This window comes from Durio zibethinus, chromosome 10 (genome assembly GCF_047325235.1).
Source record: "Durio zibethinus cultivar Kanyao isolate XHJ-2024 chromosome 10, ASM4732523v1, whole genome shotgun sequence".
In the NCBI taxonomy this organism is placed as follows: Eukaryota; Viridiplantae; Streptophyta; class Magnoliopsida; order Malvales; family Malvaceae; genus Durio; species Durio zibethinus.
In genome coordinates this window covers 23,591,662-23,653,898 of record NC_143171.1, presented here as the reverse complement: position 1 = coordinate 23,653,898, position 62,237 = coordinate 23,591,662, and the positions used below count along the sequence as shown (strand labels likewise).

Genomic DNA, 62,237 nt, shown 5'->3' with positions numbered 1-62,237 from the left:
TAGTTCTAAACTGCAAATCCACACAGAACAATAACATTTATGAGAATTAGTCTTGTAGACAATCAAAATTTTAAAACAGATGTGGAAAACTCACACCTAGTTCAATCTTCTCCAAAGAAGAGCATTGTCCCAAGAAGGCAAGAAGTGCAATCAGATCGGTCTCTTTCACAAATGGACCAAACCAAGAAAATACCTTAAGATTTTGGACATTTGCCCATCCATTGCTGTTCACCTTGAGTTCTCTAGCTACAAACTTTCCATTCCAAAAGGAAACACTAGAGATTTTAATCACACCAATCAAATTCAATAAAAGGAATAATTAATGAGAATACAAAGAAATAAATACCTGAGGAAACCAAGAATTAACACCAAGTTGCTTTACATGGATAAGATTTCCTACCAATGTGCTAATGTGCTCAAATTCTTCTTTATATTGTCTATTTGCCTGTTGAAAAACTCTGGCTTCAACAATGGAAGGCAAAGTACTCAAAGAAATCTGCATTAAATCTCCAAAGAATTGAACTGATGACAAATTTGACACATCAACTTCTAGATTCAAACCAATCCCATCCATCCAACGAAATACAAGGTGTTTAAGCCGCTTGCTTTGACAGCAATAAGTCTTAAAATTGATTAGCGTATAGAAACTAGCAATGGTCAAGCTCTCAAGAACAGGATAAATAGACATCAACTTCTTTAGAGTTTCATCTTCTATTGCACAATAAAAAATGCAAAGGGTAGTAAGCCAAGCAAAGGTTACAAAACCTGGTTGATTTGGATTAAAACGAAACCCCCTAAAAAAGGTTGCTCCAATGATCGAACATTGTCATGCAAATGAAACATGCTAGGCATAGCATAACATTCTTCAGGCAATAGTACGAGCAGAATAGCAGCAACTGAGAGAATCTGAACCTGCCTTGAAATGGCAAACTCAATGCAGTCTACAACATCAGGGTCCCAAAAGGGTCCTACACAAAACCCAATGCTGAATTTGTGGGGTTTCTAGGCTTGGTGATGGCTTAAAGTTTGCCAATGAAATTACATTCAGATTCATCGATCAATTTATAAGGTACTGTAATAGGAATGTCAATGACACGGCTGAATTTCCAGAGGTGGATCCATCTTTTGGACAAAATGTTGGTTTGAATAGGAAGTTCGGTTGGCAAGAAGGAGAGAATGTGATGGAGAATTGCATCTGGTAATGCACTGATCCAATCTTGTTCTTCAGACATGGTGGTGAAGACAAGAAAGAGCTTTGACTTTTTGAAGTTTCCAGATATTACTATTATATGTTATACTTCAATGGAAGTTTCAATCTTGTCATAAATTTCATGGGGTTTTAAAATCACTTAAAAATATTTCTATATTCAATTCTAATGATTTGATTCGGATTCAATTAGATTATTTTATTTTAAAAAAGGTAAAATAATTGCTTTAAAAAGGAAGAATTGTTTTATGACTATTTTGTGCTATTAAAATAATCTAATAATTTTTTATATTATATTTATTTTTTTATAAATCATATATATTTTGATTACAACACATTATCTAGAATCTAGATAACAAATAATTTTGGGTTTGAGTGAAAATAAACTGTTTTCAAGCCTAGCCTAACCTCAATTTTCCAGGCCAGGGGGTGGGCATAAAGTCTGGGGCCTATCTCAGTATTTCTGGGCTGCCTATTTCTCCAAAAATCCATGAGAAAAGTGGGCCTAAAAGGCCTTCAGTAGGCCTGGCTCTCTCATTTAACTTTTCAGGCCTTGTTTAACTTGCTTTGTGAAGGAATTGTAGGCCAACAGAGGAGTAATCCAAAAACCATTTCAATTTAGAGAAGATGAGGGTAATCCAAAAACCATTGACTTAATTTCTGAAGGAATTGTAGTGCAGATCTACCCTGAAATTGGAAGTGTAATAGAAAATTTTATCATTGGCAAGGTAACAGGGATAGTAAGTTAGTAACAATGTAAAATTCTTTGTTTTGTCTGCAGGATAATATAGCATGAAGGCATGTCTTTTACACTAATTTACCAATTCATTTTGAATGCAATCCCCTTTTACATCAATGATGGAGATGGTTTCAGAAAGAAAAAAAAAAAAAAAAACCTTTCAAGCCAACAAAAAATATAACTTCAATCATAAAGGCTCAGAGATCTGTGCGCCAAGTGATCGATTGGCGAATCTTTACCAAAAAATATGATGGAAAGACAGCTCATTTGAATTCACGAGGAAAAGACACTTGTCATTGACCATAATAAGGCGGCTGACCCGGTATTGGTGCACCACCTGGTCTATCATTAACCCCTAGCTGTGGCATTCTCATGGAAGACACACTGGGATGGGAAAAGGGTGATGAACCAGCAGATGTGGCGGCGTTCATATGTAGGGAGTGAGGGTGCTTGATATGCTTGACCAGGAACAGTCCCAGGAACTGATCCATAAGGTGGCATAGCCTGTAAATTTGGGTCCCAAGCTGGAACTTGTCCTGCAGAGGGTTGAGCCTGCATTGCAGCTGAAGCCGCATAGGCAGTCCCAGGGAACAATGGAGCACCCTGAGGACTCTGCCAAACATTTGGAGCGGCGGGCATACCAGGATCTTGTGTTGCAAGCAAACTTAGGTCTGAGATTGTGTAATCTCTACTTTTATCACTGGAAGCCTGCGCCAAAATGTGAACTAATTGAATCACACTGCGTGTCTGTCAAAACAAATAATAGAACTAATTTAGCAGGTAAGGGTAATCAAGTGTCAAGAAGCATACATGCATACATTTTAAGGCCCAAATGTTTTTTTCCATCAAGAACGGATCCCCTATCTTCTAACAACGTCTTTAATTTATTTTTTATATTTTTTTTTCTTATTAACTCAAAAGCACATATTTTTACCTTTACATTGAGATCAGTATGACGAGAGTATGATAGATGAAGCTTACAATAGCCAACATCATATATGCACTACGGTTGTGACATGTGAATGTAGCAACTTCTACATCAGTAAAGCCTATCAAAATATCTCTCTAACAAAATAGAACATGCATTGCGAAAAATACAATAATAATTTGCATGCCATAAGATAGATGTCCAACAGTCCCCAAGGAACACTTCATAGACCTTGAGACTTTCATCTTGTGGGTCTCAAGTTCAAATCTTTGGAAAGAACAGGTGAGAAGAAAACAAATATCCCACAATTATCAGAAATAGAACAAATTTCAAATGAAAAAGAAACAAAGCAAAGTAAAAGAAAGGTACCATAATAATAATGACGACACGTTTTTACATGAAAAAAAAAAAGAAAAAGGAAAAAACATTTGCATCAAACTTAAAACTGCAATGTAAATTAGATCTGATTTGCTCTGCTTCTAATCTCAGCTACCAGGCTCTTCACTTAGAGCAGCTTATGTGTGTGGAAAACTTACCACTACAACTAAGAGCAACTCCATCTCCAACAACCGATTTTTATTTTTACAGCAACATATATGGTCATCTTTCTTCAAATTAAAGAACAGCTAAGATTTCTTTTTTAATTGCATTGAAACAAAACAAACGAGCAATTCAGTAAGATATGCCTTTTGGATCTCGTGTCTTTCAGAAAAGAGGGCCAAGGTGCCGAAAGTGTGCATCTTAACAAAATCTCTTTACAAATAGGTGGCAAGGCACTTGTAACAATAGGGTATCAGCGGATAAGAAGGCATGCATTACCAAAAACATACATAAAGCAATTAAAAATTCATATGACGAAAGCATACCGGGATATTGAATTAGTGCCTGTGTTCCACCATTCTGCTCAAATATTGCAATCTTTTGGACTGTACCAAAGGCAGAGAATACCTACAAAAAGCAACCAGTAGAATAATATGACAAACTTTTCAAACAATGAACCTGTATTTTCATGTCAATGAAGTGCAACAGAATGACCTACCTTGTGAAGAGCATCAACTGTCACAGCATACTGCATAGTTTCAATTGAAGCAAGTAGGACATTTTTCTGAGTTTCTTGGTTTTTACCATCCGGAACAACTACAGGCTGGAGATTATATTAGTGACACCCAATATTAAAAAAATTGTTCAAATGTTTGTAAATGAACAGCTACCTGCATAAGTCCCTCTATCGCAATTGGATTGACAGGTAGGTATGGATTGGTACAGTCCCGACAGCAATGTGCAAACAAAATCAAATAATATAAATATTACACATGAAGTAAAAATGGATAGCCCAATGTCAAATAGAAATTTGCATCTAGTCAGGAGAGAAAACATATAAGAGTAACAAAGTGATGCTATTGCAAATGGATAAACAAGATGACATAAAAGATTATGGGCTCAAATCCAGAAGCATCCTGTTTCACAGCAATAGCAGATCAAGGAAATATGAGCATCCATTTGGTTCGGATTATATAACAAAGAGCAACTCAAAAGCTTTCAAAGGTATGCCAATCGAAGACTAGCTTAATTACAACCAACTCTATGAATGTTAAGGTCTTGAATTTGGTCAATGTTTCAGTGAAACAATTCCATAAATGTTCGAAGAGAAAAAAGGGCAATCACATTTTTACGAAGCATCACTCAAATGATAACAATGAGTATTAAATAGATAAAAATTAAATTTATGTACCCCCCCCCCCCCCCAATTAACTAGGTTCTTATGCCAATTTTTCAATATGCTGACACTCATAGTGGAGGCAATTGTTATGATTTGAAAATACTATGAAACAACTGAAATTCTAGAATGAATAATTGTTCAGCTAATAGAACAAACAGTTTGCAAATGTAAAACAGTTGATGGAAGTATTTTCTCCAAATACAAAGTTCCCAAAGACAAACACTAAAAAAGCTTAAAAGCAAACTTAAAATTAGATAATATACCGTACTAGCATGTTACAGGATAAGCTTCAATGTTTCCAGTGAATTACTGAAAAAGGGGAGGCTCCCACTCATGGTACCACCAAAGTGGTAATTCCACAATCAACATATAAACAACTGCAACTATACTGAGATTTGCAAATGCATGGAACTATAGTCAAAAGATTAAGAAAATTACTAAGCGACCATGACAATACATCTGTGTGCTGACTACTAGGCTTCACTAACACCCTAGATGTCAAAAAAGCACACAGATTATTTAGCAACATATCAGATGTCAAAATAAATATTTAGCAGGAATATTACTTAAGATTTCAGGAACGAACATGACCAAACATTGGTGAACTTCGAATAGCAAATAACTTCATATTTGTGGGTCCATGCTTATCTGCTCCGATGAGACTGAAACTTGATATTCGGATCAGTGTGTGCAGCATATGAGATTGGAGGTGACAAGAAGTAACATGATCTGTAAGCAAGTACCTAAATTCAAAATATCATGGTAAAAACATTATAACACAACCACATTGTTATGCAATTCCCAAACTACAAATGTATAATCAATATGAAGAAGAGAATTAAGTGATGCTAGAGAGATGAGAAAAATGACTGTGAAAGTGAATTTATGACTAGAGAAGAGCACGTGTGAAATGAGGCAAAAGAGTAGTATATACCTGGGAATACTTCTCCCATCCAAGGCATTCCTGGCTGAACATGCAGTTTCAGCATCAGTGAATTGGATTAATGCCTACCAACATCTGTCAAAAAAATGAGCATGTTATTGAAAGACACGCAATCTCCAAAGATCCAAAAGCATTTTTGACATCTCACCTGGAATTCAAAAGTGACAATTTTGTGCACAAAACCAAATGCAGAAAATACCTGAAACAAAATTAAATCAGATATGATCAGAAATCACAAACATAAATAAAAAAGAACATTAGAAACCATCATAATGATCGGTATAATGGGACAAATCATTGTTAGCAAATCCAAATGGATGAGAAATAAGTGCAGAATGACAACTGTGCATACATGCCTCAAGATAGACTTTAGAAAGTTGTACGAAGTACATGACAATATTTCCAAACTCTCTCCAACAAAGGAATCTATATAAGAGACATAACCATCTGTGATTCATCTGATTTCAATCAAAATGCTGCTATCTCTATATATGTAAAGAACAAGAAAAAATAACAGTTTAATTCATTTCAGATCTATAAGAAATGGCCCTGTAATCTCTAATTGAAAACCATACTCCTTAAATACGATGGTTTAAGAACATCAAGTATCTCTCATCAGTCATGTAAGAAATAAAACAAGGCTACATAAAAGTGATACTTTCACATATGGTACCTTTAACTTCCGAGATCTAAACGTAATAAGATCAATTTCTCATTCAATCTGTTGAATGGATGATATTTATTCATCTCTCTGTAGTAGTTGGCAATTCCGTAAAAAGTATACTGATTTAGAACAAAAGTTCACAAGATTTTGACACAACTAAAGTCGACCACTTTTAGAAGTAGAAACACAAGATATCTTCATTTAGTCATACAAATATGCTCCTTATCTTGGAGCACCCCTAAGCATAAGAGGCTTTAACATTCTTAGACTACCTATTATTTTAGCAGCAATTTAACAGAGAATTGGTAAGAACTGATAGCATTTAACTGAAGAAAATCATACGCCAGTAATAAGCACTTACCAAGTGAATGGTCTCAATGGTCATGTCATTAGCTTCCACACCTTCAATGGTAACCACCAACACATTTCCTGGGGCGTCTCCAGGATTCTTGTTGTTGACAATTTCATGTCTGTTTGAATATTGAATATACACAGTTTTTCCACGAACCTGTGCTGCCTCCTATGATGATGCATGGTATGAAACCATCGAAATAGGCAGATTTAAATCTGCCTGCAAATAAAAGTAACACCTTTTATTAACAGAAAACAATCACTGCTTTTAAAAAATTATCTAAATTTCACTATTCGAAATTAACCATCAAAATTTACACTAACAAAAGAAAAATAGAGGCCAAAAATTCAGATTTTTACCAAAAGACTAGATACCCTTCACCGAACACAATAAAACCGTCATCCAAAAAATCAAATCCATTTGGCAGTTAAGTTAACCAACCAAAATTCACATTTGCAAAATGAGAACAAAAGCAAAAAAAAGAATCAGATTTTTACCATGAGCACATGACTAACTAACCTTAATCTAACACACTGAAACAAAAGCATCAGTTCCCCCCCCCAAAAAAAGATAAATAAAAACTTTGCAATCCTGAATTAACCCTTTAAATTAAATAGAAAAATAACAAAATCAGTAAAATAGAATCAGATTTTTACCATGCCAAACAATAGAAACAAATCATCACAGGAAAAACTCAAATTTTTTCAATTTGCAAGTAACACATTGAAATTTACACTAGCAAAATACCAATAAAGTAAACAATAAGTAACTAATTAACTTTAACCTAACACAAAGCAATTTATTATTCTTTGGCCAAAACAAAGCAATATATAAATGTCACGACTCAGTTGTGACTTGGTTAGAGTTGTAGAGACTAAGAAGATAATAAAAAAGAATTGAGGAGAAAATATCTTTTTCATGCATGAAAGTCAATTACAGCCAATGAATTATTTAAATACAACTATTGTGTAACTATCGTTAAAACCACAAAAGTATTCCTAGTCAATAATTGGTAACTGATATCACCATTAGTATTCCTGATCAATAGATTAATAACTAACATCACCATTTTTCTTCTCGTATTCACCTATTCTGTTGTCAGTTTTCAATTCATATTTCAATGATTCTTGCTTATTTTTTGCCATAATCTTGTTCATGCAGCTTGTATTCTTTTCCATCAAGCTTATCACAATACCTTTTCCTTTACAAGATCCTTGTCCCATCAAAATCTGAAAATTGTGACTTCAATGTATAGTCTTTTCAGGTAGCATTATCAGGCCTTAAATTACGTGAAGTTGGGTGACAGCCTTATTGTGCCTCTTAACCATTTGTTTATCAATCACAGTAACAGGATATACAAGCGGTTACCCATTTTCATTAGTTTCTGGTGGAGCTAGGCTAGGAACTACTTTATTTCCTACATGGGATAAATCTTAGAAGTAGGAGGTAATTGCAATTTATAAACAACTAAACCAATCTTGGCTAATATGGGATATGGACCACAATATTTGGATGAAAATTTTAAACTCTTTTCAAGGGCCAAAGAGGTTTGTTTATAAGGTTGGAGTTTTAAGTACACTCCATCTCCCATCTTGAACTTTCTTTCACTTCTTTTATTGTCAGCATACAATTTCATTCTCTGTTGAGCTTTATTCAACTAATCAACCATCAACCTATTAACTTGTTCTCTATCTTTTAATATCTCTTCCGCATTCGTCACTCTTGTTTGACTACTTGTATAACCATACAAAGCCTAAAATGGAGACATTCCTATAGAAGTGTGATAGCTTGTATTATACCACTATTCGACTAATGGTAGCTTGCTTCAAACACTGATTAACCATTTCAGTTTGTCCATGATAGTAAGCTATACTCAAATAAACTATGGTTCTTAATAATTTCATCAACTCCTACCAAAATAGATTAGTAATGACTAGATCCCTGTTAAAAATAACATTTTATGGAGTTCATGTAGTTTATGAACCTGGCTAAAATATATTTTAGCTACTTCCATAGCTGTAAAAGGATGAGACAAAGGAAGAAAGTGACTATACTTAATGAATTTATCCACTATCACTATAATACAGCTAAATTTTTTAGATAAGGGCAAGCTTTCAACAAAATCCATGCTGATTACATCTCAAGCTTGTTATGGTATAAGAATTGGCTGCAAAAGACCAAGATAAGAAACATACTCATCTTTGTTCCTTTGACAGTTATCACACTGTTGGATATACTCACAGACTTATGTCTTCATCCCAAGCCAATAAAAATTAAGTTTAAGTCTGTGGTAGGTGGCCTGAATTCCTGAATTCTTGAATGCCCCCTTAACATGAATCATGCAAGGCTTGCAAACTTTTCTCCCTTAACTACCTATTATTACCTATATACACTTTCCCTTTAAATCTCAAAACTCTATTGTTGAATGAATAGTGAGAATTATCAAGAGGATGGATGATAGAAGCCTTAATTTGTACCTATGCCACTCTATCACCATTATAGTTCTCGATCTCCTTCACCCATTCTGGTATAAATATAGTTAATTGCAAGCTATAGCTTTGTGTTTCCTTCTCATGCTGCTTGGATAGGGCATCTATTGTTATATTCATCTTGCCCTTTTTATATTGTATTGAGTAATCTAGCCTAAGTAATTTAGTTAGTCTTCTTTTTTAAATGGTGATAGTCAACTTCTGCTCAAGCAAATGTTTTAAGACTTCATGATCTATCTTGATAATAAATGATTTTTCTTCTAAGTAATGTTTCCATTTTGTCATTGCCATGTTAATAAATAAGTATATTTAAAGGTTTCATGTTGACATTTTTTTTTATCCTTAGCATGTTGTACACAGTGCTACCTGTTAGAGCATTGATAGAGATTTCTAAATTACCATCCCCTTGCTTTATTTCATTGTGGATATCTTGACCATTGTCAATTGGTTCCTCAACATCTTTTTTTTTTTTGAAAATTTCTCCCATTTAGTTTGCAACAATGAAGCCAAATCAAAACTACCAACATGCCCTTTCCTCTTGGATCTAGTTGGGTTGGAGATTTTTTTTTTTTTTTGCAGTTAGGATATCAGCATCTTGGTTAAGCTATTGTGATTCTTAGCCATCTTGATTTCAAACTTCTTCTTTTGATATTCTTATATTTTTTACATGAAGGTCTATGTTGCCTTCATGTCCTCTAACTATGTTAAGATGTTCTAAACCTGTTCATGTAAACTATTCAATAGAATCTCTTTAGCTATAGAGAATGGTGTCCTACTCTTTTCCAGTGTTGATATAAGTTTGCAACTAGTTCTGATATCAATTTATCATGACTCAATTTTGACTTGGTTAGGGTTTTAAATGCTAAAAAAAGAATTAAGAAGACTAAGAAGAGAATATAAGAGAATTGATGAGAAAATATCTTTTTTATTTGTGAAAGTTAGTTATAGCCAATCAATTATTTAAATACAACTATTATGGAACTATCACAAAAGTGAAAAATACAAAAGTATTCCTAGCCAATAGATTGGTAACTAACATCACCATTAGTATTTCTAGTTAATAGATTAATATTTGACATCACCATTTTTCTTCTCATTTTCATCCATTCTATTGTCAGTTTTTAACTCTTCTCTTAGTGATTCCTACTCATTCTTTACCATAGTATCTGTCATAGTCTTGTTCATGTTGTTTTTGCTATTTTCCATCAAGCTTATCACAATAAATTATAAAAAATAAATTAAAAAAAAACTTTGATGGATGTGGAAGTTTTTGAATCCAATAAAAGCTTGGTTTCAATTAGTGTCGATGTTGCACTAAGTGTTAACAATCTTCCTAAAGGGTTTACAAAGCCCAACGAGTTCGTCTCCATACGCTCCTATGAGAGATTATTGATATAGATGACCTTAAATAATGTCTGGGTATAACCGAACTGGGGTTGGCTTGACGTTTACATTTAGGGGACATTTGGTTCGCGAAATCTTAGATTTCAAAAAAAAGTGTGATACCCAAGAAAATGTGATACCTGATGTTTTCTTTCATTTTCAGGGTATTTTATATTCAGATTCACTCATTTGGTTGTGAAAAATTCACATATATTAATTCTTGTATAATTACCATAAATTCATTGACAAACTTATAGCAACCTTTCATTTTGTTTTATTAATAATAAATACTCAAACGACAAATGATACCTTTAGTAACAAAAAAAATATTTTAATTGATTGTTATTTTAATTTATAAAACATCATTAATTAAGGCATTTGTAAACATGAATGCCTTAATTGATAGGGTAAATATTATTTAAAAAAGGATAAATTAAGGTATTAGTATACAGAAACTTCTTAATTGATCTAAATTATAAATTATAAAATAGATCAATTAAGGCATTTCTGATTATTTTAAAAGATTTATTCCCTATTCTTAAATCTTGGAAACCCAAATGGCTAATACAGTTGAACGATAAAAGTTGCAATACATGTATTTTGCCTAAACCCATCAACCCATTCATTTGGCATTTTGGTTTCTTCATCTCTTTCATTGTTGCAGATCGTGAATCACTTAACGCCATCGTACATAGTTTCACATAGTATATGCGAATTTAATCCTTTTTATGCAATATTTATTCATCTATCCATGTCATTTTTTTCTTCTTTATTATATATAATTTATATATTTATTAATATAAACATTTACCATCGTCACCAACGTCACACACCCTTCTTGCATTCATGCATAGTATTTTCTTTGTTGTTTGGTTGGAGTATTGTGGTTTGCCAAATGGTTTCACGAAAAATAATTATTATATATTTTTTTATTTATTTTGCATAGAATTCTTATGATATGATGAAATACAGTATGACTTGTACTTTGTATAGGTTTTGTTTTGTTTTATGTATATTGGTATATTTCCTATATTGGATATTGGTTTTTTTTACTGTGTGGGATATATAAAGAGATAGTTTGGTGTATTTCATATAATTTTAATCAAAATCATAGGTATTATGACATTCGAAGAATATGTTTTTTTTTTGCTGAATATGAAAAAGATACACTCGTTGTAAAAAAAAATCAGAAGGATGCAATAAACAAATTAAAGTGAGTGGGATAAAAATTCATGTGCAGTTCATTCAAGATGGGTAGCCTATGTTAAGTGGAGGTGCAAAGTTGGCTAGCCACATTAGAGCTATCATTCGACATAACATATCTATTACCTACTATAATTGACGAATGGTTCATAATGGTAAGAATGACATCATCTGAGATTCGGTTGTGGTATGTTTATTCAACAATATCCAAAATTTTGTTAATTGTTAATTGAATTGAATTTGTGTTGATTTTATTTAATGTATTCATTTTTTTAGGAATTGTTTAACGTCTCAACCAAGTATAAAAAGCTTATGTTACAATCGATTGAGAAGGCATTCAAAAACTTTAAGAGCAAATTAACAACCCAATATATTTTATCGTTAGTTGATAATTTTAAATTGTTGGCTGATCCTTCAACGACATATGCAAATTATCAGTTATGAAAAGTGATCGTAGTTTGTTTAAGATCATTTATCAGATGAATTCTCGATATATATATCTAGTTTGTTAATTGTTTATAATATTTTGTTTAATGTATTCGATATCTTAATACATGATTTATCTTATTTTTTTCTAGAGAATAAAAAAAAAACAACAAAAAAGCATTCAGGCCCAATAATTATATTATTATCGGACATCGAGAAAGGGTTATAAAAATGTTAAGCATGATCTTGTAAATATTCAAACGCTTATTTTACACTCATATATGGATATTTATGAACATGCAAACATATATTGTGAAACTTATAATGATTCTATTTTCAATAATCATCTAGCTTTGCAACCAAAGTTTCTAGATAAGATATGTGGAAAAAAAGATATATGAATAAAAATGGATTGTTTGTAGATGAAGCAATAGAATAAATGGCTAAAATGATTGTAAGTTTATTTCATTATTTTATCATGTATGATGAATGTGCTTTTATGCATGACTATATATTGTATTTGGTTATTTACGCACCATTATTTTGTGTTTCAGGATGAATTTGTTACAAGATATAAATTTAATGACCTACAAACCGGTTATGACGAAGATCCATTGTTTTTAGCTTTAGGATCCAAAGACAGACATAGTCAAGTTTAGGGGGTTGGTAGATTTGTGTCATCATCACAATTCTTCAAGAATCAACCTAAACCCCCCAATGAAAAATGTATAATATAAAGTAATCATTTAGCAGCAACAATAAAAACTTGATGAGTAAGAGCAATATCTAAATGATCAATAGAAATAACTTGAAGCTTTGGAGGCAATATTGGCAAAAATGCAACCTAACATGTCTTACAGGTAGTCTATTACTGATATCTAATAGGGAAATGAATTCACGAATCAAGTCTTGCAACAAATCCAATCTTCGATAATCTACAATATTTTAATTTTGTTTATTAATTGAATATTTATTTGTATTTTTTATTTTTTGAATTAGTTTTAGAATTTATATTTCATACTCTTTTCTAATAGGATGTCCAAACTTAAACAATGACCCTTGCAGAATTTGCCATGAATGCATTATCTACTTATGCGCTTGATCATTTATCAGGAAGAAACATCATTGTCTTTGAAAAAGAGTATGAATTATTTGATCATCCATTGATGTCTTACATTAAAGGGTAGAAATTGAGGCATTTTGTACCATGGATGAGATATCAGCTTTTGATATTATTGCATATATGAGATTAACTTATCAATTAATTTAAATATATTCTATCAGTATCAATTATCCTATATTATGTAGTATTACTAAATGATACTATTAATTATCATCATTCAACCTCTTATACAGAGAGATAAAGGAGACAATTGACCCATAGATTCATATTCGTTGGCCTAAATTTGAATAGTCATGCTAGTGGCACTATTACTAATCGTTCTCGTCATGTGGGTTAATGTATGTGAAAACCATAGATTATTTTTTAGTGCCTTATAATTTCTCATAAGTTCTATTCGTAGTAATAATCATATCATTTATAACATCCAATATTGTGCCTATTATTTTGATATCATGCCTATTATTTTGCAGAGGTCATTGGCAGTATTGTAATTGATACTAATACGTGGACTCATTACTTATTTAACTCTGCACAACCAGCAGTGATGCCTATAACCAATATTGCTAATTTAATAAAAAGAAATTACATTTTATGAATAAGTAATAATTAGATTAAATTGTGTTTTTGCATATTTACTATTATTTTTTCTTTACTATGGTTTTTGTGTTCAATTTAAGGCAATGGCTATAGTTCATAAAAATAGAAAGTTCAATTGGGTGTCATTACTGGTAAGTGTAAAATATATTTTTTTATACTGAGTTTGTTTAGATAAATGTTTAGCATCCCATTCAATTTCATTTTCAGGTTTCTCATAAACCAGGAGTTACCAAATATGGATATTATGTCTTTTGTTTTATGAGGGAGATTGTTTTGTATGATCTTATGAGCATACTATTCAAGGTTAGTATTAATACCATATAATAATAATATCTTTTAATTAAACTTACATAATATTGTGTAAATTGATTAACATTGACTTCTTATTTTTTATTTATAGTGGGAAAAAAAAAGCTTTATGCAAGAATAAATTGATGAAATCCGTAAAGAATGGTGTGATTACGTATTGACATTTATTAAACCTTAATATTTGACAACCAACTTGGCTGTAAATATATACAAACATTCCAAATGTTTTGGTATAGGCACTATGATTGAGTATTTGTTAATTTTTATTAGTTTATTGGTTAATTTTTATTAGTTTATATTTGTCTTGTATCATTCACATTATACAAGTAGAATGTGATCACTTTAGGGAAAATTGTTTATCCTAATGCTAAATTTAAATTCAATTCATTTCACGACACATACACTCCAGCAAATCTTCTTCTATCAATATAAATATGAAATTTATAAATATAAATTGTGTTGTCGTTCACACAGTTACAATTTTTGTTTTCTAAATACAAATATGAAACTAGTCAATACACATAGGTATGATATCCGATCTAAATAAATGAATGTATAACATGTCGCACAATTTGCATATTTACAACTTTTCCGTTATTACCTTAATTAAATAAATATGTTTAAAAAATATTGTATGAATTTGTATACAAACTGTAGTGTGGTCTACGTATGTATAAGAGGAGAAAAGTCAAACAATGGTGATATGCATTGCATATCTACAACTTTCCATTTATGCCTTAATTAAATAAATAACCGTACATTTTGTATGATGAGCTATGATGTGAAAGAATCTAACAACTAGTTCTTCTATTGATATATGTCTAGATGCCTATAATCTCCTTTCTGTTTTAAGCAAATGACATAATTTTACAAAAACTCTCATATCCATTCTAGTATTATCTACACACTGTCTATCATTCTAAAAAATCATTGCATTTAAGTTTAACTTTCTAATATGTAACCTATCATAAGATGTTCTACCATAAGATAGTCTACGTTGTTTTCTAACATTTATATATAATAAAGTTACAGCAACAAAATATAATACATACAATAAAGTCTTCATCTGGTTCAAATGTATCATAAGTAATGTAACTAATTGCATCTTCATTTTTAATGATAAACTAGCCATAACTGTTTATAAGACACAATCTTTTTAAAATTGAAAACATAAATGGAAAGCAAATTTTTGCATATGGTATGTGGAATCTATAAAACATCATAAAAGAAAATATAAATTAGTAACAAAACATTTATGGATAAAAGAGATAAAACAAATAAACCACACGCCTTAAAATGCCTTAATTGCAACATAAATTTAAAAAAATTAAATTGTTTATAAAAAAAACATATAACTAAGTTCCAGTCACTTTCATACTTACTTTTTAACAGGATAATAGCTGTGTGATCAATTTTTTTATTCAAGTCAAATTTAAAAATAAGTCAACTTTCCTCCTTGGAGTCTTAAAATATCATAGAGAGAGGTAGGTTTCTAATTTTAATACTTTAGGTATTGTTAGAAATCTAATATTTTTTCTCGTAATCAGACTATCCTAAACCAAATGTGTGAAACAATTACTTACCATAAAAATTTCGGGGAAAATTTATAGATTTTCCCGAATAAAACACACTTCTAAGATTTGTAAAAGGAGGGGTGTTTGTTTTGATAGAAAATATGAGAATTTTCTCGAGAATATTATTTTTGAGGGGAAAAGAGATTTTGCTTTATCAGTTTTGAGGTTTTGTTAGATTTGATGTGATGTTGATGGTGATGGAATATTGGTGAGACTGTAGAAGTTAGGAGTTTATGGTATTGCATTTAGTGATTTATCCTTATTTATGTTGGGGAGTTTTTGTGATTAGTGATTACTTATCACTTTTTAAGCAAGGGCATTATTGATAATTAATAAATATTATACAAATAATAATGAAAATTATTAAAAAGTTTAATTTTTTATCACAATTTTTTTAAGGTTATTACATAAATATTTTATTCATATATATTGATATATGTTTTTATTACGCAAAGTTATAAGATTGAAGCCTCTTATCCCATTAAAAATATTTGAGATAAATAATTATTTGAATATGAAATCAAATATATAATTTTTTAACTTGTTATTAAAATTTTCTAAATTTAAAGTATATTGAAAGTGAAGTAAAATGCTCTATTAAAAAGTTTTGAAAGATATTGTTGCTTATATTGAAATTATAAAAAATCTAAAGTAAATAAATGTTATCTAGTACTTATTAGAGAAGCTATCCCTAATATATATTGAATGGGCAGATAAACAATATAAAAAAATGATTAATTTAAAAAAAAAAGTTTTTCCAAAAGCTTCTTTTTGTCTATTTTGTTTGCCAAGAAATAATCGCTAAAGTTATAAGTTTCTTTGGTTTCCTTGTCTATCTCTTGGTTTTTTCTCTATCTTATCAATTGGGAAAATCAATAAAATGATGACATCTTAGAATTTAATTCTGCTGGATATCAAATATGAAATATTGGGTTAACTTGCATTTTTTTCATGGTCGATTAAGTTTTATCTTCAAGTCATCTTAAATTTTCAAAGAAAAAGGTATATAATCCTTTAAGATTTCAATTTTTTACATTCAATTTGTTTCCTTTTTTTTTTTTTTTTTTGCAGCTTTCAACTCTTGATTTTGTTTGTTCAAAAAACTCAACGTTGTGGGGTTGAACTTTGATTTCATGGTGCTAAATTTGACAAAGCAAGCCTTTTATATGATTTACAACATTTGTCTCTACTTTAATTCCATTATTCAGAAGCAATACTTTGAAAAATATGGCTTTGGAGAGGTTCTTTTAAGTCTTCCTTTTGATTTTTCCTTTTATGGTTCATTAAAGTAGTAATTTTCAGTTTTTGGGTTTATTATTTTTTATTTGGTTGGAAGTCTAAATTTTTTGTTTTCTCAGTTCCTCTTTCCATCTTTGCTCTTTATGGCTCTCTATGAAAATTTCTTTTGCCTTTAATTTTAATTTTGAATTGCATGTTCTTTTTTTTTTCTATATGAGCTCTTTCTTTTTTTAATTTTAATTGTTTTTCTTTTTTGCTCGAGATATTTTTCTATTAATAAAGAGCTCTCGGAGTCTTAGTACCATAAAATACTTTTATTTTTCAATTTTTGTTTTGTTTTGATTAATTAATGCTTCAATGTAATTAGTATATGTTCGGTGTGATTGGGTTTTGTTCTTTTTTGGTAAGATTTATTTATTTATATTTTGTTGCAAAATCAAATTTATTCTTTCTAAGTTGAATATCTATAAACTTGGTATGCTCATAAACCTAATTGTTGTATTTTTTTATTAAACTTTAAATGAGAAGAAAAATATTTGTCTTGTGGGTTTAAATAAGAAATTTGTACCTCTTAATTATTAACTTGTATTTTTTAATAGTTCTCCATCTCTAATCTTTTAGGTTATTGTGTATGTTGCACCATAATTATTGCAGAGATTGATTATTGAGGTTTTCAATAGCAACTCCTATAATTATTCCTTAATTATAGCTTCTACTTGCAAAATAATCTAAAGCTTAATTATTTTGCAATATATTTTGTAGTTTATTTATCCTTTAATTTTTGTTTCAATAAGCTATAATTATTTTGCAGGTAGAACAATTATTTTACAAGTAGACGCTAAATAACTACTTGAGTTATTTGAGGAATATTCTGTTTTTGATGTGCCTTATATTGTTTTCTTTAAAGTAAACTGGTTGATGGATATCTTTGTTTGTTATCCCTGTTTTATAATTGGTAGGATTAAATTTGTTTGAAATAACTTTTGAAAGGTAATCACATTTAAGAGTTTGTTCTTTTTTAATATAATTTTTTAATAGGTAGGCTATTCCTATTGGAATCAATCCCAACTTTTAATTAAAACACAAAATTAGTTTTTTGGGTTTTAGTTTTTACCTTCAAAGCATTGACATTTTGATTTGGATTTTCGTTTTTTGGCTTAAATTTTGTGTTTTTGATTTTTATATCGGTTTCTATCCGTGTTTAAAATTTGGGTATTTATGGGTTTGGCTTTCTATTTGCATAGTGACAATTTTTTTCTCTTTGATTCTAGAGATTGATTATGAAATTCAGTTAACAATCCAGACACTTGTTGGTAAAGTTACACTATTTTTAAGGTTGTGGTAAAATATTTGGATCTAGTTCTTAGAACTTTAATCTATTTTACAAGTAATAAATGCTTCTCTAATTTCTTTCCAATTTAGTATAGGTCTTTATCATATGTATAATTCCTCTATTACTAAAGCTTTTAACTTCTCATATGGTCTTCCAATAGCTTTTAAACACTTACTATGGCTTTGTGAATTGTGATGGCTTTTAAGGCCTTTTTGCCATTGTGGCAATTCATTTAATGTAGCTGTGGCAATTCATTTGTTTTTATCATTACAAGTAACTACTACTTAGCAAGCTAGTTCAAAATTTGTTGTTATAGTCGGTGTTATTAGTATAGGTCTTTATCATATTTATATTTTTAAAAATATTTTCCTACTTTATGTATTTTTATGCATATAATATCAAAATAACCAAGATAAAATTTTTCGACATTTAGGCTATAAATAAATTTTTAGGGATTCTAAATTATTAAACAGTCACCTGATACTTTAACAATATGAGGGCTATCTTCTTGACTTTAAGCTTCGTTGATACTCTTCAGGAAAAAGGTTTATTTGGAAGTAATAATCTTACATATGATTGTCAATCTCATTTTTTCCTTCTTTCTTTCCAATATGAACATTGTAATATCTATATTAATTTATAGTTTGAATTTACAACCACTATCAACTTTATTTTTCTTTTTCATGTTGTAGGCTCAATCAGTTGCAAAAAGCCTCAAAAGGTCATTCTCTTTAAAGAGAAAGCAATTAAAGAATTCACTTACATATTTTTCAATGAATTAAGTTATTCTAATAGGTTTTTCACATCTCGAAATGAAAACCTTAAGGAGCTTATTGATAGAGTGAAAAGTATGTGATTTATAAGTTCAATGAGCTTATTGATAGGGTGAAAAGTATGTGATTTATAAGTTCAATCTTAGGTATAAACTTCCATTCAAATTTTTAATTTGCCATTGTGTAATTGTAAACGATTACCATTACCTTGACTAAAGTGTCAATGATGCTTGGTTTGGCTTTTTCGTTAAAGTTGGAAAAAGAGGATATCATACCATGTCATGAAAGAATGTTCATAAATGAAATTGTTTGTAGCATGTCATTTCCTTAAAAAGTTTATATAGATAGTTTAATCAAATTTTGTTCATGTTCTTGATTAGGCCCGTGATGCTTATTACTTTAGGGAGCCTTTGTTAGTTAATGACATGTTTAATAGAGTAGAGATAACTAATTTCTTGTAAATCTTTAATCTTTTATGAGTTAATGATTTTTTTAATGTAATTTTGACTTAAATAAACCATTAGATGATTTTTATGTTATAGTTAAAACTACGTTGGTATAGTTCCAAATTCGTTGTTAAGTACCCTTGATGTAGTATTAGGTGACAATTTACTTATGTAGATGTAGAGATAATTCTCTTTAGAATCATATTTGTCTGCAAATCATTTCTGTCTAGTTTTTATGTTACATTATGTTCAATGTTTTATCTATGTCCCCCTTTTGCATGCACATTACAAATTTTAATAATACGTTTCACCTTGATTTATTCAACTTATAACTGAAATGGCTCTAGGGTCTTATATGGTACTTTCTCTATATGCGAGATGTGTTGCCAAAGTTTGATTTTTGGTCCATTGTATGATTATGTTGTTTTGGAAATGGTTGATAGGAGCAAGGTATGTTTTCTTTGGTATTTGTATTTTCCCTGGTTGAATATTGAGCTATCTTAGATGTAGGGAAAGAAGATTTGTCTTAAGTTTTGGCATTAATAAGCATATGGATCCTGATTTTTGCATTTGATTGTATATTGTGTCTTGTACCTATAGTTTACACTATTAGTCTAGCATATCAAGGTCAATTCAGTTGAGATGTTTTCTATGGGAGCCAAGCATCCAACTTTGAGTTTCTTGCCATTGTTAATGGCATTATCTTATAGGCATTAGGTTGGTAATTGGCTTCCTCTTTCATTAGCTACTAATAAGACTTCTAACAAAGTAATATTTATTTTACTTTTTACCACTCACAAAATAAATTGTATTATAAAAATAGATAGTGATTTACAAATACGTTAATATCATTTTTTTAAAACAATTTTATTATACTAACTCGAGAATCATACTAAATCACACTTTTTTCAATTTATGTACTTTGAAGATTGTGAAAAAATAATTTAGTAGTTCTATAAAGGGCATGCATGAATTGTGAGGACAAGGTGAGTCCTAACAATTATTGTCTTACATTTATTGGAAAAAAAAGTGTTATATCTTAAGGAACTCTTAAAAAAATGGTTTTTAGGAACAATGATCTTGATAAGTCTCTATTGGTCAATTTGTTCCCTACCTTATGTCAATTGAAGGTTATATTTTTATAATTAAAACAACTCCGTAACATAGCACGGATCTAGTAGCTAGTTAGAGATGATTTGAGATCTTGTAATTTTCAAAAATATCATGGAAACTATTATAAGTATTAGGGATATTCATTAGATTAATTTGATTAATTTTAAATCAAATTATTTATATTTAAATTAATTGTTATTTTATTTTTATTAATCAAATTAAAGTTATTAATTTTGAATAATATAATGTATTAAATTTAATTTAATTAATTTTAAATTAATAAAATATTTATATTTGAAATAAATTGAATAAAGTTATTTAATAATATATTCAAATAAAAATATTAAATTAAAAATTTTAACCATTTATAAAATAAAAGGGTCTATTTTATATATTTATTATATTTTAATTAATTCGCTTATAAAATCAAATTAAACAAAGTTAAAATTTGAAATTTGATAATCACATCAACTAATCGAATTAATTATTCCATCTCATAATTCGATCAAAAGTGAAATATTATCCCACAAATTATACCACCATAAAACCTTGTAAAAAAAACAAGTAAAAAATAAAGCTATATATAGAAAAAAATAGAATAAAATAGCCGGTCAAACAAAACCCTAGAAACCAAAAATTACGAAGACCTCAGCGAAACGATCACAAAATTTATTTCCCCAAATTCTCGCTTTCGTTTTTTTTTTTTTTTTTTATAATCTATCTAAACTCTCGTCTTTTTTTCCCCAAAAAATCTCTTCTTTTTCTTTCAGAATCAATTTCAATTTGCAGGTAAACCCCCGTTATCCGTGTCCATTATTTCCCCTCTGATTTCTCTTGTCTAATTCCTTCTTTTTTCCTCCAGGATTCTCTTTTGATCAGATCTGCGTTTTTGCTGTTGTTTATTGTCTTTTTAAGTACAATTTTTTGGCTGAAATTATGGCTCCTTTTTGGGTTCAATTTTTTTGGGTTTGGTTAGAGAAATTATAGTTTTTTACTGAATCAAAAATCGTTTTTTGTTAATGTTTAAGAGATTATTTATATATATGCTTTTTAAATTTGTGGGTTTGATTTGAAATGTTAATTTTTTATGTTATTGAATCTTTCTTATATTGGTATCTCTTAATTATCTGTTATATCATGTTTTTGGAGGTTGATATGAAGTGGGATTTTAGTTTGTTATGAAGAAAAATTTGTGGATCAAAGTTGTTGAGATGCAATTAGTAGTTTATCTTTGAATTTGTGTAGTTGAAATGCTGACGACGGAGTGCTAAGGATTTATGTAATTGTGTTGTTTTCGATGTTGTTAGTGATAGTTTTGCTATTTGCTTTTCACTTTCTTGAAATTGCTAAAAAATAAGAACTTATTTGACTAAAAATGAACAAATGGTTAGAATCTAGTGTATATCCAAACATAATGTTTTTCTTGTAAAAGCAATTTCATATATTTTGCTGTTCTCTAAGGTGAAAACTTTTAGTTTTTCCAAAAGCATGTATTTTTTTCTGTGCCCGAACACACCTTTTGCTTTTTGTTTGTTGAAGTAAGGAGTAAATAGTAAAACCAACAATCAAGTAGAGCTTTAATCTAAATTATGTTTTGATGATTGGAAATATGCCACTTTTCTGGTTGATTTAGTATCTTGATGACTGTATGCTGGTGCTTTACACCGTGAGTGGCTTAGTCCCCGAGATTGATTCAGTTGGTAAGTGTTTGTAATGTTTGATTGTCTTGGAAACAGGTATTTATATTGCTGATAATAATGGCGGGTCAGAGGAATAGTTCTGGCAAGCGGGCTCATTCTCAGTCTGACTATTCTGAGAATGGATCAAACAAGAGGAGAAATGCAGGGGATGACAGGGAACAATTTATTATTGCTTCGGAAGATGCTGTATATCGGTATTTGTGCCCTGCAAGAAAGATAGGAAGCATTATTGGAAGGGGAGGGGAGATTGTTAAGCAATTAAGAGCAGACACTAAATCAAAGATTAGAATTGGTGAGACAGTTCCTGGTTCTGAGGAGCGTGTGGTTACTATCTACAGCTCTAGGGATGAGACAAATTCCCTCGAAGATGGTGACAATTTTGTTTCTCCTGCTCAAGATGCTTTATTCAGGGTGCATGACAAAGTTGTTGCAGAAGATTTGCACAGTGATGAAGAATCTGAAGGCCACCAAATTACTGCTCGGCTTCTTGTATCTTCTGATCAGATTGGATGTGTTATAGGAAAGGGTGGACAGATCGTTCAGAACATACGTAGTGAAACTGGTGCTCAGATTCGCATTCTTAAGGATGATTTACCTTCTTGTGCCTTGGCCACAGATGAACTTGTCCAGGTAATTTGACTATTTGATAGTTGTCTGGTATTTTTAGATTATGCTGGTTCATTTCACAATCCCACTCTCTTCTAACACATAGTTTAAGCCTTACATTGATATGGAAAAGATTTGTGCTGAGAAGTGTTTAAATTTATTGAAAGCATTGGCAAGATGTTTGCCTTGTGGTTAGGGTCACCATTTTCAACAAAGATTTTCTTGTTTTTTGTCACTGGAGTTAACAAAATTCAGCCTTTAATTTTTCAGCCTTGAGTGCTTTAATTTTTGAAACAGTATTCAAGTCTTTTGCCTCTATTCCTCGCATGCATCTAATCTGTTCTATTTTTGTTCTTTTTTTGAAACCTTCATTTTCTTTAGTTTGGTACCTGTAACATTTATATTTCTTTTTTTGTTTTATTTTTAATGATGTTCTCTGACAGTTGGCTTGTTTATATTTAATTTATTTTTTGCTTTAGATATCTGGGGAAGCTGCAGTTGTGAAAAGGGCTCTGCATCAAATTGCATCTTGCCTTCATGAGAATCCTTCACGATCTCAGCACTTGCTTGCTTCTGCAATGTCAAATGCGTATCCTGCTGGTGGTGCACTGCTTGGCCCAGCTGCAGGTGCCCAGATCGTAGGAATAGCTTCATTGGTGGGTCCTTATGGAGGATACAAAGGTGACACTGGAGAATGGCCACACTCCTTGTATTCGGCTCCAAGGGATGAGATGTCATCAAAAGAATTTTCTCTTCGGTTGGTTTGTCCAACTGCTAATATTGGAGGTGTGATTGGCAAAGGTGGTGCTATAATCAACCAGATCAGGCAGGAATCAGGTGCAGCCATCAAAGTTGATAGCACAAATACTGATGGAGATGATTGCTTAATAACTATTTCAGCGAAGGAGGTCAGTTTTTAATCCTTGCTATGTATATACTGCTTGTGAAAGTATCTGTGCTCTGCCTTGTGCTAGGTTTGTGATGGTGTTCCAAATCTTGTGCTGTATTAGTTCTTTGAGGACACATATTCGCCTACCATTGAAGCTGCTGCACGGTTGCAACCTAGATGCAGTGAGAAGGTTGAAAGAGACTCTGGAATTATATCATTCACAACCCGCTTACTTGTGCCAACCTCACGTATTGGCTGCCTTATTGGTAAAGGAGGAGCCATTGTAACTGAAATGAGGAGGATTACAAAAGCTAATATTCGTATCTTGTCAAAGGAAAACCTTCCAAAAATTGCATCTGAAGATGACGAGATGGTCCAGGTGAAGAACCATCATTGCTTTAATTTGTTTGTTCAAAGTTGTTTTAATTAATACAAACAGAGTGATTGTCGTTTAATGTCATTGATTTTTATTATCAGATTGCTGGAGACCTTGATGTTGCAAAGGAAGCCCTTGTGCAAATAACAACACGGTTAAGAGCAAATCTTTTTGATAGGGAAGGTGCTGTGTCTGCATTAGTGCCTGTTTTGCCTTATCTTCCTGTGCCAACAGAGGGAACAGACAGTTTGAGTTATGAAAGTAGAGAGAACAAGAGGCATGGACGTGGGCATACTTATTCTGGTGGTTATGGCTCCAGTACTTTAGCTGCTAGTGACAGCTATGGAAGTTATGGTGGTCCCCAGGTATTTCTTTTGCCAATTTTACTGTTTTACAGGTGCCTCTAGACAGATGAAGTGCAAAAAATTAATCTGTTTGACTTTGTTATACAATTTATGGAGTGAAAATGATTTTAGTGCCTTAAAACCTTGTTCTTTTTTATATTTATTTCTTCTTTTAATTAGTTCTTATGTAACCACTCACTCTCTCTCTCCACATTGATAATGAATAATGATAATTCTCAATATTATTGGTAGGTTGGTGGTAGTAGCAGTGTTTATGGAGCTTATGGAGGCTATTCTTCAGGACGTGGTGGTCCTTCTGGGTGAGATTCATTTCTTTCCTTGAACAGAAGATATTTTTTTCTGTATTAATCATCATTGACTACAGGAGAAATGCTTTGAGCTGAGGGAGCGATTTCACTATTAAAAACTTTATATTGAAATATTTGAACTACATGGCATAAAGTTTTCTTTAGGGGTAACAATTCCAGTCTATATTTTATTCTTTCCCAAGCATGTCTGTGAGGCTTTGAGTTTTTATTAGGTTAGTATATGTATCTTAGGATTCTTCAATTTTCATCATTAACTTCTCTTACCAGGTTATCCAGCCACACTCCTGTTTCCCGGCGCAAAAATTATGGTTACTAAGATTTGGTGATTGGTACGTGCAGATAGACTATGGTTTTCCTTTTGGTATTCTTATATCTATTGTTATAACTTGCAATTCTCTTTGGTTTGGTTCGGTACATTACTAGTGTACGACAAGTTTGATAACATAGCCTATCCAATCTCCCTATTTAGGGTTCTGATGCTCTTGTTTTCCCTTTGTTGCCTTTCCATTCCCATTAAAACAGCTGAGATTTATGAAGCCTGAAGCCAGCCTACAGCCTAATTTGATGAAGCCTGCCTAAACCGGAAGACCAGATGAACCAGGGTTTGACATACTCATGGCCCACCCACCCTGATGCTAATACCAAATATATGTGGAGATCTTATTATTCTCTATGAAATTTGCCATGTCCATGACACCAAAAATACCAAGCTTTATTTTATGTGCTTCCAAGAACCTAGCTAGCCGGCATGCCTGTTGCTGCCTTTTTTTTTCCCTTATTTTCTTGTCTTTTCTGCTTTCTAGTTTACATTTGTCTAGGGGTTCGAAACCTTGTACCTTCTTCCATCCACTGGCAGTTGTATTAAGGGTGCTGGGTTTGTTATCGAACATTTGTCTTCTGCATTTTCTTAATTCGCTGGTTGTGTCAATTTATGATTGGATCATATCCTCAACTTACAGTTTACCTTAAAAAGTAGTGCAGAAGACATAATCTGGATTGCTGGCATTTTTATTCTATTTTATTAACATCTAAATGGTCCTTGAGTCTTTTTAATTTCCCTTAATCAACAAGTCCATTGGTATTTACATAAATTTATTGAGGGATAGCTTCTTGAAAACATGTTTACTCAAAAACTTAAAAAGTATTATCAATTGTTTTCCTCAGCTTAAACTGATTACCTGAGAGAAATGGACTGCCTGTAATAGCATTTCCTTTGAGCATGTGATATAGATAATGGTATGGTAAGGAAAATTGTTACCAAACAAACAAACTTTGTTTGGTGACAGGGAAGAGGAGGAAGGAAAATGGATGGATTTGCACTTTTTCCCCCCTAAATCAAATCCTTTCAAATTAGAAGGAAACCAAACTTTCTATTTGAATATTTTATTTACAATTTTACCCTTAATTCTCTGTATTTCCGTCTGTTTTTCATCTTTCATACCAAAGACGAATGGAATTGTGAATTGTTTTCCTATCTTTTTTCTGTCTTTCCTACCAAACTTATTGTCAATGATGCAGAGAATGGATGTAATATGGCATCTAGTTATGGACTGTTAGGGTTCGACTCCTTAACATTGGCTTTCAGTGATATATGTATGTTGCATTATTTTGGGAAAATTGCTAGTATACGCTGTTGCACAGCTAGATGTACTATGCTACCAATGGTTTTCCTAATTAAATGACATTATAAACATGAGAAAGGACTATGTGTTGGTGTCTTTTGCAATGTTGGATTAGGTTTTTCGATTTTGTCCTGCACAAAGACCTCAAATGAAAGGTAAGAGCTTATTGTTTTTTATGGTTGCCTATAACTTGAGAGAATGAAGGAGCTTATTGAGGTGTTTGAAGCACACTGGTAAGTGATTTCTTAATCTCCTAATAGTGTTGTGTGTATTATTTTGTCAATATGGTTGGACTGCTTAGACTGGTTTATGAGCAATTGATTTGATGGCAGGTTCTGAATCTCCTTGGTGTAGGTTTTTTCTGGCCACATGCCTACTTCGCCGGAGAGTTGATGAATTTGAGCATCTTATATATAAAATCTTTTTACATTTATTTTTAATTTTAGAGAAGAGGGATTCGAACCCGCTTCCTAATTCAGGGAATACATAAACTTAAATGCCCAGGTGATTAAAATCTTTGTTGTGGCAGTAGCATGCATTGTGTTTTTATCTGCTTTGTATACAACAATTTGATGGAGCTGTTCAATCTAACTCTTAGTGCTGCTATTACTATATTATTATTCAATGTCCAGCCTAATCTTGATTATTCTCCATATCTTTGCATGAATGTCAAAGTTGACCAGATGGTAAAGGAGGTTGGAAATAGTATTTGGGAGGAACAAAGCTTGCTTGCTTGCGCTTCTTTAGTTAATTCAATTTTTTAAACACACTACTGTTTGTACTGTTGATGTAGTAATATATTTACTCCTTGCTTCATTGATCAAGCTGAATGAAAGTACATTGTTCAGTTAATTTTAGATCCTATGGCTTTTGGGGGATTGTGCATCCTAACTCATCCTGTTAAGCTTTCAAACCATGATGGACAAATCATGGTGGAAAAAATATGATGCAGCAGGACATGGCCTCGTTGGAACTGAAACAAACAGGCTTCTGACTTCCTGAATTGGCCATTCTAAATTATTCACAGTTATGGAATTATTTTATAAATGAAAAACAAGTACATGAGAAAAGCTCAGTTATAGGGGTTTTAGGGCTGGTAACTGTGTTTCCTTGAGAGTACTGATTACTAAAGCTAAACTTGGTGATTTAAAACACAAATAAGACAGAAAAAATATTATTAAAGTATCGTGATTTAAAATTTTAATAAAAGTTATATCTGAATTTATTAAAAATAAAAAAATATCTTATATATTTTTTATTTTAATATGATATATAATTTTTGTGTAAAATATAATATAAACATATAAATTATTAATATTTAATATAGTTAAAATATATGAAATTGTTATCTCTAATTAAAGCAGCAAGTAAGAAACTCATTGAGTAGGGCTTTAGTTTTTATCTCATTTTTAATATGGTATAATTAAATTTATCGTATTAATTGAATTTAAATATTAATTTTAAAAAAATTTATTTAATATAAATTTTTTATAATTTTTTAATATAATTATAATATTTTTTTAATCATAATTATAATAATTTTTATTACTAATTTGAATGTCTCCGAGTCAATTTCATGGTCGCTGTGTTCCACAATAGTTGAGGGATGTACTTTGTTTATGCGCAAAATCAGACCATAATCTTCCATTGCATCACTGCAAAATCTTGTCACTGTTTGCTCTTTCTGTACAAAAGTTTTGGCTGATCAAGGACACAAAGACCAGCAGTCCTACATTTAGAATTTTGATTTCTCTTTACCAATGAAGAGGCAGACCTTACAGAAACAATACGTAAAAACATTGAATAAAAAGGCTGCAAACAATCCAGCAAAGCATGAACTGTCTTTTTCTTAAAAATTACCAATAGGATTCCCAATTGAACGACGTTGATTCAAAGACGGATTCAAAGCATAAAGTAAGATGTCCATGGATACTTTGAACATTTAAAAAATTAAAAAAAAATTGGATATTTTAAAAATTTTTGCTGAACATCTTTTTCATTAATAAAATTGATAAATTTGTTGATAACTTTTTATATATTATAAATGTAAATCCAAAAAATTTTTTATATCCTCTTATAACAGAAAATAAAAAGTTTTTCTTCTTTTTTTTTTTTTGCTATGGTAAATGACTGAATGAGGAATGGAAATCTTTTGAGTCATGCATTACCCTTCGCAGGATTTCTTCCTGTCAAGGCAAGAACATAACTAAATGAGCCATGGGTATTCATAAAATGTAAATTTTTAATTAAACAAGGGACAAGAAACTATAAACATGTGAAAGAGTTGGAAGTGTTTGATTGAAACATCAATGATACTGTCAATTTATCAATGTAAATCAATAAAATACATATAGGAACATGTATGAATTGTACTCACTTGTCAAACTGATGGAACATGTAGAGGACCCTTGAGATGGATAGAAGCTACGATGTCCACAAAGTGTTCAGATTCTGAGGTTTTGTTTTAGTAGATGAAGTAAATTAACTCACCTAACCCAACTTCCTCAGTCAATTTAGTACAAATTTTGGACAGGCAATCCATTACCGCAAAGCAGGTAAGAAATGGTGGTAAAGGGTAATATATCTCTTAAATGACTGTAGATAACAACAATTCAGAAGTCTGTCAGACTTTTGATGATAAGGATAGATCTTTAGGTTTAATATCTCTTGGTTTTATCACCCATGCAAAGTCACATCTAAGCCCATGAGGCCTCACGGTTATTCACTTTTTCTGTTACTCTAATGGACAAGGGATGAAGGGAACACACCTAGTAGTCAGTTCTAGAGCTGCCTTCCTTGTGTAAAAGCTAGTCTTATTATATTACTCTTGATCGCCCATGCCATGCCCCATCACTCTAAACTGAAAGTTTCTTTATATGCAAACCACTCCATGAAACTAGCTCTCATGCACTCAATTTGCTGCAAACCCCCCATTCGTCCATGCCCTGCCTTGAGAGTTTTCTTGTCCAATCCGCTTCTTCTTCTCTGCCTGTTTTTTCAGACCCTCTTTTCTTTGAATAATACTAGTTTCTTTGTTGAAATAAATAGAGAATGTCTTATCTTTTCTCCATTGGGAAAGTTTCTTATCTCTCTGAGTGTATGGCATCGTGGGTTCTAAGTGATTGGTTTAGGCTGTTTGGGGAAGAGTTACAGATCATTCTTTTGTGGAAAGTTGTATTCAATAATTGACATGGCAGTATTTTTCATCTGAAGTCTTGCATGTGGAAATCAGACTATATGGTGCAGCCAAGGATGATTTGCCGGCGAAGTTATATTTAATATTATCATGTAAATCATGATCTATATATATATATATATATATCTATATATCAATAATCAACTAATATTAATAACAATTTTAACTATACATTGACAAAAGTTATAATAAATGTTAATAGAATTTATCGGCAAATCATCTCTGGTTATATCGTAGTCTTATTTTTTCATGCTAGATTTATGATGAAAATAACAAAAAATAGCACTTAATTTTTTGGTGGTGGCGTTGTTTGGATATGCATATGCTGAACTACTCAAGATATGCAACATAAACCTAGCTAGAAAGGTAAAAAAAGGTCTATCATCATGCAAATATAATTGAGATCAGTTTCTTCTATCTAACCCTTTGATGGGCTAGTTTAATTGTTGCATATTTTCCTTTGGCTATGCTGCAATCTCTCTCCTCCCTCTGTTCAGCTTTTGAATGACAAGGAATCTCTTGTTGTTAAGTTGGAACAGTTGGCTTTAACTTATAGCTATATACAGCAGCCAGCTCACTAGTCACACTTTTTTTAATCTTTCTCTCTTACAAATTTTTATTTGCTTGGCGAGGCTCATGTATTCTAGCCATGGTTCTCACTTCTTCTTCTTCTTCTTCTTCTTCCTTGAAAACTTGGCATTTTCTTTTGTAAAATTTGTCTCCTATGCTGAAGTATGTCCTGTCCTTTGTAAGTGTATCAGGAACTGATCATCTGAAAGATATATTAATATCTGAAAAATTAGTTATATGTTTGGTTTGAGAAAATATTTTTATTTTTTGATTTTTGAATTTTGAAAAACGCATTTATTTTATGAAAATGATTAATTGTTTTCAAAAATAAAAATAATAAATATATGTATGGTATTTACATTTTCAACTTACGACAACAATGAATATCAATGAAGGTTAATAGTTACTTGTGCAAAAGGGAACTGAAAATTTGAAAATTAGAACCTAACAAGATTCTTAATGTTACATTCATTTTTTATTTTATTGCTTTCAAAGTTGTCATGCTTCTCAAAAAAAAAGTTTCATGTTTTCATTTTTTGTAGATAGTCATGATATTTTCATATTTTCATTGAAGACAATGAAAATATCTTTTTATTCTCTAATTTTCGGCTATTTTGTTTTTATTTTCTAGAAAACACTTTCCATCTCAGATTCCAATCTTTTGACTCACTTTTTCTTTTCTCATTTTCACATGCATGGATGATGGCTGTTCCTGGAGTGGAATAGATCTTTATATATCAAATTAACAGGTAGGGCCATGGCCATGCCCAGCCTGCAGTCATCGTTCTTGGTACACAGATAAAACATACAGTTTGGCGTAAGAAAAGGACTGGAAGGTTTGAAACCTTGTCCTTGTCTCCAAGTTAAATCATAGTTGTTTCAATGTCTACTGTTTTAAATGTTAGGAATGCTATCTTCATACAGCAGTGGGGCAAACAAGTGCAATTATATTGATTTCAAGTTTTGGCATTTTGTATTTTCACATCAGCGTTTTGTCTGTTTGGTAAGTATACATTCACCGATTAGTACTTCTACTCAGAAGGGTCGAATCATTGTCCTTGGTATCTAAGTTCGATCATGGATGTATCAATGTTATAACGGGTTTTTACTCTGGGCAATTTGCAGTTACGCATCATTGTTTAATTGACTTTGAAATTTACAGTTCTAACTTTCTTTTAAGTTATGAAAAGGAAAAGGAACTTACAGCAAAATGTATATATGTTCAATTGTAAAAACTTCTCTTCACTGTCAATAAATACTATAATTCTTACACTAATGATCCATTTGGCAGCTTGATTGAAGTGTTTTCACAGCACCAAACGGTGCATTTTATAAGAATTCAATCATAAAATGTATATTTCGATATGATGAGGGTCATTTAATTGAAATTCTTAATGGAACAAAAGTACTAACTTGAATTGTTCTATATTTTAGAGCATTTTTTTCCTTCACAGACATATGAGCCCTCATAGCTTACTTAATTTGCATAAAATAAAGAGATTCTTGAATTTTGTTGTTTAGTTTTGTTCACCAGATAGTTGTGGTAGTAGTAAAGGTTGGTTGCCTCTTAACAAAATTTTATGTGATTTCATGCCATTTTCTCCCTGATAAGGAATATTTAACAGTCATATTTTAGAAGATTAGAAGCAAAATTGATTAGCAGATACATGTTTCTAATGAGATAGTACATTTTTTAAGACGTTAATGCTATTGTAGCAAAATGAAAATCAACTGAATTATTGAGGGAAATGGACCATAAAACTGAGAACCGCATCTGCTGCTCATAGGGTAGCTTTGCCCTCCATGTAAGCTTATTGACCATATCATTCCAGAAAAAATGCAATGAAACTACTATGACAGATCATGATCAGCTAACTTTTTTGCTTGCTGTGCCAGATATGGGCTTTGGCACTGTTAAGGGTTGTATTAATGGTGGTGATCATACTTGGCCTGCAACCATCAATGCATTTCAGGGGTCTTGCTTCTGATTCATTTACCATTTCAGCTGGCAGAGGAGTTTAATATCTGTTTAGCTTTGAGTTTTGTGATATAATGTAAATACACATAGAAAGCAACATGTCCCTACCTATAACTAGCACATGGGAACACTCCTCTGCCAGCCGAAAGAATAGGGTAGCCTGGTAGGCTTTGCATCCACCATCCCAACTAAGAAAAAAACTAATTAAAGCTGTGCATTATTTGTGATCTCAAAAGATAAGATGTTTCTTGGCATATATTCCTAATCTTGGCATGGGATTATCTTAGTATGTTAGTTTAATTTAGTGATAATAAAATCATTACAAAAGTTAGATGCAGCAGATTGATTCAATCTTACCAAACATCTAATCCAAGAAAAAAAGATGATTTACTTAAAGCTATTGGTTTGTTAGTTTCTCAAATATATATACATTTGAAAAAGTGGAGGGGAAATGCGAAGATTATGAGGTTAAGCTTTGGTTCATGTATCTGGCCAAAGACAAAAAAAAAATCAAATGTAACTTATGTAGAAGTAGTAGTACCATATTAGGGTGTACTCGAATTTCAGATTTAAGTCTTTTTTGAAGATAATTAATTATTATAATTAATTTTATTATTATCATTATGTTTACATTCGAATATATATTTTTATCGTTGATATAATCATATCGTTATAATAATTAATTTTATCGTTACCTTAACCAAAACTAACCTATTCTGTGTGGGGAAAAATGGTTAAGCCTTTTTTTACAGTCTCAGACATTTTTAATAATCTCTTCTGAAGAAATGCTAGAATCTGATAAATGTTTCAACGATTCATAGTAAAATTTTACCAACAAATTTTATATGCAAAACCAATGAAGGACAATTAAGTTTGTCTTGGGATAGGACATGAATTTAACAAGTTTTGAATGTTCAATTTGTATCAGGCAGAAAGGAAGACGTTAATATAGATTCTACTGAAAGACAAACTCACCTGAAAATTTTGTCGATCAACATCCAGGGCTGAGGCCCCACTAGCAGCCTTCTTTTACCAATAAAGTTTTTAATTAGGCTTTTTTTTTCAGTCAACAATATCATACTCAATTGATCCACACAGAAAAGTAAACTGTAAGTACTGAAATTTCTTTAATTTTAAACAAACTGACCCCAAATTCCAAAATGTGAAATGACCTCAAAAAGATTCTTACAAGACGAAAAACTAGTATGAATTCAAGGATTTTATGTAAGAAAACAGCAGCTGACACAATACAACTTAGCAGAAAACCAGATACCATATATTAAAATCTCAATCTCCGAAATGAAAACATCATGAAATTAAAAAAGAAAAAAAAAAACCCAGAGATGAATTCAACAGACTAGAGAGAAATGAGACCTTCTCGTACAAGCAAGCCAAACATGAGAACAAGGAAGCCAACAGTGACACACTGAGTTGGGGAGATGAAAGTCTGTGAATACGCAGATAAGGTGATTGCTGCTCCAACTAGTCCAATCAACAAAGAGCTCGTGTTCTGATTCATTTGTTCTTCCTTCTTTGCTACCCCTTTCTTTTCTCCCTGGATTATTGACTTTTTCTGTGGCTGAAGACTGGAGAATGTAAGGGAACTGATAAGAGTTTTGGTCCCTTCTGAGTTCATACCAAGTTTATGACTTTGAGCCCATTAAGCCATCACTAATACCAAAAGTCAACCTTTTGGGATCTGGATTTTTTTATTGTATTTATGTTAAATATCAAGACAATTTATTAATAATACATGCTATTCACTGGAAATACAAGTTGATCATCCATGGATTATTTTTTGAATCAATTAAAATATTAATCCATCAAAATACGATTTATCAAAAAAAAATTCAAACCGAAGAAAATCTTAGTATAAAATGGTTTAAATTTTTAAAAAAAATTTGAATTCAAAATGATTTAAATTAAAAATAATTTGAATTCAAATTTTATTTCAAGTTAAAAAGCAACTAAAATATTATATCTTTTATAAAATTTAAAAAATAATTTTGATTATTCCCAACACCAATTTTCACCAAATCTGAAAAATTTTAAATGAAAAAATCCTAACAAAAAATAATGAGATCAAAATCCACCCGATTATTATCTCTACTATACCTTGCTTTGGACATTAGATGTTAACCATTTCCTAGGCCACCAAACAAAATTAGTTAACAAAGATAATAATTCCATCAAAGAGTAAATTACATTGTTCTTCAAACTTAGAGATGCATACCATTTTTTATCTTAAATTCTAAAATGTAATTTATCAATTGTGAATTTTCGAAATCATAATATATTAGTCATTTTCGTTAACTTTGAGGTTAACAATGTATTTGAATTGAGAGAAAGAGAAAAAAAGTAAAAAAAAAAAAAAAGAAAACAAAATATTTCTCTCTTTGTTTAGATAAATTTTTAATTTAAAAAAAGAGAAAAATGTGAAAATTAAATAATTTTTTGTTTTCTTTATAAATTTAATTTTTTTAATACTTCAATTTGGAGAAAAAGTTAAGGAAAAGAAAGATGAAACTTTTTTTTTTTTAATAAAAAGATTATTATATCCATCTTTTTATTAATACTAAAAACCTAATAAAAAAACCTAAGTATATCACAATCATCTTATAATTTTTTTCAAAGTCATATTTTTTTAAAGTAAGTTTCACGTATTCTTTTAATATAAAAATTTTTAATAATTTTTTGATGATTTGATTTTGATGAAAGATTAAATATGAATAGATATATTTTTTGAATTTATGAGATATTGGACTAGCTCAAAATTTTTTTTTATTATAATTAATATATGTGAGTAATTAATAAATATTAGTATTATTATTAGTAGTATGTATGATTTACGATAATAATAATTATTATTAATATTTTGCTATATAGATGAATAAACAAAGAAATAAGACTATTGATATAGCAACAATTACGATGTCAGATAAGATAGTAACATAGGCAATAAAATATTATAATTGAAAAATTTATTATAATGAATCATTTTCTTTCTTTTTTTACTTTTTATCCAAACAATAGTTATTAAAATTCTTTTTCTTTCTTTTCTTTTATTAATTTTAATTCTCCAAACAAGAGTCACATATATTCTTTTTTTTTTCTTTTAAAACTTTTTTTTTCTTTTTTTTTTATTAATATTTATCCAAACATAGCATAAGTGTTAAGCTAGATAACATGTATCTCACACTTGTTTGATGTACGAAATTCTTCCATCGAAAATTTCAATTTAATCTTAATTTTTTAAAAATATATTTATTTTACAAATAAATCAAACTATAATAAAAAATAAATAATAATGGATTTTAATATTATAAATTAAACTAATTGTCTTTTAGAATTTTTAATATAATCTTAATTTTTTAAAATATTTTTATTTAAAAAATATATTTTACTAATAAATCATATTATTATAAAAAAATAAATACTAACGATTTTAATATTAAAAACTAAATTAGTTAATTTTTACATGAAAAATGAAAATATGTAAAAGTAAAAAATTATTTATTTATAAATTTTTTTTCTTTTCTTTAATTATTTCAAAGTTGACAAAAAATTGCATAAAAATTTCACTCCAAATTCTCAACCAGTAAAACGACATGCCGTTTTTAGTGCAAAAGCCCTAGCACAAAAATGACCTCTATTTCCCTATTCAAGGCCCAACTAGTTTGTCAAGCAATGTAGCCATTGACAAATGAGAGCAGGAACAACAAGCTTCACCTTTCTCTTCAACCACATCCTCCAAACTCTCTCCATTTCCAACCTAAAAAATGTGACATTTTTACTCTTTCCTCTCTTTACAAAGCACCATTTTACTTTTGTTTCTGACCAATAAAAAAAACCCAGATTGATTTATCTTCCATTGACTGTTTTGGTATTGCAAAATCTATAATTTGGAGGTGTCCACAGGTTTTTGATAAGAAAGTTAAGACTTTTAGTAATGGTTCTCTTAAAGAACTTCTTTTGGATATATTTGATATAATACTCGAATCTGCAAGGAAATTTAGGAGAGTTTTATTGGGATTTATCTTGAATCTCAAAATCTCACATTGAAAGTTATAAGAGTTTTGAGTTTATCTTGTATCCCACATCAGGAGTTTAGTAAAATATAAAAGCTTTCATTCTTATAAATAAGATGTTTTGGTTTTGGTTTGATAGTCACAGATAGTTAGAAACCAAGAGAATAGCTAAGTGAGTAGGTTATTAAAGGGTATAATTGGGTTTTGGGTTAAGTTTTGAGTAAAGAGTTTTTAGTGACTTTTCTCATTCCAAAAGTCTCACAGTTATAAAGATTTATTTGTTAGTGGATAAGATTTGGAGTAGGTCATTTTGAGTTAGGCTGAAACAAATATATTTGTGTGTTCTTATTCTTGATTTGAGCTTGTTATTTTTTGTATATGTTGCATGTGTGGTGATTTTCCAACGAGTGGTATCAGAGCAAGGTTTGAGATTTAAGGTTCATGGGCCTAAGAGATTGTGAAGTAGTGTTTGAAGATATCTGAAGAAAGTATGTCTAGTATACTTATGCCTAAGTTTGAGATTTCATTATCTGTCTCAAATTCTTTCAAGAGGTGTAAAACCCAATAAATGATCATACAATGCTCTTATCAGTGGGGTGTTTAAAAAGGGCTTGTGGAAACATATTCTTGAAGAAATGGTGGATGGGGGCACAAGTCTGAATGTATGGACTTATAAAGTACTGTTAGCCGGGTATTGTAAAGCAAGAAGATTTGATGAAGCAAAAAAGATAGTTTTCCAAATGGTCGGCAATGGTTTCATTGAACTTTCTTCCTTGGAAGATCCACTTTCTAAAGCATTTGTATTGCTGGGACTTGATCCATTAGTTGTGAGGTTGAGACGGGATAATGATGTGGGATTTCCATGGCAAAGTTCTCTGATGATCTTGGAAATGGACTGTATTTGGATACTAACTTGGATGAGTATGAGAAAAATGTTAGCAAGGTTCTTTAGGATTCTACAAAACCTGATTTTGATTCTCTTATAATCAATGAATACAGTTCTGGCAATTTCAAAAATGCAATGAGGTTTGAAATGATTCTATGGGGACAAGAACTATCTGTTTCTGCCTTCTCATCAATTTTGAAGGAGCTTGGTACCCGTTCTCTTAGCAAGGCAGGTGCCAGTCTTTTCAAAAAAATGACCAAGTTGGTTAATCAGTTAGAGCAAGAGATGCTAAATATGCTCATCCAAGTATTCTGCAAGAGAGGGTTAGGTTACAAAGCGATAAGTTTATTTTATCAAATGCCCCAGAGGGACCCAATGGTCAACAGTGAGACGTAAACTGCTGTAAGAAAGGGATTATGTAAGAGAGCAATCTTAAATGACCTTCGTGGTTGCTAGGATGTTGCTCAAAATAACAAATGTTTACCAGCATTGGAGGATTGTAATGCTCTTTTCAAATGTCTTTGTCATCAGGACTTCCTGAATGAGGCACTGGAACTTTTTGAAGGCATGCTAGTCTCCTACCCGTAATTGAGGTTAGAAGTTTGTCATATATTCCTGGAGAATCTATGCATTGCTGATTGTACAAGTATTTCACTCATGATGCTAAGTCAGGGTTGGGTTTTGGATCGTGTGGCTTATAGCCATCTTGTAAGAAGGCTGTGTGGTGAGAAAAAAAATTTCAGGTGCCATCATAGTTTTGGACACTATGCTGGCTAAAGACTTGGTCCCGTGCTTGTGTCACAAGTCGAGACTTAAGCTCCGAACCCGCGCGGCTCCGAGACCCGGGCATTCACCCTTCCGGCATCCCAGATCAGCCTTCTTGCCACGGTTCACACCCTTGTGAGGTATTGTCTGCTCTGGCCCCCTGGCCTCACAGTTTTATCCTACAAAAGGCGCCTCACAAGGCGGAGATGGTGTAAACTCTTTTATACCCCAGTGACCCTCCTATTATGTTCGATGTGGGATTCAAGACTCCCCCTTAGGTCCGTGACATTCTCCCGCACCCAACCTCGTGACGCCCTCGTCACGGAGGCTGGCCACCCTGCCTACCTCCCTCGAGGTGCTTGGCGTAGATCGAACGGTTTAGGGCTGGCTCTGATACCACTTGTCACGGGTCGAGACTTAAGCTCCAAACCCGCGCGGTTTCGGGACCCGGGCATTCACCCTTCCGGCGTCTCAGATCAGCCTTCTTGCCACGATTCACACCCTTATAAGGTATTGTCCGCTCTGGCCCCATGGCCTCACGGTTTTATCCTACAAAAGGTGCCTCACAAGGCGGAGATGGTGTAAACCCTTTTATATCCCAATGACCCTCCTATTATGTTCGATGTGGGATTCAGGACTCCCCCTTAGGTCCGTGACACTTGGGTGTTCCTTTGACATTAAATTCCTCGGTTGTATAAGGCTGACAAATTTGACGAGGCTGTCAGATTGGGAAAGATTAGTTTGGAGAGCAATCTGTATTTTCCTTTGTCCTGAGTGCTTTACTTAAAGTATTTTGTATGAAAGGAAAGCTTGCAGAAGCAGGACATCTGTTTCAAGGTATGTCATCAAAGGGTCTGCTTCTTGATGCTAATATTTATGATATGCTGGTTCAAGGGTGTTGCCAAGCTAACAATTTGAGATTATCTGAAGGGCTACTTTGTGTCATGATAAGGAAAATATATGCCTTTCAATCTCTAGTTATCGGAGTTTGGTATGCTTGATGTGTTCTTCTGAGAGGTATCTCTGTGCATTAAGCCTGAAGAAGTTTATGCTAAGACAAAGCCAATCTGACAGCCTTATCATTTAAAATACTTTTTTATTCTATCTATTAGAAAAATTAAATAAGAGAAAAGAAATAATATAAAAGAATTTTGACTTTGAAGCGTGAAAAATACTTTTTTTAAAGGTAATTATGTCTTTTATTAAAGAATATCTCATTCAATTATCAATATATCTCATTCTTTTATTAAAGAATATCTCATTCAATTATCAATATATCATATATACTTAATCAAATTATCATTTCATTAATCTTTTCAATATTTGGTGATTTTTTTTTAAATATGAGGCCTCCAAATCCACTCTTAGTGAAAGATGACTAACTGATATCTTAATATTTCAATAAAAGTTTCAAAACTTTTATATTTTAACTCAATACAAAAATTTATATCAATAAGTAGATTTCAAATATAATCATACTTCTAGATTTCAAATATAATCATACTTCTATAGTCTCCTTTTAAGACTTTTATATCAATTCATAAATATTTATATGAATTTATTTCATCATGGACACTATTAATAATTTTTTCTTACCATGAAAAAAAAAACCATTTTCATCACCCAAATAGATCAAATAGTTATTTTTACTATTATAAAAGTTTTCAAATTCACAAGATCTTTGAATCACTCATAGCTTCCAAAGTAAATATACTTTGAAATTTTCACTATATAAAACCATAGATGATAAATCATTTGTACAATCCATGAATTAGACCAGACACATAACCAAAAATTACCAAAACGTGATCAAGATTATGGCATTAATTTTGGCTTATGGCTATTTTAAGCCAACCATAATAATCCACTTCATACCTATAAATCATGTAGATTTGGCTATTAAGGTTATCTTATTTATAATGATAGCTTTTAGTGAAAACCAACTATCTCAGATGTTATCATGAGTTTTCAATACATATAGTAATTGCTTAATGGCCAATTTCAAGTTCATGATTATTGAAACATCTAAACTTGATTTCAAAATTTTATGAGAACTTTATTTCTCCACCATTGTGTAATCTATATATCTATGTTATTTACCACTTTTAATTGGTCAAAATATTTTCGAATATATAATAAATTCAAACTTTACTCATAAGACCAATATGCCTGTCATAACGTCTAGATCCGGGGATCTATCGCTAGACATTGACTTTAGGGAGTTGCCACCAATCTTTTTTATCTAGGTGCGATTGGCCACTTAAGGAATTTGTCCTTTCAGGGAACACCTAAGTTTAAGGGTCCCTAAAAGAATAGGTTCAGGTCTACTAACCAGAACAGGGTTCGAAAGTTCGGTTACGTGTGAGGAAGGTTATAGCACCCTCACAACGCCTATCAAAAGATGGTACCAGCATAATTTTATGTTATCTAATAAGTCTTAAAATCTTACCAAGTAATTAATTATTGAAAATTATTCTCAATTGACTCTAATACTTTTAGCAAAAAATTAAAAAAATTCCCTCACCTCAAGAGTATGCAAGAAAAACTACTGTTTCACTTGCAGAGGCTTCGTCGTCGGATTATTTAACATTTAAAAAAATAAAAGGAAAGAAAAGAATGATTGTTTTTGTGCAGAAAAAATTGATACTTTCAACTTTTTCCTAAAAATATTCTTTTGAAATTTTAATTTCGAGAAAAATTAATACTTTCAACTTTTCCTCAAAAACTTTTTTTAAAATTTATTTTTAAGGAAAATTGATACTTTCAACTTTTCTCAAAAAATATTTTTTGGAAACTTTGATTTTCAAGAAAAATTGATACTTTCAACTTTTCCTTAAAAATTTATTTTTTTGAAAATTTATTTTTAAGAAAAATTGATACTTTCAACTTTTTTCCAAAAATATATTTTTTTATTTTTATTTAAAGAAAATAAAATAATAGAACAAAATAAAAATAAAAATAAAAAAAAATAAAAAAAAGTAAAAAATAAAATAAAGATAAAAAGAATATTAAATAATCCTAATTTAATAAATAAAATAAAAAAAATAAATAAATATTAAAAAAAAGAAAGAAAAAAAAACCTGGAGCGGCTCGGAGTACGGCTCGACTCGGCTCGACTTAAGAAAGAAAAACGGCTCGAAGAAGCGACTCGGGACGTCGGTTCGGCTTGGCTATCGGCTCGGAGGGGGCGAGACACGCGTGGGTCAGGAAGCTGGTCGATGCTCGGGTTGGGTCGGATCTCGACAAAACGCGCGGATCCTCTGGTCAGTTAAAGCAAAAACGACGTCGTTTTAGGAGGGTATATAAGGCTATTTCCTTCATTTTTTGACAGAAAGCTTCCCCCCTCTCTCTCTTTTCTTCTTTTTTCCTCTCGTTTCTCTCTAAACGACCGAAGAACTCTAGTTGAATGTTCATCGGATTCTGAAATTTTTCATCGAAATCTAGGTTTTTCGTCGAAAGTTCATCGAAAAGTTAGTCGATTTTTGGGATCTTTCGTCGAAAACTGGACAGCTCATCGAAAACTTTAAAGTTGGTCGGAATCATCGTCGAAAAATTCAACCTTGCTGAAAAAATCACCGGAATCTGGAAACTTTCCAGAAATTTTCAGAAAAATTTTCGCCAAAAATCTCTAAAAAATTATTTTCGATTCCCACAGTTATTCTAACACTTCTCAACCTTCTTTTAGCCTTCAAAAACTCTTTTATACGCCTCTTTTCTCTCAAATCAATAGCTTTTTGCTCACTGTTTTTCTATGTATTCTGTTCTATTCCAGGAGGTCCCTTTTATAGGGATTGATCAGAAGAGTTTCTGATCAATCCCTATTCTTTTTTGGATTGGGATTCAATAATTGAATCCAATATGGACTCTTCTGATTGAATCCCAATCCAATTTTCAGCCAGATAAATAAAAAAAATAAAAGAAAAAAATCAAACGAAAATAAATCAAATAATCAGAAAAATTAATAGATAAATTAAAATTAAATAACAGATAATACATAAATATTAACAGGAGAAAAAAAAGAAAATAATAATAATAATAATAATAATAATAAAGATATATACATATTAATAAATACATAAATACCTAAGATAAAAAATAATAAAAGAAAAGAAAATATATATATATATACATATATAAAATAATAATAATAAAAATAAAAATAAACTAAAAATGTAAAATACAAAAAAAATAAAAATAAAGATAAAAATAAAATGAAGAGAGAAAAAATATATATATATATATAGAGACTTACCCATTTGGACCAAACCCAATTGATCCAGGCCTGGACCAAATTGGGTGTCTACAATGCCTATATACAATAAGAGTCCATAATATATTTATCTCCAATTTCAAATTCTTTCACAATCCTTTTGTGATCAATATGTTCATATCTAGATCATCATATCAATGCAAGTCATGAAACATGAATCCAAAGAATCATTTTCATAAAATAGCATAAACAATAATCATAATATGAGTTCTACTTATATTTTATGCAAAAATTCATGATGAATTTGCATTGGTTAAATCATTGATTGTCTAACTCTAAGGCTTACGGCTTTCACAAACCAATATTATTATCTAAGCCTATATGTTAATATGGAATACAATCAGCCACATCCTTGCCATTGTTATGAAACCATTGAAAACCTCGAAAACTTATTTACTTTTCATTTTAACAGCCTGCAAAAGGTCATTTTACTGAGTACAAGAAGCAAAAATACCTTCATTATCTTTAACCAATAATGTATTAATTGAATGATAGCATTCTATCTCCATAGTCCATATATTTCTTATATGTATAAAAAAGAAAATTTCATCACATTCAGTTCATTTTCATAATATATGGCAAACTATATCAATATTTTTCATGCCATCATAAAATGGAATTAAATACATGCATGTATTGGTGCCTTTGGAACATTGAATTTGCACGTTATTTTCTAATTTATAAACATGCTTAATTAGACATTAATGAGCATCCTTCAAAATGCTACTAATCGACAAATGCTTCAATATTTTTTAATAATATGCCTTTTCGTTTAATCAATATCCCATATATGAAAAGCAACAATGCTTTTTTTTTTTTAACCATTGATTAACTCTTTGATGGCTTTTTATGATTTCCATTTTGTGAGTGTTCACAATAAAATTTTATTTTGTAAAATCACTTCTAGTGTAATACACTCAACAAGCAAAATACATGTCACATTACCAATGTTTCTTATAATAATCATTATTTGGTTTATTATTTGCCAATTAATCCATAAAATACCATATCTTAATAATAATTATTCACATATATCAATTTAATTTTAATTGGTTTTTATGAAAATTAAACACTAGTCAAAATTTGAACCAATAATAAATTTTAAATATATGTATATATAAATCAATATTTGATTTATAAATAACCAACAAAGATAAAATCATACAAATAGCTTGACTCAACTTATTATCTCAATTTTGGTGCTATGATTTAATAATAAAACTAATCTGGTAGCCAAATTTTATTTTCTATATATATTCTTTATTTGTATCTAATTTCTTGTGGTAAATTCTTTTACCCATTTATGATTGTTTTCATAGAAACCATAGGACAATTTGCCTACTTTATATATAACTACGACATGATAATTAAACAATTGATCATTCCATTAGAACCTAATTTAATTCGTTACTTGATAACAAATGATAATTTTTTTGGTCATAAATCAATTCATATCTTTCTCTTTTATGTTTTCAGGCTATTTCGCATCATAGTCTTTAAAATCATCAATTTTTTAAATAAATATAATACAATTCATTAAACCTAATTATGAAGTCAATTTCTGTATATAAGTAAACTTATGCAATGTAATTAATATTTTACATATTGTGTTTTGACTTTACACAATAATAAAATAAATTGTTAATATGTTTATCTTATTCAATCAATTATTTTACCAATAATTATACAAAAAATAAAATACATACCTCTAATGAAAATCTTTATGAAAATTAACATTTTGATCCATAGAAACATTAATCCTTTGATACCTTGAGCCTTCTCTAATATTGATATCTAAATCATGCCAATTTCTTTTCCTTGTATCTTTCTTATGCAAAATATAAAATTTTCATAATTGTCTTTAAATTGTTAGTAAAAATAAATAAGAGAAGAAAAATAATAGAAAAGAATTTTTACTTTAAGGCATGAAGAATACTTTCTTAAAGGTAATTATGCCTTTAGGATACAATAAAACCTAAAACTCTCCAATCAGAAGCAGTAAAAATGATTATACTCAAAATTTTATTTATAATGAATAAATAGACATAAACTTCTATTCAGATGGTTATGACATTTTGTGTAATCATGACCTTTATAAATAATAATCTATTTATATTCAAATAGTTATAACCATTTATCATATGATAATTGTTTCTATTCAAACATAATTATTAAAAATATGAATAAAATTAATACAAAAATTAATTTTTATTCATCAATAATTAAGTCTTTCTATCTAATGTGAGATGCACCACATTCTAAACTACCAATACTATCTTCTCTTAACTGAAAATATTTTGACTGTGAATAAAGTTTTGAATTGTTAGGGGTCTCCTGTCTCAAGGTAAACCTAAAGAAGCGAAAAGTTTTTTGGAATGGATGGTAGATAAGGACTTATACCGAATACAATCAATTATGATAATCTATGTCATAACATATAGATCCATAAATCTATAGCTAGACTTAATAAATAGAGTCATCACCAATCTTTTTTATTAGGCGTAATTGGTCACCTAAGAAATCTACCCTTTAAAGGAGCTCCTAAGCTTGACTAAGAGTCCCTAAAAAAATAAGTTTTGGGTCTACTAACCAAAATAGGAGTCGATTGTTTGGTTATAGATGGGGAAGGTTATAGCACCCCCACATGCCCATCCAAATGATGGTACCATTTAATTTTAAATTTATCTTAAGATCTTGATTCTAATGGTCTTAAATTTTTATGTTTAAATATTAAAAATAATTCTTAAGATTCTCTATCAATCTGGTAAAACTCTTAAAAATATTTTCTTACCTCAAGAGTATTTAAAAATCTCATTTGTTTTCTTGAAGAGGTCTTGTCATCGAAAAAATTTTTAATTATTTTCATTCTCAATTATTTTTATTATTGTATTTTTAATTTTGGATTTTTTTTGAAAATATATCTAATTATTTCACCATTTAAACCAAATGAGAAATATTTTCTCTTTCAATTTTTCAGATTTTCCATCATTTGGGCCAATTTAGAAATTTTATTTCTTTTTTTTTTTAATCTTTGGAAAGAAAATAATATGATAATTATTTTTATTGAAACTTTATTTAAATTCTTCCACCATTTGGGATAAATTTTAAAAAATTTCTCACCTAGAGATTTTTTTAGGAAATTTACCATTTGAAATTTCTAAAAATCTCATCCTTGGATAATTGTCAAATATTTTCAACCAAAATTTTTATTTTTTTTATTTTTTCTTTTCTTGATTGAAAATAAATATTAATTATTGTTATTGAAATTTTATCTAAATTATTCTACCGTTTGGGATAAATTTAGAAAAAAAAATTTCACCTAGAAATTTTATAAAAATTTACCATTTAAAATTTTTAAAAATTTTATCATTAGACAACTATTATTTATTCTCAAAAAATTTTATTTTTTTCATTATTATTTTTCTTTTATTTTTCTCAAAATTTAATCAGACAAAAAAACTTAAAAAAAAAAAAAAAAAGAAAAAAAACCAAAATAGGAAAACAGCTCAATTCAGCGATTTTGGTGGCTCAGCTTCAGGCACAGAAAGTGTTTCAAGGGACCCAACTTGGTGGCTCGACTCTGCTGAAGGGATCGACTAGTACGTAAGTCGACAAAAACATGTTGCTCTCGGGTCAGGTAGCACGAATAAAAACACATGAATCTTGAGACCGTTTAAAGGAAAAAATGACATCATTTTGGTGAGGGTATAAAAGCCTAAGTCCAATCTTTTTCTTCATATTCTCCTTTCTCCCCTATCTTTCTTCTTTCCTTTTCTTTCCCTCTCTCTACAAATCGAAGAACTCTGATTGAATCTTTATCGAATTCTAAAAAAAAATCATCGAAATATGGGTTAGTTCACCGAATATTCATTGAAAAATTTAACCTTCACTGGAATCTTGAACTGGATTCTAGAAGCTTGCTAAAAAAATTTAACTGACATCGAAAAATTCAACCGACGTCTAAAAATTCATTGAAATTTGAAAATTTTTGTTGAAAGCTGGGAATTTTTCATATTTTTCCAAAAATCTTTAAATTTTTTTTATTTTATTGATCATTATGGATTTTGTTGTATATTTTTCACCTTTTTTGTGTGTGATGTGTCTGATCTCTGTATTCTGTATTCTTTATTTCGATATTCCTCTCTTTGTTACTGTGTTTGATCTCTGTGATTTCTTCTTAATTCCTCTATTTTTTTTTGTTTTTTTTGTCTATTTTGCCTGATTCGAGGCAGTACTTATAGGGCAGGATCATAAGAGTTTTTGATAAACTCTGAGTCCACCGTTGACAAGATTTATGCATTATCACGAAATTTATCTTATGCAAATTGAATCCGTATGCAATTCGGCCACTATATTCACGACCAAATGTTTATTATTTTTATTTTTATTTTTATTTTTTTTACTTTTTCATTATCATTACTATTATCACCTAATAATATCAAAACTTAAAGATAAATAAATAATAAAAAAATCAGAGATAAACAAAACAAATAAATAAATAATCTAAGAAGATAAAACCTAAATAATAATAATAATAATAAATAAATATAAAACATAAAATAATGAACAATTGAGCTTAGTAATCTGAGCCTGTTGAACCAGGCCCAATTAGTTTGGGTTCGAAACAAATAAGGTGTCTACAATCTAATTAAGGGGTTTTATTTTTATGATGGACTGAACAAGGTAGTCGATCTTCTAAACACAGTGTTGAAGAAGGGAATTCTTTCAGATTCCAACAGTTATGATATTGTTTTCCATGGTTTTTGTGCATGTAAAAAATTGAACCACGCTATGGCCTTCCATAATGAGAAGTCGGGTTGGCATCTTAAGCCAAGTATTAATACATGTGACATGCTTGTCTTTAAAATTTGCCAAGATGGCTGTATTGAAAAAGCAAAAAGGCTTTTGGTTTCTATTCTATGGTTCAATTAGGCCTAACTCCAACCAAAGAGAATTATACCTCTATAATTGATAGGTATCACTCCGAAAATAATCTCAAAAAAGCATTGGAGCTAATGCAAATGATGCAACAAAGCAGTTATCAGCCAGGCTTTGACACACACTGGTCTCTTATAGATAATTTAAGCAAGTCTAAGGACAATGACAACAGCAACCAGGGTTTCCTATCAAGGCTTCTCTGTGGGAGTGGATTTACTTGGAAGAATCATTTCAAGATTGGACAACAATAAGCCAGCAATATAAAGATTGGAGTTGTAATTTGTAAATCAACAAGTTGATCCTTTTGGACAATGTTAATGAAAGGTTTGCACCCTTGCATACTCAGTAATTTCTAGTTTAGGTATCTCTGAGGAGTTTATATACAAAGATTTAAATAACGGTCAGATAACGGTATAGCGATTGCTATTTCATTGTCACACCACCATCTGTCACCGTTATTGAAAAAAAAACAGAAGAGAATTTGAATCTTGTCTATAGCAGACGTATTGCGGCCGTGAATTACGACATAACGTTGAATATCAGCAATAGTTATCTGCTATTGCTCGTTACTCCATTTTTCATTCAAAAATTCAAGAAAATTTTTTTTTTCATTTGATTCTATTTAAAAACTTAAAATAAAAACAATAAGAGAGAAAATAAACATCAACTTACAAATTTAGAAAAAAAAAAAACCCTCAAAACTTAAACTTTCAAAAATATCAATTCTCTCAAATTCAGCTTACAATTTAAAGTAAGTAATTAATTCAGCACTCAAATTACTTTTTTTATTAATTTCCAAATTTGCCTTAATTTTGTGTGTTTAAAATTAGATTGGGCTATGGTGCATTGGTAGAAGGGGGCAGGAGTTGTTAAGACTTAAAATGAGAGATAAGAGATGAGAATAAGACTTGAGGTCGATAGAGACAAGCAAATAACACACATAAGAAAAAAAAAAAAGAACTAAGAGATGGGGATGAGGATGAAGGTTTGGAGAAAAAAATTATTGAATGCAAAGTGAGGGGATGAGAAGTTGTGTGGGTTTGTGCAATTTAGTTAAGAGGCAAAAGAAGTAGACTTGAGGCTATGATTGTTGAAGATTGCCCACAACATGGAGGCTGCCAAGTTTGATTTACTGTAAGCTCGTAAAAAGCAATTCTCTTAGCTCATAAATAGTAATACTCTTATTTAATTTATAGAGATCTAATCACTTATTATTTGATTTATGCATAATATAGTTCGATAATAATTTGATGAGTATGGTAATTAAATAATTAAATATATCATTCTTTATGATTTTTTATTTTTCACATGTTTATTTATTTCTTGTTATTTTCTAATTATCATATGAATAATTTTTTAAATATGAATATTTTACTATAAATATTTTTTCTTAAATAAATAAAACATATGATATGATATAAATTACTTTAAAAATTATAAAATAAGAGATTGTATGATTAATAATTAAAATTATTATATTTTATAACTAGTTGAGCAAATTTTAAAAAAATTCACGATCACAATAACCGTAATGACCGTAAAAATTTATGTTATATTCGTAACTGTGACAAAAGTGACATGATCGAAAATGTGATCTTTATCGTAATTTAAATCTTTGTTTATGTATACACTTTAAGTTTTGAAAGTATACCCAAATGAGATTCATATACATATTCATTTTACCCTTGCCTATGCCCAGTTCTTCTCATAGAGCATTTTGAAGTTACTATATTAGTCAATCCATCACTACATGCAGTTCTGACATGTAAATGATATGGAAAAAGAGTATTTAACTGCTGAAGTTTCTTTACTCGTATGTTATTGGATTCTTTGTCCGGTTGTGTGGCTAAAGCAAAGAAGGCCAACAAAGAAAAGAAGGCCACAGTTACCCACATCTTGGATTGATCTTGTGAACTAGCTAGGCTTTTGTTGTTCTAAGGTTTCTTATGCCTAACCTTTCTGGTTGTGACTTGTGAGGTTGGTGGTGCTATTATTCAACTCAGTCCACCTTAAAATCTGCCTCCCCAAGCCAACAATCTTGTGTTTTGTTGTAAAATTATGTGATATGTTGTAAAGTGTTGGATTAATATTATCCGTACTGGATGAACGGATTTTAAGGAGAATCTACGTCTGGGTGCATGTATCGTTTCAGTTTTCATACTGATCTGTACTGGTCACACAGTTGGTGCAATGTTTTATTTTTTTAATCAATTGTTAATACCTTTTCTTACATGATCATTTTTATTTTTCATAATTGCGTCCAAAATAATATATGTTCATTAAATTAAGTTATTGAACAAATAATTTATTATTTATTTTTAATATTTTTATATTTATTTCATTTATTTGAGGTTTAAAAATTTTTGATATTAAATATTTATAATTTTTAAAATCTATATTTATTATATATTAACATATAGACGTGTGTAATTGATTTGCATTTGTATGTGTATACATATTTTATTGACAAAATATTAAATAATATCGATAAATCCGAAATGGTAAATTGAAAACCATTGTCATGATACATATCAATACTAGTACAAAAATGCTACAATAATTAAAATTTAAATTCTGACAGCCAAAAAAAAAAAAAACCCACATCGCCAAGAACAGTTCACACTGCCTAGTCCTTACTTCCCTTTTTTTTTTTCTGATTTTAATTCAGTTTGAATTGAAGGTTTCAAATATTCCTTAACTAGAAAGTAGTATTATACTCAATGTAATACATCACATACAATCAGATATAGATATTATCTTGGTCTAAATATGCTTGAATCTTTCTTCTTTTTTTTTTAACCAAGGACAAAAAAAAAAATGAAGAAAGAAATATTCATCAATTCTAGGAGTCTGGACTTTACTAGATTATCAGGAAAAAAAAAACAAAAAAAAATGCTATAATACTCAAATAAACTATCAAGCTTTACCCTAAAATGCAAATAAGCCTTAAATCTTTTAGTGTATGAAATTAAAGCTATGAATTTTTATTTTATTGTAATTAGAACTTTGACGATATAAAATATTCAATTTTTGTTTAAATTTTTTTAATTGAATGATTTAATTTGTAAAAACTGCTTACTTAGATTCATTTGTATGAGTTAGATTACAAATATTTAAGAGAATTTGTCAATTGAACATTATTCATCCAATTTTAAAATTTAATGAGTATAATTATAAATAAAATAAAAATTCATAATCTTAATTTCATAAAATAAAAGATCAAGAGTATGTTTATATTTGAAATAAAGTTCGAGAGTTTATTTGACTGTTGGAAAGAAAGAAGTGGATTGGTTCAATTTTATAACACCAATACCAACTCAACACCCCTTACTCTCACGACTTTGCTGCTTGATTTAGATTCAACTGCCCCAAACAACAGATCCAGGGTTATTCCCTCTCTCCTTATCATGGCCATGGGTAGGTATACAAGTAGATTCTGTTCTTATCTTTACCACTTTTGTCTAAGTCTCGTTTCCATTTTTGGCCGGTGGTTTGGTTGAGTTTTGATAGTGGCAACGACCTCACAGAGCTAGTATGACAGTTGGTGCTTAAAACAATCTTGTCAGCTTTAGTAAGTACGATCATGTTGCAAACCACAACACCTTCCATGGTTCCACCCATTGATGATTACACCACTTTCATTAGAACTAATTCTCTTTGACTATTTTGCATGCTGCTGCTACATTTTCAAGACATGCATGTATAAATACCCTAGCTATAATGTCCAATATTCGTCAATTTCAACTCGAAATACTTTGAAATCCCAAAGTTGATAGCTAGTTGTATTCAGGAAAACAATATGAAGGCAGGAGCTATTGAGGTTGGAGAGGGGGGAAAGTGTTCTACCTCAAGTGGTTGAGTGAACAAAGGTATATCAATACTGGACTTCATTTTCAGAATGCTGGCATTTATTGGTACCCTGGGGAGTGCAATAGCTATAGTGACGACTAATGAAACACTACCATTCTTTACGCGGTTTCTGAGGTTCAGGGCTGAGTATGATGACCTACCAACATTCAAGTAGGTTTTCTTTCATCATTACATATTTGTTTGTATTTGTTGGAAATGTATTGATATTCTGCCTCTTTTATGACAGGTTTTTTGTGGTTGCCAATGCTATTGTCAGCGGCTATCTGTTGTTTTCTCTCCCTTTCTCAATCTTCCACATTATAAGGAGCAGTGCATAAAGGACTCGGATGATCTTGATGTTCTTTGACATGGTAGTAATTTGCATCTTGAGGAATATAAGTTTTCTTTCTGTTTCATGTTCAAATAACTATAATACATTCCAATGAAAAAATTATACGAAAAGATAGGCAGCATATTAAAACAGATCGACATGAAAGAATACAGAAATTAACTTTTCAACTAGTCAAGTTGAATACCATAATTTCTAATGGAGAGGAATTTACTGTCATGCAGGTAATGCTGGCCCTTTTGACAGCAGGAGCTTCTGCAGCAGCAGCTATAGTTTACTTAGCACATAAGGGGAATAAGAGGGTAAATTGGCTACCATCTGCAAACAATTCAACTCCTTCTGCGAGCGTACTTCTGGTTCTTTGATTGGATCCCTTGCAGGAATCATCCTCCTTGCACTGCTGATTATGCTATTGGGTTTTGCCCTAGCTTGACGTCCTTAAATTACTTTTCATTTTGATTTGATGACATATATACCCATCTTGCGTATGATATGCATATGCTTGTTTTCTGCATATGTTTTCTTGTGTTTGCAAGAGTGCAAGTGTCAATGAATATGATCTGTGTATCATCCTTTTTGTAACCTTCGGTTTTCAAGGTTTTACATGCAATGGATCGGATTGATTGTTATTAAAATCCTTTAATCATTATAAATCTTTTTAATCATTCTGCTGCTGGTTTTGTTGTAAGATTTGCTGCTTAAAATTTTTTATTATAATGCAAGAAATACCAAGTGCACTATTAATTCTTTCAACTAGTAAACTCAGTAAGATCGTAAAAGGTAAAACAGTAAAAGCACATCACCTGGATGGAGTGAAGCAACCAACTAATCTTTCTTTTCAGCAAACTGTACAATACTTACTAATCTGTCATTGGATGATATGAATCGATCATGTAACATAAAATTATTCCAATAAGCATTGACATCCAGATAAACTAAGAAGCATTTCAGAGAAAAAACCACCAGAGAAATTTGAATACTAAAAGACATTAAAGGAAATAAAACATGACATTCTGATCGGATATGAATCTATGACGGATAACAGTTTTTCTAACATCTGGACTGGACAACTATTACGCCCAAGTAAAACTTGAAGGCACTAAAGCAGTTTGTCACCTAATCATCGGACAAGATTCTTTGGTCTTAAATTTATTTTGGATTTTGAATCAAACAAAAAGTGCATGAGAGCCTGTTCTTCAGCTTCAATATGGCTACAGCCAGGATCTTTCCTTACCCCACTGTCATCCATCATCTTCCTTACCTTCTCGACTCCATCCCACTCACCTTTTGAAGCATATATATTGGAAAGTAACACATAGTCTCCACTCTGGTCCCTTCTCATTTTGAGTAGTCTCTCATTTGCACGCCTTCCCAACTCAACATTTCCATGAATTCGACAAGCCCCTAGCAGAGTCCTCCAAATAATGGCATTAGGTTCAATCACCATCAAGTCTATGAACTCGAATGCTTCATCCAATAGCCCAGCACGCCCTAGCATATCCACCATACATCCATAATGCCTAATATTTGGCTCAATATTATAGCCATCTCTCATAAGCCTGAAATATTGACGACCCTCATTGACTTTACCAGCATGACTGCAAGCAACTAAGACCCCAACAAAGGTAATTTCATTTGGCCTGACTTTTGACCTCCTCATCTTAGTAAACAGATTAATTGATTCCTCAGCATGGCCATGAAAAGCCAACCCTCCTATTACTGAGTTCCATGTCGACACATCTTTTTCTCTCATCTTCCAAAAAACTTCTAGTGCCCTCCCAATGCTGCCGCATTTTGCATACATATCTATAAGTGCATTCCCAAGTAAAACATTGAAGCCGCCGCTTGACACCATCTCCGAAAGAGACCAATGTATCTCTTTCCCAACTTGCAAATCCCCCAAATCCGCACAAGCATTCAACAAACTCAACATGGTAACCTCATCTGGCCTCTCCCCTGAATTCTTCATCTCATCAAACATCTCCAACGCCTTCTCACATTCCCCACAAAGAACATATCCTGCAATCATAGCATTCCAAGTCACAACATCCTTCTTCGGAACATCATTAAAAAGCTTCCTTGCATTCTCCATCTCCCCTCTTTTCGCATAACCTGTGATCATAACATTCCACGAAACCAAATCCTTCACTGGCATCTCATCAAAATACTTCCTTGCCACATCAAGTTCCCCTCTTTTTGCATACCCCGAAGTCAAAGCCGACCAAGGAACAACATCCCTTTTTGCCGAATCATCAAAAAGCTCACTAGCAACACTCAAATCACCACAATTAGAATGAAAATAAATAAGAGTATTCCTTAAAAAACTATTCCCTATAAACCCCATTTTCAAAGCCTTCCCTTGAATCCCAAACCCCATTTTCCTCCAACAAAGCTTAGTACAAGCTTTAAGAACAAAAGGAAAGGTAAAGCTATCCGGCTCAACGCTGTGTTTCACCATCTGAGAATATCTTAAAATGGCTTTTAAAGGGTGTTGGCTTTGAGCTGAACCTCTTATAATCGTATTCCACATGAAAGTATCTGGGTGGGAAATTCTATCGAACAATTGATGAGCATAGCTTAAAGAACCTGAAATTTCCATTGCTGCCTTGAAAATGAGTTCCCTTAAGGCTGATGAGTTGGAGTTGAAGCCTTTGGTAATGAGAGAAGCATGGATTTGCTTTAAGGAACGGAGGTTTGTGCATTGTGACCAAAAGGTCGTTGATGATCGTTGGTGGCGGTTGATGCTCCTGTCGTTTGGTCGTTTTCTTATCATTTACATGTCGTTTTGCAGTTACGCATGAGATTAGACGGTATAAAATAAAATAGGGATCTACTTAAATCGTTGTAAGCGTTACACTTTTTTTAATCTTTGCGTTCAAATACCTAAGTGTAAGGAAATTATTACTCTTTTAAATATATATATAAATTTTTTTTGTATATTTAAATTGTACATATATTTATAATACTTTTTAAATTTTAATATAGTACTTTTAATTTATTTATACTAGATTAATACAAAGAAAATCATAATTTAAGGATAAAACATTTAAATGTTGAGATTTAAATTATAAATTTATTAAATATTATATTTTAAAAATGATTACATAAATAATTAAATTAAATATCAAGTTTTATTTTTATTTTTATTTTTTTGGTTTGAGGAAGACTATAACTCTTAAAAAAAAAAAAAGGAGATCCTGATTTAAAACCAAAATCTTTATATCATTTTAAAATCTTCTTAATCACTAAATCAAAAAATAAAAGATAATATTAAGTTTTAATTGATATTATATTAAACCTTTTGTACCTCATCATTTGTAGACTTAACATATTTAGATACAATATGTCAATAAAATAACAATATCAAACTTGAATAAATTCACATTTTTTATTAATCTAATAATAATAATATTATTATTATTATTATTAAGTCTATATATGAATTTTTTAAATAATTTGAAATAATTCATAAGGAATATTTTAGCCTTTTCTATATTAAAAATAAAATTGTCAATTTTCATAAAAAATAACTTTTTTAATTTACCTTTTTTAAGAATAATTTTCACTTTTTACACTATCTTAGGTTCTAAGGTAGAGTAAAGATTTATCAAATAAAAAAGAAAATTGCAATTCTGATAGGCCGAACACAATGTAAATGGGCCACTTATTAGGCCCACTACCTCCACATTAGATGGAGAGGCTAGATAAAGCAACTTAGATGTCTAAGATTTTAGACCCTAGAGCTCTACAATGTTAACTTTTTGATGCCTACAACTGATAATTAGGCCCAACAAAAGTATATTTTTATATACACATATATTTATTTATCAATAAATATTTAATTCAATCAGTTATTTTTTTTTTTCGATAAAAAAATTTTGAGTTTGAATCTTACCGGTGATTATTTATTAGGATTATCTCACATGCACGACATATAATCATTTATTTTGAGTTGTTAAATATGATATATCTTTATCATGATCTAAGAGATTGAACAATCTATTTACTTTTAAATTTTTTTTTATAAAAAAATATATTTATTTAATTATTTACTTATTTATTTATTCTTCATTCCATGATTATATGTTTTATTGAAACTCGAAAGGTTTGATTTTTTAAAACAATTAGGGCTTGAAACAATAATTTATAATTTTACTACCAAATAAAGCTTAATTCACTTTGTATCCAACAATTTGATAAAATTTAAATATTTCCTCCTCTCATGAATAAATGTTATGGATCATGAAACTTCATCCAAAGGTTATAGATCATGAAATTATAATGAGTCAACTAAATGGTCCAAATCTCACTTGTATTAGAAAAGTTTTGCTTCATGCTATTATTATTATTATTATTATTATTATTATTATTATTATTAAAAATAAATAAATAAAATCAAAATCAAATGACAATCTTCTAACAACAAAAACTAATTTAAAAATTAAATAATTTAAACTTCAAAATTTACATTCAAAATTTAATATGAACAAAATTAAACCCGTATTTTCAAGTCGATAACCTGATATGTGGACAATTTACTAAAAACCTAATCCCATCCATCTCTTTCACATTACAATTAAATAAATGATTAAATCATTATTAAAAAAATTTTAAGATTTGGGTTGTTATTAAATAAACCAACCATGATCTACCATACTTATCTCTAGTTGGTTGCAACTTCCAACTCTTTATTTATTTATTTATTTTTTTTCAATTCTAAGACCATATGTTGCTATGACATCCTTTTATAGACAAAATTAATAATATTAAAACTTAATTATTGATATTATCTTTCATGGATATTGATCTTCCTAATTGGTTTTTGCATTGACTTAAACAATATAATATAAATATAAATATATTGGCATATTCTTTAGCGGAATGAAAAGCAAGGTCATTGTTTTTCCAAGCCATTGATGTTGCCATTTTTCTAATTATTGAGACTTAGATATTTTATGTATTATTAATCTGCGAAACACTAACTAGAATAAAGTTAGAATCCTTTGAACAATAAAGTATTTCCACCTTTGATCTAACATTTCAAAGGATTCCCCTATAAAGCATGCTTGTAAATAGTGATTAACCATCTAATCAATGGGATAATCTCTTTTTTGAAGTATGCTTTCCCCATGCCCCAATATTAATTATATTAATTAATTTGAGATTAATTATCAAACCTAATCTTTTCATTGTTGAATCATGATCATGTAATTGTTTAACCACTAATTAATTAAAAATAAATTATAAAAAAAATCGTAATCTAATAATAAAAAAATTTAAATATTAAAATTTAAATCATATAATATAAATATAACACAAATACACATCAAAACAATTTAATGTACAAAACTTAAGATAATGTAACACAAGTGTCATGCCTATTAATCATATAATTAAGAGGTGATATTAAATAATTTTAAATTTTAATATTTACAATTTAAAAAAAAAAAAAACTGTTCCACAACCATCTTTGATTAATCATTATCAAAGTGATTCTCGAGAGTAAGCTTCCACTGTTGATAGATAGGACCTACTAACTTAGATCATAGAGGGTAGCCTGACCCTAATTATCTTAAACGCTTCTCTTCCAAACGTGTGTCTGTCACGTGTTCTGTCTCCCGTCGAAACTCATGTTGGTACAGCGGAAGCAGGGGCCCACAATGCCAGCTCAACACTAAATGGTCAAGCCACTAAACATTTGTGTTTGGTATTGGCCTTTATAATTAGCCAATTAGGTCTTTCCACGTGTAATTGTTTTTGAGTAGTTCTCCTTCCCCAGTGACTGCTTGTTCACATTCCTTTTTCTCCGATCTTACCTGGAAACATCAAACTTTGACTCTGAAAAAAATCTCAACCGTTGGATTTAGCAAGTTCCCAAGGTGGATGAAATTCCTCAAAATTGCTAATGCTGTCATGCGTACTTTCAAACAGTGTAATTTATTTCCTTAAGGGGAAATGTGTGCCCTTTTTGGATTTTACAAAAAAGGAAAATTAATTTGTTTTAGTACAAAAAAAAAAGAGAAAAATTTATTAGTATATAGCATAAAACCATGTTTTCCTATTATTATTTTTCCAGTTCCTAGAATGTCCTTGCCAATTTCATGTTTATAAAAATAACACAAGGGTATTTTAGTCTTTTAGTGTTGATATATCTCACTAGCGGTGGAGCCTCACTTGGAAATATTAAGCATCAGTTACAAAATGATAGAAAAAAAATCTTAAAATTATTATTTTATTTTTAAGTAGTATATATATATTTTATAAAAATAACTTTTTGTAAAATAAACTACTGCAAAAATGTAATAGACAGATAAGGAAAAATAAAATAATACCAATTAAAATTTTTTATTTATTTAAAATTATCAAAATTGATTTGTGAAATGTTATAATTATGTCATATATTAAGCATGGTTTTGATTGTCGTTTGTAATGTAATTTTCTTTGAAAAAAATCTCTTTTTCAAGATATAAGGCTTAGACAGTTTCTTTTGTTCTTTGTGGAATTGATTTTTTAATGGTTTGGGTTTTGAATTTCGTTGGTCCTGTGAGAGTTTGAACATGTTTTCTACTGAACCGTGACTAGAGTTTATATTTTAGACGAATCTCTCAATTCCAGCCTTGTAATAGTACTAGTGACATAAAAGAAAGAAAAAAAAACTTTAATTGATTTGTACAATCATTTTTAAAATATGATATTAAATAAATTTAAAATTTAAATCTCAATATTTATAACATTATATATTTTTCATTTTTAAATTACGATTTTTTTGTAAAAAAAAAAAATAATTAATAAAATAAACCTAATAATTTGACTGTAAAGAAAAACCAAAGCACATTGTTTCCAATGTGCACATTCTTTTTTTCTGTTAGATGCATTATCAGCGTCGTATGTACACAGCTAATGATAGGTAATCTAACAATTTAGGTTGTCATTTTTGTCCTTTTGTCTAACAAAAACAAATCTCTTTCACATGGAATTTACTAATCAAATTTTGTTTTTTGTTTGATGAGTGATGACACAGATCCCTTGGAAGTAAATATTACATTCAAGTATCATCTTAGGAAAATAAAGGTTTTTCTTTTTTTTTTTTTTGAAATCTCTTGTAGTCACTTTGAATCCCAATTAATCAGAAGTAAAGTCGGATCAGACCCTATAAAGAGATAAATTCTCTCAAATTTTTTTTTATTTATAATATTTAAAATTGAGATTTTACTTAAAAAAATCAAATTTTTTATTACTCGAATCAAAGATGTAGAAGAAAAATAAAGATTTTTATTGAAATTAGGCCATCCAAGTGACAAGTAAACTCAAAATATGGAGGTTTGCATTTCATCCACCCTCAAACTCTTTTTTTTTTTTTTTTCAATATAGGTCTAAATTTACCATTATATATTTAAAATGATGAATCAAATTTACAATGTATATTTGAATAAATCCAATTTTATCATTTTATTTTTTTAGTTTTTTAAAAAAAATGATTAAAAGACATAAAGATAAAAAATTTTGAGGAAATAAAAAATTTTAAAATTTAAAATATTTTAAAACCAAATTAAAATACACAAATGATAAAATTACTCCTGAAATAAATTTGATCATTACTTTATTACTTTACATAGAGTAATATAAAAGAAAATTAGCACTCGAGCCCTGCTCTAAATCCTTTCTCTAAATTGTAAATTAACAAAATTATAATATTAAAATTTGGAATTAGGTATCAATAGATTATATAATTTATTGATAAAATAATGAATTCTTAATTTTAATGATAAAAATTAAAATTCTCATTGTTTCAAATACTAAAAAAAAAATTAAAATTAGGAATAACACTGTAAATCTTGACTAGCAGATAGAGCACCTTTAGTTGATTTTTGATAGATGGGGTGGGGCTTTGGTGATATTTCCATGCATGGAGACATCAATTTTACAGTAATCAGCTGTGCCAAGGAAACTTTGGTTTTAATTTTTGTTTATTTTTTATGAATTTGTTTTCTATTACACAGTGGATGACTTTGGTAAACAGATAGCAACTAACAAAGAGACTTTGAAATTTGAATATAATTTTTTTTGTTCTTTACCAAATGCTGTAATTGTCCAAAAAAAAGCAATGTGATCAGATTTACATGCAGGAAATATAACTGATTATATTTACCTTGTCAAAATGAAGAAGAAGAAAATTATAATTACTACAGAAAAGTTAGTGAGAGAGAGAGAGAGAGCTGGAAAAAGCTTGAAATTATCCACCTAGTTCCTTATAATCCACGCTTCTTTTTTTCTCCCAAAAAACCAGTATTTAGAGGCTTATGTTCCTGCTTTTCTTCTTAGCACACCACCACCACCATCACCACCTTTCCATTTTTCTCCAGTGGAAGCTTTTCTTTTTATACTTCATCTCCTTTCTCTCTTCCTTTTTGGGCTTTGAATTGCTTTCTGTGTTGTGTTTTCTTTGTCTTCTTCTTATAGTAAGGATTGGTTTTTCTTTGAATTGCTTTCAAGAATTTTAGAGATTTTTTTTTTTGTGGTTTGGGAATGGAAAATATTTGTAGCTATAGGAAGGAAGATGAGCAGATGGAAATGGAATTGCCTCCAGGATTTCGGTTCCACCCTACTGATGAAGAGTTGATAACTCACTATCTTTCGCAGAAAGTTCTCAACAGCAAGTTCAATGCTATAGCCATTGGTGAGGTTGATTTGAACAATTGTGAGCCTTGGGATTTGCCTGGTAATCTGCTAAGTTTTTTTCTTCTGTGTTTAACAAGGAAATTTATAGCTTAGAATTTATTCTAACTTCATGCTTTGTGTTTGTTGAAATGAAGGGAGAGCCAAAATGGGTGAAAAAGAATGGTATTTTTTCTGTGTTAGAGACAGAAAATACCCTACAGGTTTGAGAACAAACAGGGCTACCGAATCGGGTTACTGGAAAGCCACAGGCAAAGATAAAGAGATTTTCAAGGCTAAAACACTTGTTGGATTGAAGAAAACTTTGGTTTTCTACAAAGGGAGAGCACCCAAAGGAGAAAAAACCAACTGGATCATGCATGAATATCGTTTACAAGGGAAATATTCAATTTACAATCTCCCCAAAACAGCCAATGTAAAAATAATTCCTCTGTTTGCTCTGGCTTTTACTCTTTTCATTTGTCATGTTCCTTCAACTTGTTTCCCTCTTGCTGTTGCAGAACGAGTGGGTTATTTGTAGAGTATTCCAAAAGAGTCCTGGTGGAAAAAAGATACATGTTTCAGGATTTACAAGATTGACTTCCTTGCCTCCATTAATGGATTCTTCACCACACAACAGTGAAACAAGAACTGGCGGTGGCGAGACATCTCAAGTGACCTGCTTCTCCAACCCCATGGAGGACCCGAAAACACCAGAAGTTATGATTGATAGCTTTAACACTTCTCTTTTAGCTTCTTCATCTTCGTCCCATATATCCCCTAGTCCTGTTCTTTTGTCTAAAACCTCTCTGCAAAACTCTGCATTCACCAACCAAATCATTCCAAACATTGGAAATTTGCAATACTCAGATTCTTTTTGGTTGCAAGATCAGTCAATATTGAAGAAGATATTGCTGGAAAGTCCTGGAGGGGGCTCGAATCAGAATTCCACAGGAGAGTTCTCCCAGGATTCAGTCGTGTCGAACCCTGAAATGATTCAAGATCCTTCATGTTCTTCAGGACCAGTAGGCCTTGGCTACTACCTCTGGAGTTATTAAATTTGAAGATAGAAAAAACTAATCAGGAGTTCCAATTGAATTAAAAGATCTTCAAGAATATTATTGTCATTAAATTTATGTATGTATTGGTTGCTTGCTTCGTAATTGTAGGAAAATATAAAGAAAATGCATCTGTTGTAAGTAGTTATACTTTGTTAAGGTTTTGATTGCCAATCTTTTTTTTTTTTTTTCTTTTTAGGATTTCGGCTTCTTGTCAAGTTTCTTTTACATAAGACTATTGTAATTCTAGCCATGTAAATTATAGTATATACGAATCTGGAGATTGATTTATATAATTTTCTTTAAAATGTGACATTCAACAGGTTTAAAATTTAAATCTTAATATTTGTAATTTCTTCTCACATCTTTAGGCTGCGGCATCCTTTATACAAAAAAAATTATAGTATGTAAGCTGGAGTTATTTATTTTGAATATCTTGAAAATTTTGACAGTAGAATGTTTCATGTTTAAAAAAAATATATATATTGAGTTTATGAGCCTGATAACGCAATTATCATCTGTTAATGCTTGCCTTGGTAGATTAGTTAGCAACTCTATCTCTCTTTCGCTCCCAGTATGACATCACATGTTAGGCCACCAACCAAGAGTTCATCAATGATTAACAATAAGTGACAAAGTGCTCTAGAACATAGCGTGTCATTGATAGAATTTTACAACATTTGAACCTTTCTTTAAAACAGATATTTCAATAACCTCATATTATTTGATTAATTGTAGTTAGCTATTTAAGCTCAATCAAATGAGTTAAAATCTTTCCCTACTTAGCCCCAACATAAAAAAGATCCCAAGTCCTCATAAAATTCATGTATGCAATCTCAATCCTCATGAACTTGCAGAATTAAAGCTAAAAAAGATCAATGGCATATTTTCTTGTGGTTTGAGCTAATGTATGGCTTAGGGGGCTTAACCAGGGCTGCCTACCTGCAAAATTTGATGTTGTTATGGACATTTAAAACAGTACACATTTTGTCTGAAAATATCAGAAATCTTTTAAACTTGCTTTTTGTCTGAGACAAGAAGATATCCTAGACTGATATAGTTGAAAACCTTCCGATTTAGAAGTTTGGATGGATTAGCACTAATCAGCAGGATACCATAAAGGCAATTCCAAATCACTGCTTTGTACCTTAGTTAGGTATTGAGTGTACCTAAAAATGTCAAAGAAAGAGACATAACCAAAGTCAGAAAGGGTTTAAATTGGAGCAATTCTACTAAGACAGAACTTGCCAAAGCTACATCTTCATTAT

At 30.5% G+C, this 62,237-nt stretch overlaps 4 protein-coding genes and 2 pseudogenes across 14 annotated transcripts; 3 read left to right on the top strand and 3 right to left on the bottom strand.

Annotated features, from left to right (window-relative positions):
* Positions 1 to 2,075: 2,075 nt before the first annotated feature.
* Positions 2,076 to 10,496, bottom strand: LOC111292126 (polypyrimidine tract-binding protein homolog 1-like; annotated as a pseudogene).
* A 10,674-nt stretch (positions 10,497 to 21,170) lies between these two features.
* LOC111292123 (RNA-binding KH domain-containing protein RCF3-like) lies at positions 21,171 to 27,041 on the top strand. 11 transcript variants are annotated; one of them, XR_016345845.1, is made up of 9 exons: positions 21,171 to 21,350; positions 22,298 to 22,891; positions 23,347 to 23,775; positions 23,878 to 24,135; positions 24,234 to 24,497; positions 24,729 to 24,796; positions 25,073 to 25,134; positions 26,543 to 26,660; positions 26,782 to 27,041. XR_016345845.1 is itself a non-coding variant. In XM_022884353.2 (8 exons), exons 2-7 carry the CDS (start codon positions 22,319 to 22,321, stop codon positions 25,119 to 25,121), a joined length of 1,641 nt encoding a protein of 546 aa, XP_022740088.2. In that variant the 5' UTR covers positions 21,171 to 21,350; positions 22,298 to 22,318; the 3' UTR covers positions 25,122 to 25,134; positions 26,782 to 27,041. The 11 variants fall into 11 exon arrangements, 4 of the variants coding, with proteins under 4 accessions (XP_022740088.2, XP_022740086.2, XP_022740084.2 ...); XR_016345844.1 differs by having other exon boundaries at positions 26,760 to 27,041; XR_002690474.2 differs by having other exon boundaries at positions 25,328 to 26,660.
* A 6,384-nt stretch (positions 27,042 to 33,425) lies between these two features.
* LOC149516550 (uncharacterized) lies at positions 33,426 to 33,869 on the bottom strand. The gene has a single exon (XM_089766964.1). It carries the CDS (start codon positions 33,805 to 33,807, stop codon positions 33,529 to 33,531), a length of 279 nt encoding a protein of 92 aa, XP_089623090.1. The 5' UTR covers positions 33,808 to 33,869; the 3' UTR covers positions 33,426 to 33,528.
* A 16,464-nt stretch (positions 33,870 to 50,333) lies between these two features.
* On the top strand, positions 50,334 to 51,689 carry LOC111292131 (casparian strip membrane protein 3-like; annotated as a pseudogene).
* A 376-nt stretch (positions 51,690 to 52,065) lies between these two features.
* On the bottom strand, positions 52,066 to 54,124 carry LOC111292120 (Pentatricopeptide repeat (PPR) superfamily protein). The gene has a single exon (XM_022884346.2). It carries the CDS (start codon positions 54,027 to 54,029, stop codon positions 52,377 to 52,379), a length of 1,653 nt encoding a protein of 550 aa, XP_022740081.2. The 5' UTR covers positions 54,030 to 54,124; the 3' UTR covers positions 52,066 to 52,376.
* Positions 54,125 to 59,475: 5,351 nt separating this feature from the next.
* On the top strand, positions 59,476 to 61,265 carry LOC111292127 (NAC domain-containing protein 92-like). Its single transcript, XM_022884358.2, has 3 exons — positions 59,476 to 59,975; positions 60,070 to 60,347; positions 60,433 to 61,265. The coding sequence occupies exons 1-3, from the start codon at positions 59,783 to 59,785 to the stop codon at positions 60,967 to 60,969; spliced, it is 1,008 nt and encodes a 335-aa protein (XP_022740093.1). The 5' UTR covers positions 59,476 to 59,782; the 3' UTR covers positions 60,970 to 61,265.
* The last annotated feature ends 972 nt before the right edge of the window (positions 61,266 to 62,237 follow it).

Excerpts from the sequence above, each read along its gene's own strand:
- LOC149516550 (XM_089766964.1), bottom strand. The coding sequence starts at position 33,807 with ATGAACTCAGAAGGGACCAAAACTCTTATCAGTTCCCTTACATTCTCC.
- LOC111292127 (XM_022884358.2), top strand. The coding sequence starts at position 59,783 with ATGGAAAATATTTGTAGCTATAGGAAGGAAGATGAGCAGATGGAAATG. Across the intron at positions 59,976-60,069 it reads TGAGCCTTGGGATTTGCCTG|GGAGAGCCAAAATGGGTGAA; the intron begins GTAATCTGCTAA and ends GTTGAAATGAAG. Across the intron at positions 60,348-60,432 it reads ATCTCCCCAAAACAGCCAAT|AACGAGTGGGTTATTTGTAG; the intron begins GTAAAAATAATT and ends TTGCTGTTGCAG.
- LOC111292120 (XM_022884346.2), bottom strand. The coding sequence starts at position 54,029 with ATGATAAGAAAACGACCAAACGACAGGAGCATCAACCGCCACCAACGA.
- LOC111292123 (XM_022884353.2), top strand. The coding sequence starts at position 22,319 with ATGGCGGGTCAGAGGAATAGTTCTGGCAAGCGGGCTCATTCTCAGTCT. Across the intron at positions 23,776-23,877 it reads TAACTATTTCAGCGAAGGAG|TTCTTTGAGGACACATATTC; the intron begins GTCAGTTTTTAA and ends GTGCTGTATTAG. Across the intron at positions 24,797-25,072 it reads GGACGTGGTGGTCCTTCTGG|GTTATCCAGCCACACTCCTG; the intron begins GTGAGATTCATT and ends TTCTCTTACCAG.